Raw genomic sequence first — 72089 nt, 5'->3', positions numbered from 1 at the left:
TTGGAGTGGTGGAAATCAAAAGAGTTATCCACGTTAGTGGTACGTAGCATGCGATTCATTGGTTCGTTACATCCATAATTTGTACGGTGATAGTCAAGAACAAAAAGAGAAACAGATCTTAGATTTCTCGGTTTGGTATAGAGGGAGATTTTTTGCAAAAGAGCAGGGCAATCGATATTACCAGTTAAAAGTCGATGGATGAAAACAATGTCAGCAACTTTACGGCGTTTATCAAGGGGTTGTAAATCTATGAGTTTTAAACGATCAACATAAGATGGGAGGTTAAATCTATCAGGCCAGGGAAGACCACGCAGAGCAAATCGAAGAAATCTACGTTGGACGGCTTCTATACGAAGTGAATAACATGCATAAAATGGGAACCATACCTGGCTAGCATATTCGAGAAGAGGTCTGACAAATGTTAGATAAAGGGTTTTTGTGACATAGGGGTCGGAGAATTCTTTGGACCAACGTTTAACAAAACCGAGTGCGGAGTTTGCTCTATTTATCGAGTTAGTGATGTGGGATCTGAAATTAAGTTCCTTATCACATATTACTCCGAGATCTCGCAAAGAATCCACTTGTGTGACTGGCTCATTATTAATAAAGTAGGTACGAGGGAGAAGTGATGAGCGTTTACGTGAATACTTTATTGCTTGACATTTGCTCACATTAAGCTCAAGGAAGTTCTTCTGACTCCAGGTAGAAAATCGGTCTAGGTCACGTTGAAGGAGGGTATCATTAAGGGAGGAGATACTTCTATATATTTTTTTATCGTTAGCGTACACTGAGATTGAAGAATCTTTTATGACACAATCGACATCATTGATTGTTAATATGAAAATCAGAGGGCCGAGATGGCTACCTTGCGGAACGCCAGATGTTGCAAGGATTGGGATTGATTCTGAACCTCTAAAAAGGACATTATACTGACGTCCATTTAAATATGATTCGATCCATGCAATAAAAGAGGGTTGAAAACCAAGTGATTTTAGTTTGAAGAGAATAAGGGTATGTGAGATTTTATCGAAAGCTTTGCTTAGGTCAGTTGCAACTACATCTATTTCTTTGCCAGCCTCCATGGCACAAATTGAACTGGAAACGAAATCAACTAAGTTTGTGGTAGTTGATCTACCAGTTAGAAAACCGTGTTGATTAGGGGAGAAAATTTGCTTACAATGGAAGAGCATTGTGTCATAGACTATGCTTTCAAAAAGCTTGGGTATGCATGATAGTTTAGCGATGGGGCGGTAGTTAGAGATTTCTTTTTTGGGACCTTTTTTATGGATCGGGATAATGTAGGAACATTTCCAAAGAGAAGGGAAGATCCCTTTTGAGATAGAGAGCTGAAAAAGAGCAGTTAAGGGTTGTAGTAGGTTTGCAGAGCAATTTTTTAAAATTATTGAAGGTAAACCATCAGGACCTCCAGTATATTTAACTTTGAGTTTGTTTATCTTTTCAAGAACGACGGACGAGGGAATAACAATGGAAGTTAATGACGTTTGAGTGCAAGTGGCTAAATATGAAAAATAATCTAAGTCCGGTTGTGAGGAATTATTAGAAAAAGACTGGCTAAAGAATTGCGCAAATAGATTAGTTATTATTTTGGGATCATCCGAGCATGTGTTCAAATAAGCAAGGGTAGAAGGGTAGCTATCCGATTTCTTTTTAGCGTTAGTGAAATGAAAGAAGCTTTTAGGATCGGATAGTATGTTGGATTGAATTTTTAAAAAGTAATCATTATAGAGAGAGTTACATAACTCAGAAAACAAAAAGTTCAAGCACTGGAAATTCGAGAAGTCAAAGCCAGAACGAGATTGCAGATATTTGCGCCAGAGTTTATTTCTTCTATTTCTGAGTGACTTGAGTTCATTGTTGTACCACGGAGGACTAGAGGAAATGTTTTTTTGAGGGGCAGTTGGTACCGATTGGCTTATACAATTGAAGACAATGGAATAGAATTGAGAGAGAGAAGTATTAATAGCGCGGCTTTCAAGGATACTACTAAAGTTGGCAGCATGTAGTAAGTCATTAAGTCAATTTTAAAGTTCAAGTGACCTCAACTCCAAATTTATAAAGCGTTTCGCCCAGGTACGACAGTGGGCTCATCAGTTAGATCTGTCGTACCCTTACTAAGACGCCTTATTTTGGTCGATGTTTACCGACACTATATAAAACTTACAGCATGAATATACTGTGAATTCTAATATTCAAAGGGAATTTGTTTAAATTCAGACCTTAGAAAAATGTATGCCCGTGGGCAGGCTGATATAATAACGAAGAAAAAAATAACAAAAATAATAAAAATTATTTAAATTATTTCTAATTTAAGTGGAGCGATTGAATATAATTCAATTTTAAAGTTCAAGTGACCTCAACTCCAAATTTATAAAGCGTTTCGCCCAGGTACGACAGTGGGCTCATCAGTTAGATCTGTCGTACCCTTACTAAGACGCCTTATTTTGGTCGATGTTTACCGACACTATATAAAACTTACAGCATGAATATACTGTGAATTCTAATATTCAAAGGGAATTTGTTTAAATTCAGACCTTAGAAAAATGTATGCCCGTGGTCAGGCTGATATAATAACGAAGAAAAAAATAACAAAAATAATAAAAATTATTTAAATTATTTCTAATTTAAGTGGAGCGATTGAATATAATTCAATTTTAAAGTTCAAGTGACCTCAACTCCAAATTTATAAAGCGTTTTTTTGGAGTTGAGGTCACTTGAACTTTAAAATTGATTATATTCAATCGCTCCACTTAAATTAGAAATAATTTAAATAATTTTTATTATTTTTGTTATTTTTTTCTTCGTTATTATATCAGCCTGACCACGGGCATACATTTTTCTAAGGTCTGAATTTAAACAAATTCCCTTTGAATATTAGAATTCACAGTATATTCATGCTGTAAGTTTTATATAGTGTCGGTAAACATCGACCAAAATAAGGCGTCTTAGTAAGGGTACGACAGATCTAACTGATGAGCCCACTGTCGTACCTGGGCGAAACGCTTTATAAATTTGGAGTTGAGGTCACTTGAACTTTAAAATTGAATTATATTCAATCGCTCCACTTAAATTAGAAATAATTTAAATAATTTTTATTATTTTTGTTATTTTTTTCTTCGTTATTATATCAGCCTGACCACGGGCATACATTTTTCTAAGGTCTGAATTTAAACAAATTCCCTTTGAATATTAGAATTCACAGTATATTCATGCTGTAAGTTTTATATAGTGTCGGTAAACATCGACCAAAATAAGGCGTCTTAGTAAGGGTACGACAGATCTAACTGATGAGCCCACTGTCGTACCTGGGCGAAACGCTTTATAAATTTGGAGTTGAGGTCACTTGAACTTTAAAATTGAATTATATTCAATCGCTCCACTTAAATTAGAAATAATTTAAATAATTTTTATTATTTTTGTTATTTTTTTCTTCGTTAGTAAGTCATTAAGTTTCGAAAAGTTTGCTTTGCGAAAATTGAAGACATTTGGGAATTCAGATGGAATGACAGTAAGGGAGGAGTTATAGGAAAAGGTGAGAAAAAGAGGAGGGTGGTACGAATCTAGGGTCGAATGAAGGTGATCGCTTGCAGAAAGTATGCAGTTATCTACATCTGATGAGAAGACGAGGTCGAGTTGCCGCCCTAAATTGTTTTTGATTCCACTTAGTTGAAAAAGTCCTAAGTCAGAAACGCAATCGGTGAATAGGATTTCCTTATCTGTTGTGGCATTTGAAGTCAAAAAGTAAGATTCATCATCAGAGGGAGTCCATTGAAGATTTGGAAAATTGAAGTCTCCTAAAACTAAGACAACATCCGACGAGTCGGTGACATCGAAGATAGAGTCAAGAGCATCAACTGCAAGCTGGTATGATTCAATAGGCTGGCAAGGCCGGATGTAACAGCAAACTGTGTAGAGATTAAATTTGCCAATTTTTGATTTGACGCAGACGAACTCAAAAGAAGGGGAATCAGAAGTTTTAAGGAGTGATGAGTCGAAACGATTATGAATTGCTAACAGAACTCCACGACCAAGGGATAGATCATTATCCAAAGATCCATCAGCTCTAAAAACATTAAAGTCAGGGTTGAAAAGTTCATTATCGTTAATGCTAGGTAGAAGATTGGTTTTAGTGAGTGCAAAAATATCATAGGGAAGTGTTGAAGAATTAAGATAGACAGATGAGGTTTTAGTACGAAGACCTCTGACATTTTGGTAATATAAAGACAAACATTCTGGATGATTATTTTGGGATTGAGGAGGTTTAGGGACGAAAAAAATTATTAAAATTGGTCCGACTTCTTTGTAAATGAGAAATCCGATTTGAATTAACATGAGAGGCGAATGACGCAAGATCATTTGCAACATCAGCTGGAGTGAGATTGTACTCTTCATGATATCGGACGTAAATTGATCTTAGCAAATCAGGGTTGGTAGGGAGACCTTCTTGTTGAATGGAAACTATAAGGTTTGTTCTAGTAACCCCATCAACAATAACGGAGTCATGTTTGTCATGTAGGTAAGCAAGGTACAGGCGAATGTTAGCATAAATAGAACGTAACGACCATCATCGTTAAGGTCAACAAAATGTTTTGTTAACTTGGCTACTGGTGGGGTAACAGGATCTAAGAAAGGGGGTGAAGATATATGAGGATTATTAAGGCTGGAGGAGTTTGAGACGGAGCAGTTGGGGTACTGTTGTGAAACGTTATGGGTGAGAGAAAGTCCAGACGTTGCGTTGTAGTGATTGGGGGACAGTAAGAATGAGCTGTTGGACTCAAAGTAGAAGAGGGTGCAGGGTAAGAAGATGAGGAGGTTGTAGAGTATGAAGAAGAGGATGATGGGTTTAAAACGTGAGATCGAATAAAATTGGGGTAGTTCTTTACCGAGGAGTTTACGGAGTATTTAGGGTTGGGACAGCTACTCGTAGAAGAATCTGAAAGGTCAAAAGAAACACGTCTATTAGGAATTGTTGAAGGCTTTGGTTGAGAGGGAGTGTTTGGAAGGGAAAAGTTGTGGGTAGCATTAAAAGTGTTATGGGAACGAAAAGGATGAACATTGTTAAAGTCAGGATGTCTTCCAAGTTTAAGATGCCAGTTCGGATCAGGTCTAAGAGGACGATTGAAAGAAACGCGGGCCTTCTGGGCGGAAGCAGTATTTTTAATTCGACGAAACTCGACACCATCTCGTTCCGTCACGTCGGATCCAGGGGAGAAAAACATCCACTCATATTTTTTAGGCAAGAATGCGTAGAAAGTTGAGGTGTTATATTTATCGGATTGAAAAATCTTCTTGAAACGAGCATTGTGAATTTTAAAATGGGAGGAGAACCACTTAGAGAGCCATTTGACGTCAGTGGATTTGGGTAACCCTTTAATCATGTACTTCTCCATTGGAGATACTGTGCACGGTGCAGAAAGGCTAGGAGAAGAGGCAGAAGTTGATGAAACGGGATCTGTTGGAGGATCAGTTGAATGATGGTCGGAAGCCTGGAGCTGAGCAGATGATGAGGATGATGAGTGTGATTGAACTGCATTCAAAGGAGCAGTATGACGAGAGTCAGCCGAAGTAGAAGCTGTAGGTGGTGATATTGTCGAAGTTGTTGGTGCAGAGACAACAGGAACATTGATTGAAGTGCCAAGCATCATAGGTTGAGGTGCAGGTAAAACAGGATTGAGTTCAACGTTGATGGCAAGTATTTCATCAAGGATGGATTTGTTATTTGGCGAGGCCGAATTGTTATCAAGCTTGTTGTATAGGAAACGAAGCTCATCCATAACGCCATCAATCGACTCTTTAAATCCATCCGATTTATTTTTTAGGCTTTCCATTACATTTGCTAAATCACCCGTGCGGTGATTAAGGATACCCATTTCTTTATATAATGAGTTCACTGCATCCGAACCTTGGGCAAGAAATCTTTTTAAAATGTCTAGATCATCACTAACAGATTTATTAGACAGATGATGCGTTTCAATTTTAGTGTCCATTGTTGAAAGCAAGTCAAACATTTTATTAAGTTCTGCTCTGAGTTGAGAGGGGACAGGAACAACCTCACGACGTGATTTCGAGTTGGAATTGTTGTCCAACTTTTCCAAAGAAATGTTGATGTTATCCAAAGTATTGTCAATAGTCGAATTGACTTTATTATTGTAACCACGCACTTCAGCCTTAAGTTCCAAAAAAGAGTCTGATAATGACCGCAGAAGGTCATTATTGCACTTTATTGCCCACAAGATGTGGGCAGCCGACAGAGATTTGCAATCCTCGCAATAATAACAAAACTTTTCCAAAATCTCCGGAAGATGAGATTTGGTAGTTCTGCTCAAACCAATGCATAGTTGCAGATTCCATTGCATTAAATGAGGTCAGTTATATTGCAAGAAATAGTGCAATTAGTGTTACCGCACTTTGCTGACATATTTATGATGGGTAGGTCAGGGACAAACGAAAAGTCAGTTAAAAAGCCAAGAAAACTGCAGGGGTAATCGAAAACGTTAAATGGGGTCGATTTTCACAATATTCGCGAATATAGTTGGGTTAATCGAAACAGAAACTGCGGAGATAAGCACAATAGGTATTCACAAATGTGGTAGGTTATATGGCAAGAAAAAGGAAAAGAAAAAACTGTAGAGTAAGCACTTTAATTTCTTTTTTAATTTTATTTTGATAAATTGAGGTAGGTCAGATATTATTATGATTAATATTGAAGACACAATTAAAGACACTTGAATGAGTTGTATTATTAAGGGGCGAAACAGAAGGAGGATAATAAAAATTATTATACGGAGCAGAAATTAATATGCGACTGCACTTGACGACGGTTGAATTGTTTAAAACATACATCTCATTTCGAAATTAAATTGAGGCGACGGAATGTAAACACATGTATTCTTATGGCTCCTGATTTTTGATGTGTATATGTAGTTGCTTATTTTTCCACTAGTGTCGCATTTTGATTTTTCCAGTTGTCAATAATTTGTCGATGCTGGAAACTTTCGTACGTTTCATCACCAAAAACTTTATTGTTTACAGCTTTGTTTTTGTAATTTTGACATGAAGCTCTTCAAGCATGGAAATTATAATCACCGCGGAGCCGATTGCATATGCATTGGTATTTTCACCACGATTTCTCCTTCGACTTTGTTAAGTAAACATTTTAAGTAACATTTTAAGTAACCATATGACCAATAGTATTATTACATTGCATTGTTGCTGACACGATGGGAAATGATTTCTTACCAGTTCCCACTGAGTGTTCTTTTTAAGTATAATTATGTATACCTACTTATTTTTTTGTATTCTATCACCCATTTTTACCTTTCCTACCATATCATATTTCCACCCAACTCCTACTTCTGCGTGAGACCAGACGAAATAAGATCATTTAATAAAAGTTCAATGTTTAGTCTCACGCGCTGAGTGTTCATTATGCTGACTTGTCATTTTTGGCAAAGTACCTTTGAATGATCGGCATAATGGGCACTCGCTGTCCAACCACTTTCAAGTGAACATCTTAGTCAAATAAAATTGTAATCAATATTAATAAGAAAATATAAGTCATCTTATTCAAATAAAATTGTAATCAATATTAATAAGAAAGTATAAGTGTTTTTTCTCATTTAAAATACAAGGTTCTAAAGTTTAAAGAACACTTCTTTTTGACGAGAACTACCGGTGATGCCCAAGGGCTTTTGGAATTTTCGATTAGCCCATCTTTCTTCATTGTTGTTATCATTTCTTCAACTTCACCTTGTTTGGCCAAGAGGAGACGTCTTGCTGGTTGATGAATCGGCCTAGCATCTCCTGTATTGATTCGATGCTGCACCAGTTGTGTTCGGCCGTATTGCCCGCTGGGTGAAGAGAAGATATCAGCATATTCATGAAGAAGCCTTCCCGCAACATTAAGCTGATGTTGACTCAGGTTGTCTGAATTGAGAATTTGTTTCTTTAGTTTCTCCGTCTCTCATCTGTGTATCCACCTCGTTGATCTTAGTTATTGCGGCCACAGATTCACATTGCCCAACAACTTCTCCTTTCTTAAGCTTGATTGGGTACGGTTTGATGTTAAGTATCCGTACAGGTACCATGTTGTTCTTTGGTGCCACAAGAGTCTTCCCGATGATGATGTTTTCGGAACTTTGCTCAACTTCTGGTTCAACCATGAGGTATCGATGGCTTCCAAAGTTCCCCTTTAGCTTGGTCCAAACAAAAACTTCTGAAGAAGAGGGCAGGCACATGTCTTCTTTGATGACAGTTCAAATTGTTGTCGAGTTTTCGTTGCCATAGACCATTGGAATCTCTACATTTCTGTATTTCAGGACTTGATTACCTATATCCAAAATGATTCCATGCTCCTTCATGAAGTCGATTCCAATGATGCACTCGTCACATATATCTGCCACCAAAAACACATGTGAAAACTCTAGTTCAGCTATACGGATCGTAAGACGAACTTCTCCGTACACTCTTGCTGCTTCTCCTGTGGCGGTCTTCAGACGGTAGCTGTTGGTGTTATGTAGCCATGTCATCTTCACCAAGTCTCTTCGTACAATAGAGGCGGTGGCACCGGTGTCAATTGTAGCCACGTGTTGTTTGTTGTTTATGGTCGCTTCCACTGTCAGACTTTTGTTGTCTCGTTTAGTCTGTGAGACTTGAATTGTGGTTCTGGAGCCATTGATACCAGAAACCAGCTTCTGCCCCTCGAAGTTGGTTCTTACTCATTTTCCCGAATGGGAATCAAGTTGAGGATGAGTGTTGGTTGTATCGCTTACCTGTTGTTGGACGCGGAAGACTTCCTGTATATGGCCATCTCCAAAGCGTTTTTCAATGACCTGGACAAGAGCGTTAAAGTTACCATTCTTTTCTGGTGGTAAAGCTTGTAACAACTCAGCAGCAGGACCTCTAAGGGCAAGAGTCAGCGCTATACATTTGTCTTCGTCATCCCAGCCATTTGTTGTGGCAGCTGCCTCGAACTGTTTCTTGTAGATCGACCAAGAACTTTGTCCGTCAAAGGTTGGTGGATGCATTTCTTTCTTCTTTAAATACTCACCAGAACTTTCTTGCACCATAATTTTTCGAACCTTGTCAAGTTCTTCGGTAAAACTTTGCATTTTAACTTCCATTCCTTTCAATTTGTCATCGAATTTTATTTCTACTTTCTCGAGTTTATCCTCAACTTTCTCGAACTTTTCTTGAGATTGTTTTTCAACACCTTTGATGGAAGCATCAAGAGCAACGAACTTGTTCTCGATAGCATCAAGCTTACTTTCGATGATGTTTTTCTGTTCATCTAGAAGGTTCTTCTGGGTTTCCAATTCTTCGAGAAGATTCTGTTGTTCACTCTTTTGCTCGGTACGTTGTGCCTCAATTTTTTCGAGAACACTACTCTGTTGTTTTTCTAATTGTTCTCTCTGTTCCTTGCGTTGTGTCTCAATTTTTTCAAGAAGATTTTTCTGTTCATCCTTCTGTTCATTACGTTGTGCCTCAATTTGTTCAAGAAGATTTTTCTCGAACTTAGCAAGGAGAACAGACATCATGGACGACATATCGGAAGCGGAACCAGTACTTACTTGTTCTTCTGGCATTTCAATTTCGAATTGAAATGTGTCCAAATTTTCGTTTATCTGGGTTAAGTAATCCTGCAGACGAATAATGAGGTCATTTTTCGATCCAGCAGTAGGAAGACTTCGCTTAGTTAATTCCGCCTTCAGCTCAGTCAAACTTAACTGATTTAATGTCTTACAACCGCGCACATTTTATTTTATTCGCGAAATTATCTGATTCCCACAAATAAATAAGTTTTATCCCACTTCTGACACCAATGTAAAGTTTTATTTCGGGTTCACAATGAAACTTATTTAATTTCCACTTATATTTCCATTCAAATAAGAACACACTTTATTTTAACTCAATTTACTTTTATTATTCGCTCAAACAAACACACTTTTAAATCACTTTATTTACTACTAACAATTCGCAACACTTTATTTCACTTTGTACTGTACTCTTTCACTTTCAAGATTAAACTGTCTCCGGTCGGTGTCTACGCTGCTCTTTTATACCGGAATCTCGAGACTCGAGAACGTCCTCGAATGCTCTCGTCCCTGCCTCTCGAAACTTCCTTTCCAGGAGGGGCACTTCATACTTCCAGTCTAGTGGGATATTTTGGGATGTGTTCAGTGGGATATTTTGGGATGTGTTCAAAGGGTAGTTTCTAAAGGTCCGTTCACATTTCTACCTTTGCAGTAGTAGGTAGTGTGTTCAGACTTTTATCTTAAAAGTAGTTCAGTAATTCATCGTTACAGTATTTTATATTGTATTTATTGTGAAAATTTCGTTTGCCAAAAGAAAATGAAACAAAAAATAAATCGTATTTGTTTTTTGTTGGAAATGTCACTAATTTTCGATCGAGTATCGAAGTCAAAATGCCAAACGTCATTCATTCCGTATCGGGTACGACTTCGGCTCCATTTTCTCGGACTTACTTCGGAGCCGATTCGGACCGAGATCGGACTAGTCTGCTTGAAGGGATATCCCTTCAAGAAAGAAAACCGAGCTCAGAAAAGACACTCCGTCGCTCCGTCGTTTTGTATGAACACAAAGTCTGTTAAGTAAACATTTTAAGTAACCATATGACCAATAGTATTATTACATTGCATTGTTGCTGACACGATGGGAAATGATTTCTTACCAGTTCCCACTGAGTGTTCTTTTTAAGTATAATTATGTATACCTACTTATTTTTTTGTATTCTATCACCCATTTTTACCTTTCCTACCATATCATATTTCCACCCAACTCCTACTTCTGCGTGAGACCAGACGAAATAAGATCATTTAATAAAAGTTCAATGTTTAGTCTCACGCGCTGAGTGTTCATTATGCTGACTTGTCATTTTTGGCAAAGTACCTTTGAATGATCGGCATAATGGGCACTCGCTGTCCAACCACTTTCAAGTGAACATCTTAGTCAAATAAAATTGTAATCAATATTAATAAGAAAATATAAGTCATCTTATTCAAATAAAATTGTAATCAATATTAATAAGAAAGTATAAGTGTTTTTTCTCACTTAAAATACAAGGTTCTAAAGTTTAAAGAACATTTCGTGGCCCTAGTATTGGAGTGCCGTATACGCCAAATTGCATTTTTTGAACTAGGTATGCAGTCGTATGTTTTCGAAGTTGCTCTTTTCAAATCTGCTATCCGTTTTTTTCTATCTTTTTTCGTTGCCGAGATATTCACTATTGCTTTGACAAAAACAAGAAATTTTGGCATTTACGTCAAATTTTTCATGCAATGCAAGAAAATTTTGAGAATTGTTTAGACGTACGTTATGTTTTTTTTTGACGTTCGTGTATATGAATAAAAGAAACTTCTGATTTTCATGGCGTATACGGCAAACTCATTTTGGACAAAAATTTAAATATTTTGACAACTAGACGAATTGCAGATGTCCAATAACATGTATATAAAAGACACATTTTAATTATATATCATACTAAAATATCAAAAAATACCAGCGGTTAGTTATTTCGCAATTATCTACCGAACATTTAAATGCGATTTCCCAAAAATGTAAAAATGGCGTATACGGCACTTCAATACTAGGGCGACGATATGGCGACCGTGACAGGACTTACTAAAAGAGTTTAGTGGCCTGTAAATTAATAATATAAAATAAAAGAAAACAGTGTTGTGAAGTGAGTCGTTATTAAGAAGACTAAAAAAGAAAATAAGTTCCTTTCAATTACTAACAATTCAATATAAAAAATAATTAAAATGGTGGCTACAATTGAGGAACTTACCAATCAGCAAGAAGCTGTAGGAAAAGAAATCTGTACACTTGCTCGCAATTACGGAAAGGATGGTCCAGGAAGGAAAACCCTGGATTATTTAAATGCGCGGTGGACAAGATTAAATGAATTATGGGAAGTATTCGACAATGTTGATAGCGAGATAAGAGACAATTATCCGCAGGTAACTGAACACGAATACTTCACTAAAGGTTTTTACGATGGGGTAAAAAAAATTCATGATGGAATGAAAGATGACATCATCAAGCGGTTTGCAGTAGCGGAAGAAGAAAAATCTGATGGGGTTATAAAGGAGACCGCAGCAGTCCATCCTCAGCCGGAGCAGCTAAAAGGAACCCTCGTAGGACCAGCAGCCGTTAAGCCCCCAGCAGGGCATTCAGAGGGAGTTACCGCAGCAATTTCCAAATTTAACATACCACCAGTGCTGACAATAAAGCCCACTTTAACAGATGACACCTGTGTAAAGGTCAACAGGATGACTACGGATAGCAAATTCCGATTACTCTGCAAAATATTTCAAGGAGGTCTTAATAAATGCCCATTGAAATTGCGGGAAACTTTACCGCAGCAATTTAACCAAAAAACCAAAACTCTTATGACCAATTGGGATGAAGTAACAACGGCGTATAGACGACTTGGAGGCGATGCAGCTGTAGAAGATATACAGCTTTACTTTGAGCTCCAGGATGAATTAGATTTGAGGATCACCTGGCTACCAACTAATACATTGCCAGCTGAAACAGTTCAAATGAATCAAGGACGAGCAACAACAATCAAGCTTCCAAAAATTGAGATACCCAAATTCGATGGAAGCTATCTTAATTGGCCGCAGTTCTTCGATCTATACAAACAAATGGTGCACAACCAACCAATTGCACCGGCTCAAAAATTATACTTTTTAAAGACAAATCTTACTGGAGATGCCCAAAACCTCATTCAACATTTCCATGCCACTGATGACAATTATGAATTGGCTTGGAACACTCTAGTTGACAGGTTCAACAACAAGCGGTTGCTGTTATCCGCTCAGTTAAGCCGATTGTTCCAATCAAATACCATCGTAGACACTGTCAGAAGTCTCAAGAGGCTGCATGATACAACAAAGGAAGTCATTCAAGCCATCAACAATCTCGGCTATGACACCAGTGGATGGGACCCATTAGTTGTACATCTATTGCTGGAAAAAATGGACAAAGACACCCGAATGCTTTTCGAGGAATCCCTACAAGCACCAAGAATAACACCAACTCTAACCCAATTACTGGAATTTGTCGAATGCAGGTTCCAAGCCCTGGAGACGGTGAAACCAGATGAAAGGAAGAAAGCGGTAACCACCGCATCTGAAAATAGGGAAGTTTCAAATTGTCCATATTGTAAAACTAATAATCATAAGATCTTTAATTGTAAAAAATTTATTAATCTTTCAGTTGAGGATCGCAATCAGCAGGTGCGGAAGCTTCAACTTTGCACCAACTGTTTGCAAGGACATCGTTTCCCATCGTGTCAACAACAACGTAGATGCAAGGTTTGCAACGGGAAACACAACACTTTACTACACTATCCAAATAAAAAAGATGTCAACGTAAAAAACCCAGCATCCGGTAAGTGTGATAATATTATTGGTCGGGTGGGTGAGTTTCCTTCAGGGTCCCATAATAACAATTCTCTAGGGGTCGTATTAAAGGGTCGCGAGATATATCTCGCCACGGCGATTGTGAACGTCGTGAGTTCAAAAGGAACGCGTATTCCTTGTCGTGCTATGTTAGACTCGGGATCTCAATTACATTTTATTACAACATCCCTAGCCCAGCAGTTAGAGAACATAAAGCGAAGAAAGGACATTCCGATTAGCGGAATTGGAGGCAGGGAAAGTCAGGCCAATTTCGTAATAAATGTTCTTTTAGAATCCAGAACTTCATCATATAAAAGAATTATTGAGACCAGTATAATGCCAAAAATAAGTGATTATATGGCAACTGCATCTCTGGATATGCAAACTTTGCAATTGCCCTCCAATATTCTTCTTGCTGACCCTAACACAATTAGTTCCAACCGCATAGACTTGTTAATTGGAGCAGAGTTATTCTTCGAGCTTCTTTTGCCAGGAGAATTTAAAATCTCAAACAATCTTCCTCTATTGCGGAATACTAGATTAGGATGGGTTTTAGCAGGAAGCTCTGTAGATTCTTCCCAAAATTCTCATTGTCATTCAGTGTCAAAACCTAGTCTGAGAACACTAGATAAAATGGTCCGATCACTGTGGGAAAGTGAAAATTTTGAAGTTGAATCGTAGGTCTACAGCGAAGAAGAATTTAAATGTGAAAAACATTTTAATGATAACGTTGAAACAACACGTCAGGGTCAGTACATAGTACGACTTCCTTTTAAGAAAGACCCAAACCAAACATTAGGAGGTTCAAAAGAAATTGCAAAGAAGCGTTTTTATTCATTAGAAAGAAAACTAGAAAAAAATGCAGACCTCAAAGAAAGTTACACAAACTTCATGGAGGAATATGAGCGTCTAGGTCATATGACTGCAATTCAAGAGCTTGACATACCAAAGTCAAATTATTTTCTTCCACACCATTGTGTAATTAAACCCGAGAGCTCATCAACAAAGCTCAGGGTGGTTTTCGATGCTTCTGCAAAGACGACATCTGGGTATTCACTTAATGACACCCTCATGGTTGGTCCAACAGTCCAATCAGATTTATTTTCAGTTATAGCCAATTTCAGATTACATAAATATGTATTCACTGGCGATATTAGCAAAATGTATCGTCAAATACTCATTCATCCAAAGGATAGAGCATATCAGCACATTTTATGGAGGCCAGATCCTAAGAGCACATTAAGAACATACCAGCTCAACACAGTTACGTATGGAATGGCGTCTGCCTCTTATTTATCTACAAGATGTTTGGTCAAATTAGCAGATGATTTTCAACATATATATCCCAATGCATCAAAAATTATTACCAAAAATATCTATGTGGATGACTGCCTAACAGGAGCAGATTCTCTTGAGGAAGCCAAGTTGCTTCTCAATGAAACAATAAAATTATTAAGTCAAGGAAATTTTAATTTAACCAAATTTTTTTCAAATGATCCACGTATTCTAGAAAATATTCCAATGGAAGATCGAGAAAGAATGTTAACAATCTATCAGTCGGAGGTCATTAAAACCCTTGGTTTGGTTTGGGACCCAATTGAAGACACATTCAAATTTTGCTACAAGTACAAAGCACCCAATGATTTAAAGATTACCAAACGCCGCGTTCTTGCCGACTTGGGAAAATTCTTCGATCCCTTGGGATTGATAGGCCCAGTTATATTACTAGGAAAAATATTTCTACAAGAACTTTGGAAATCTAAGATATTGTGGGATGAGGATCTGCCTCAAGAACAGGCTTATAAGTGGGTAAACTATTTATCAGATTTTTTTTCTTTGCATGACATTAATATCCCACGCCTTATCTTAATAGACTCAGCTATGAAATTAGAAGTGCATGCATTTTCCGATAGTAGTGAAAGCGCATATGCCGCATGCATTTACTTAAAATCTATTGATAATGAAGGGAAAGTTTTTGTTCAATTGTTATGTTCAAAATCTCGTGTCGTTCCCTTAAAGGCGACAACTATAGCTCGGTTAGAGGTTCAGGCGGCTGTCCTAATGGTGGAATTAGTGCAAAAAATCCTTCCAATAATCAGTAGGACGATCACATCAGTCAGTTATTACACCGACTCTACAACGGTTTTAACATGGGTAAAGGCACCTTCCTATAGTTGGGAGACATATATAGCAAATCGTGTAGCAAAAATCCAATCTAAATCAGATTTGAATCATTGAAATTATGTAAAGGGAGTATTAAATCCAGCAGATCTTATATCGCGTAGGTTAGGAATGCGCAATCTTGTAAGATCAACCATTTGGTTCAATGGCCCTGAGTTTTTAAGGCAAACTTCAAGTATACAAATGGAGTATTCGATTCCAGAAGAAATCTCTGGGCATCGAAGGCCAAAGACAGTGCTAAATATGTCAATCCAAAATGATATAATAAATTCAATCAACCATAAAAACTCGTTTTTTACACTGCAGAAAATTTTTGCACATTGCTATAGATTCATGAAGAATTTTAATTTTCGTTGCAAAGGAAACAGAAGAACTGGTTCTTTAACCGCGGAAGAAATCCAGAAAGGAACGCATTTGTTATGGAGGATTGTTCAATTAAGTGTTTTTCCCGAAGAGTATAAGGCACTTCAGGCAGGGAGACCTCTCCGCAATACCTCTAGCATAATGTCGTTAAGCCCATATTTTGATAAAACAACAATGTTAATACATGTGGGTGGAAGACTTAAAAATGCTGAAATTCCTTCCCAAGCAAAAAATCATATATTACTCCCAAAAAATAATATAGTTACCGCATTACTCTTAGATCACTTACATAAAAAACATCTACACGTTTCCCATAGAACACTTGTATCTATCTCTCGGCAACAATTTTGGATTTTGAGTGTAGGAAGAGAAACACAAAAGGTACTTTCTAAATGCATCCAATGTTTCCGTGCGAAACCCAGATCCATAGATCAATTAATGGGTAATCTACCTAAGGAAAGAATCGTACCTTCTCGCCCATTCTATTATTCAGGGGTGGACTTTTGTGGGCCAATACGAACACATTATAATATTCGAGGGAAAACTCCAACAAAATCGTATCTTGCAGTATTTGTATGCTTTTCAACAAAAGCTATTCATATTGAAGTTGTATGCAACCTTACTACTGAATCATTTATTAACTGCTTGAAACGATTTGTAGGAAGACGAGGTGTATGCCATACTATATTCTGTGACAATGCCACAAACTTTGTAGGGGCAAGAAACCAATTAAAAGATTTAAAAGATTTTCTTGATTCGTCTGAAACTCAATCATCGATTAATTCAAATTGTTTAAAAATGGGAATTAACTGGAAACACATTCCACCACGTTCTCCCCATTTCGGAGGCCTTTGGGAGACCGCTGTTAAATCCGCAAAAACATTGTTGTTAAAATATTTAGGAGAAGCGTCTTTAACTTATGAAGAGCTTTCCACAGTTGTGATTCAAATTGAATCTATCTTGAATTCACGCCCACTTACACCTAACTCCTCAGATCCTAATGACATGCAGGCATTGACTCCCGGTCATTTTTTAATTGGTGCTCCGTTGACATCGCTTCCAGAACCTGACATAACTGATCATAACATCTCAAGATTAGACAAATTTCGTCAGATTCAGCATATACAACAGCATTTTTGGCAAAGATGGTCAAATGAATACCTCCATCTTCTTCAACAGAAATTAAAGTGGAAGGTGGAATCCAAAAATCTAGAACCTGGAACAATGGTTGTTTTAAAAGATGCACACCAGCCTCCAATGAAATGGAAGCTCGGACGTGTAATCGAAGTTGTCAAGGGAACAGACGGATTAGTACGAGTGGCATATGTTAAGACTGAAACCGGCACATATCAACGAGCTGTTCAAAATCTTTGTCCCCTACCGATTGACCATAAAGAGCAGCAAAAGGATGCTGCACAAATCCCAATAAAAAAACAACCCCTGATGAAATTAAGAAGTGGGAGATACCTCCGTAACTCTTTAACATCATTATTATGCTTCATGTTGCTATTGTTTCCATTAGCTGCCTCTTCAGATACCGAACCAATAAGAATAACCCAATTTGACCATCCCACAGGGATTTATTTTGAAGATATAGGTAGTTCGAGCACCGTGATTGTTTTTGGAACATTTATATATTTTATAATTTATCATCATATTGGCTAGAGCTAGGAGAAGTGAAATCTTATTTACAGAGAATGGATAATATTTGTTTAGATGAATTGAAAATTAATCCGTATTGTTTGCCTACAGTAACAGCTCTCAAACAAAGAGTTATAGCAATCGAATCAAACAATGACCTCATTCATAATTAGCATACTTCTTACAATAAAAGGATAAGAATTGCTAGATCTCCTTTCGATTTTATAGGAAACGTGGCACATAGCTTATTTGGGGTATTGGATCAAGATGATGCTAAGGACATACAGCACCAAATCTCTTTGGTCAACCAAGATGAACAGCATCTCGTGCATCTCCTTAAAAAGCAGAGCTCAATCGCAGATTCAACCGTAAATCTTCTGCAACTCAGTCAGCAATATCAAGGTTTTAAAACCATGTTTGAAAAATCCTTAAACAGCATTGAAAAGCATCAAGAAATAATCGATGTCAGTCAGCGCTTTTCTGCATTAACTTCATATTTGATTTTGTCAATTTCAAACCTCGAAAGAGTGCAAGACACATTACTTGACGTTCTTCTTAGTCTTAATAATGTCAAAATGAATCCTCATTTTATTTCGCCGTCACAATTTATTAAACAGCTCCAAATTATTCGGAACAACATTCCGTCCCATCTTAACATTCCGACAGCATCTGTATTAGATATTTATATTTATTTATTTATAAGTCATCTATTAAAGGACGAAGTCTTAATGACTCAATAGTATTTGAAATGATGATCCCTTTGGTTGATAACCAAGAATTTCAGCTTTTTAATTTAGTTCAGTTTCCTCTATTTCAAAATGATTCAAGTTTCATAATAGAATTATCATCCCCTTATTTAGCAGTCACTGCAACAAGAGATAGGTATTTTGAATTAACAGAAAATCAGCTATCATCATGCCATTTCCTCTCAACGAAAAATTTTGTCTGTAACCAACAACTACCAACAATGATTCATCGAGACAGCGGTATAAGTTGTGAAGTCTCGCTTCTGAATCATTTGAGTAGTGCTTTAAGTCACTGTTGTTTAACGAGATCCATCTCTCAAGATCGATGGGTAAGCCTAAGAAGTTCCAATACTTGGATATTTGCTCTTAAGGAGGCTGTAACTGGTTTATTGGTATGTGAAGGAATAACAAAAAGTCTAACCCTAAGTGACAGTGGTTTTATAGAATTTTTGATACCATGTATTTTAAAACTTCCATACATAGTGATAAATGGTCGAGTCTTTAGCAATAACACCTTAAAAAACTCATTTGTTCCCTCTATTAAAATTTCTGAGTCAATTAAAGGTAAAATACCGATGAAAAATATGAACATCATAACATCCTCGAGCAATGAGACTAATTTTAAAGAGATAGAAGATTTAAAAAGCAAAATTAGTGAAGTTGATAAGGACCTAGATAATGATACCTGGGTAAATTCTATAAATACGCACGATTACCATCATTATAGCATGAGCTTCATATCATTCCTTACAATGATTGGATTCATCATTTTTTATTTTATTAAAAAAAGAAAACCCAAACCACTTCCTAGAAGAAGCGCTCCTCGTTTTGAAATAGACACACAATTTTAATTTTTTTTTTTTTTTTTGAGGGATTAGATCCCTCAAAGGGGGGGAGTATGTTAAGTAAACATTTTAAGTAACCATATGACCAATAGTATTATTACATTGCATTGTTGCTGACACGATGGGAAATGATTTCTTACTAGTTCCCACTGAGTGTTCTTTTTAAGTATAATTATGTATACCTACTTATTTTTTTGTATTCTATCACCCATTTTTACCTTTCCTACCATATCATATTTCCACCCAACTCCTACTTCTGCGTGAGACCAGACGAAATAAGATCATTTAATAAAAGTTCAATGTTTAGTCTCACGCGCTGAGTGTTCATTATGCTGACTTGTCATTTTTGGCAAAGTACCTTTGAATGATCGGCATAATGGGCACTCGCTGTCCAACCACTTTCAAGTGAACATCTTAGTCAAATAAAATTGTAACCAATATTAATAAGAAAATATAAGTCATCTTATTCAAATAAAATTGTAATCAATATTAATAAGAAAGTATAAGTGTTTTTTCTCATTTAAAATACAAGGTTCTAAAGTTTAAAGAACAAGAAGGATGGAAACACTCGATTTTGTGTCGACTATCGCAGGCTGAATGATGTGACGAAGAAAGACAGCTACCCACTGCCAAGAATCAGTGATACTCTAGATGCAATGGAAGGAGCACAATGGTTTTCGACTTTGGATTTGAAGAGTGGCTACTGGCAGGTAGAAATCCATCCAGAAGATCGGGAGAAGACGGCTTTTTCCATAGGAAATGGTCTGTGGCAGTTTAATGTCATGCCGTTTGGGCTATGTAATGCCCTAGCTACTTTTGAGCGCTTGATGGAGTGTGTTTTGAATGGATTAACCTGGAAATCTTGCCTAGTCTATTTGGATGATGTCATCGTTTACGGGAAAACATTTGATGACCATTGTGAAAACCTTAAGGCTGTTTTCCAAAGGCTACGAGAAGCACATCTTAAGTCGAATCCAAAGAAATGTGCACTTTTCAAGACCGAGGTAAAATACTGACTGATCCTGAAAAAGTTGACACTGTGAAAAATTGGCCGACCCCTCAGGACAAGCATCAACTTCGGAGTTTCCTGGGTCTGGCAACGTACTATCGACGATTCGTGAAGGATTTTGCGAGAATCGCTAAAAGCTTGCACCAACTTACGGAGAAGGGTAAACCCTTTGAATGGTCAGGTGAGTGTGAGAAAAGTTTTCAGGAACTGAAGCTGCGATTATGTGAAGCTCCTGTGTTGGCCTATCCAACTCCCGGCAAACAATTCATCATTGACGCAGATGCAAGTAATGTTTGAGTTGGTGCTGTTTTATCGCAAGTTCATGACGGAGAAGAAAAGGTCGTTACCTATTTCAGCAAGGTACTCTCGAAACAAGAAAGAAACTATTGCGTGACCAAAGGGAACTTCTAGCTCTAGTATCGGCAACAAAGCACTTTTATAAGTACATCTATGGACAGAAGTTCCTTCTTCGCACAGATCATGGTGCACTAAATTGGCTTTTGAACTTCAAAAATCCAGAGGGTCAAGTAGCAAGATGGATCGAGATACTTCAGACGTATCAATGTCAGATTCAACATCGGAGAGGAAAGCTGCATTCAAATGCAGACGCATTATCTCGGCGCCCGTGCAAGCAAGACTGCAAGCATTGCACACGACTAGAAGAAAAGGAAGTTGTCGCTGTTAGAAGAACGAGAGCTGATCCCATTTGCGGCTGGAGTAATGAAGAACTCAGAATGGCCCAACAGGAAGATTCGGACATCGAACCCATCCTTGCATGGAAGGAACATCAAGAGAAACCAGAATTGGCCGACATCTCCGACCAAAGCCCCATTCTAAAAGCATATTGGGCACAATGGGACTCACTTCATGTGCAAGAAGGGCTACTCAGGCGTAAGTGGGAATCCGCAGATGGTAATTCCTATGTAATGCAGCTAGTCGTACCTCAGTCAAAGGTAAATGATGTTCTCCGAGAGATGCACGGTGGAACTTCTGGAGGCCATTTAGGCATCAACAAGATGCTGGAAAAACTACGCCAGCAATTCTACTGGTTACGTATGAGAGAAGACGTTGAAAAGTGGTGCCGAAAGTGTGATACTTGTGCCGCTAGCAAAGGACCAGCTAGAAAAATCCAAAGCAAGATGCAGCGTGTACAACGTGGGTTCATTTTTTGGGAGAATTGCAATAGACGTAGCAGGTCCTTTTCCCGAAACCAACAACGGAAATCGGTACATCCTTGTAATGATGGACTACTTCAGCAAATGGCCTGAGGTATTTGCCATTCCAAACCAGGAAACCAAAACAGTTGTGGATAAGATCGTCTTTCATTGGGTGAGCAGGTTCGGAGTACCCATGGAACTTCATTCCGACCAAGGAAGGAACTTCGAATCTAAGATCTTTCAAGAGATTTGCTCACTCCTTGGCATCAAGAAGACGCGAACAACACCGCTTCATCCAAAATCTGATGGGATGGTTGAGCGATTTAACAGGACACTTAAGGAACACCTGTCAAAAGTAGTCAATGATAATCAACGAGACTGGGACCGACATATTCCATTATTCTTGATGGCTTATAGAAGTGCAACACATAGTTCTACTGGACATACACCATCGGAAGTCCTATTTGGCTCAACAATACGCCTGCCAAGTGAGATAAAATTTGGAAGTGTTCCAAACGAGCCACATCAATTGGATGAGTACGTAGATAACCTGAAAGGAACACTGGCTGACATTCACCAACGGACAAATATAAAAGCGTCTAGTGACAGGATGAAAACAAGATATGACGCACGAGCGACAGCAACAGAGTTTCAAGAAGGAGAACTTGTGTGGTCTTACAATCCCCACCGACAAAAGGGACTATCACCGAAGCTACAACAAAACTGGGAAGGCCCTTACATAGTAATAACCAGAATTAACGACGTGGTTTACCGTATACAAAGAGGGGTAAGAAGCAAACTAAAGGTAGTTCATTGTGACCGTTTACATCGTTATAATGGTGAAAGAAGCAATGGAGTTGTTCGGGACGAACAATCCTAAGAGGGGGGCAATGTAACGATGAATTACTGAACTACTTTTAAGATAAAAGTCTGAACACACTACCTACTACTGCAAAGGTAGAAATGTGAACGGACCTTTAGAAACTACCCTCTGAACACATCCCAAAATATCCCACTGAACACATCTCAAAATATCCCACTAGACTGGAAGTATGAAGTGCCCCTCCTGGAAAGGAAGTTTCGAGAGGCAGGGACGAGAGCATTCGAGGACGTTCTCGAGTCTTGAGATTCCGGTATAAAAGAGCAGCGTAGACACCGACCGGAGACAGTTTAATCTTGAAAGTGAAAGAGTACAGTACAAAGTGTAATAAAGTGTTGCGAATTGTTAGTAGCAAATAAAGTGATTTAAAAGTGTGTTTGTGTGAGCGAATAATAAAAGTAAATTGAGTTAAAATAAAGTGTGTTCTTATTTGAATGGAAATATAAGTGGAAATTATATAAGTTTTATTGTGAACCCGAAATAAAACCTTACAATACAATAAATTTGTTCATTTGTTTTTGGTGTTGCTTTACAAATTTCCAACATCTCGACGAGGGGATTGCGATGCTCAGAGCATTTGGATTGTTGAAGAGGTTCATTTCCTTCTTCTTAAGAATTTCCAATTCTCTTATCCAGTTTTGTGCCTAAAAAGAAAAATACAATAACTTGATTACTTTCTCTCAGACTTTATTAAATATTCTCGGCCTACATGATCTCATTGCTTCAAATGATTTTAACTACAACTTTAGCATTGTCTCTTGCCCGATCTCGGCATTGAATGACATAACTGTCCATTATAGTCAGCGAAAACATACCGATTGCCAAGTGTTTCACCAATTCGGTTGCTTGTTTGTCCTTTTGAAGTGATGGGGTGTGCGTTGTATCGGTTGAGTTTTCATCATCATTATGTAATTGGGCTCTTTTTGGAACTGGCTTTGGAGAAGGTTCTTCTGCATCTATCTCAATCGAAAATGGAGACTTCTGTTTTGTCTGTTTATTTGGTTTTGATGGTGGGATGATCTGGGCCCTATTTCACCAACTACAAGTTACAAGCACAAATTTGTAACTTGTAGATCACAAGTACAAATTTGTACAATGGAATTCTGTTTCACAAAGTACAAATAAGTAATTCACAAATTTGTGATTATCGAGAAAAAAAATTACAACTAACTTTTGAAAATCACAAGTTTGTAGAATTACCGTTTCACCAAATATATTTTTTTCTTGTTAGCAACAAGTATATCTCACAAACTTGTAAAGCTCTTTAAAGTCTAAGCGGTGACCGTTGAGTTACTTAACTCGTAACGACAGAGGTTAAAATTGGTTTCAAATGAAAACTAAGTTGATATTGAGTATGAAAAAATAGGATTGCCATTTTTAAAACTTAAGCAACCCTATTTTAAACGAAAAATTGTCAAATAACTAATACTGTCATATCTTAGTAGTTAAATCAAATAAGAACATTTTTTAAATGCCAAACAAAATTGTAAATATATATTAAGATTTTTGTATTGCTGGATTATTTTTATATTTATTATTTTATAATGACATCCATGTACTTATAGAAGTAAAACAAAGGGTAAAATAATAAAATTGTAAATAGTGAGGAAAATTAATAAAATAATTTAATTATTTATTAATTAATTTACTTAAGAGGCAGGTTAAAGCAATCAGGAAAATTTTTTAAACAGATATTTTGTGATATTTTCATTCGATTTGAAACACAAATGCTATACCAATTTTTAAAGCATTTGTTTTCCATTACAAATTCAAAAAAAAAAAAAACATTTATTTCAAATAAAAAATCGCCTTAAAAAAATATTTATTGCAAAAAAAAAATTGCATTAAAAAAAATGTAATTGCAACTGCAAAATATATAAAAAATTTTTTAATGCAATTTTTTTTTTATTAAGAAATTTTTTTACTTGCAAAATGATTTTTTTTTTAATTTCAAATGTTTTTTTACAACCTTGAATAATAATAATATATATTGCTTTTGTTAAAATAATAATAATGGCCTTCGGCGTAAAGCCATTTTAAACACTTTAATCACGGTAAATACGGTTTTTACAAACTTGTAACAAAAATGACATACGTCTTGACTCTTGTAGAAAATTTTCACAAATAAATAGAAACTTGTAACTTTTTTTTTTGGTGAAACAGAAACCCACAAGAAACTTGAAAGCTCACAAATTTGTTACTTGTAAAATACAAGTTTTGGTGAAACAGAAAATGGATTTTTTCACAAATTTAAAATTGTAGATTACAAGTACAATTTTGTGATCACAAGAAACTGGTGAAACAGAATTTCACGATTTTTTCACAAATATTGTGAAAATTACTTGTAATTACAAATTTGTAAGTTGGTGAAATAGGGCCCTGTTTTCCTCTTCATTTGGTTTGCCTCCAAGTCTTGAACACAAAAAATAATGAAGTCAGTTAATCTATTTTTTTAGTCAAAATATTACCTTTAGTTGCTCCTCTCGTCGTTTGCGGCTCATTGAGTTCATTTTCAATTATTGCAACATCTGTACTGGCAACGTTATTATTAAAAAAAAAGATACAAACGAGTTCTGTCTTCCCATGTTTAGAAAATTTAAGGCTTAACTACGTTCAACTTCAAAAAGTACAAAAGTGAAAAAATGTTTTGTCTTTCACCAACACACTGCAAAATTCTATCTTTCATCTCAGAAAAACAAACGTGAGTGAAAACATTTTTAACTTTTTGAAAACACCGACACATGTAAACCGACATCTTAAGAAAATGATTGCTAGATGGCGTTGTACAGAATAATTTTCAATGAACATGCCTTTTTTTGACAGATGATTTGTTGTAAACAAAAAAATATTTTTAACAAAAATTTATAAATTCGAAACAAACTCCACCAATCCAACATAATCTTTCATGAGGTTTTCCTTTGTGATTTGATGTAAAAATAATATCATTTCTATAGCTTTGGAATCTGTAATCCTGCCACAAGCCACATAACTTGATAAAATCAGCAGTAGTTATAATAAATGAACCACTTTTGAAAGCTTTCAAAATAAATACAACAAATTTTTGTTTGGCCACAAAAGGATACATAACATTGTTTATTTCACTTTAGTTCCTTTTTTGTTTTGTTGCTTTTCTACCGACGGTCTCCATGAAAAGATTTATTTTTCTCTCGGGCGCCGCAAAACACTACCAATCACAATTTCCTAAAACAACTGATAATCCTTAAAGCATTATCTGGACCAGCACCATCACTCAGCAATGTGTTTATTCCAATATTCTTGTTTGAATGTATAGCGCAATAACAAAACCAAATTAAAGTTGGAAAGTACCATTTCGTGATATTTCTCGGAAAATCGGGGACTCTTTGTTTGGTTGTTGTTTTCTTTCCCAGCGATGAACTAGGTGAACAATGGAATTGAATGTAGACAGTTGAATGTTGAGTTTCTTTCCACATGTTTATAAGAAATTAGAAAATAAAATAATAGAATCTTAAGAAATAAAACAAAAATCAGTAGTACTCCCATCATGACCGCAAGACGAAAACAAATAACTGCACATTTTTTTTTTCACAAATGACAGATAATCTTAAAGTTTCAAACACAATTTTGATACTCATTTTCGAGTGAAGATGTCGCTAGTAGTATGTGTGTATTTTTCACTTTTTCACTTTTTGAAATCAAAAAGTGAATGTAGTTAAGCCTTTACACTTCACTATCTGTTCCAGATGATACAATTTCAATTGCTGGGATTAACTATGTTTTTCTGATGAAGCAGATTCGACACTGAAATTGTTAAGCTATGATTACATGGTCAACGAAATCAGTCAACGCCTTGACTCTCTGACGTCAAGAAAAAATCCATATTCTCTCTTTCATCTCATCGTCAACGTTCACAGCGTCAATGCATTAAACATTGACTATCACACGATTGACACTATTGCCTCAATATTGTCCCAAATTACGTTGACGCACAGGTGTGTCAACGTGACATTTACCTTGCAGTGTCAACGCGTTGACTCGCAAAAGTTTGTTGATCACACTGTTTGACACAAAGCAAAAATTTAAATTTTCCAAATTTGAAAAAGGCTCTCATAGAAAAACTAAACGAAAATTTTTTTGACATGGTTGGATTGAAATGTAAATATTTCGATATATACGCAATGCACTTTTAAGATAAGAGTCTTGAATGAATTCTGACAAGATTGTTGAACGAATATAAATGTAAAATTACTAAAGTTTTATCGAAAAATTAGAAAAAAAAAAATAAAACAAGGTTCGACATTTGATTTTTAAAAAATCGAAAAAAAAATCGATACGGCCACTTTCAAACGTTTAAAGGCTTAACTACATTCACTTTTTGATTTCAAAAAGTGAAAAATACACATATACTACTAGCGACATCTTCATACGAAAACGAGTATCAAAATTGTGTTTGAAACTTTAAGATTAAATTTGCAAAATTTAACTTTTCTTTTCTCCTTCAACAATGGAATTGAATGTAGACAGTTGAATGTTGAGTTTCTTTCCACATGTTTATAAGAAATTAGAAAATAAAATAATAGAATCTTAAGAAATAAAACAAAAATCAGTAGTACTCCCATCATGACCGCAAGACGAAAACAAATAACTGCACATTTTTTTTCACAAATGACAGATAATCTTAAAGTTTCAAACACAATTTTGATACTCATTTTCGAGTGAAGATGTCGCTAGTAGTATGTGTGTATTTTTCACTTTTTCACTTTTTGAAATCAAAAAGTGAATGTAGTTAAGCCTTTACACTTCACTATCTGTTCCAGATGATACAATTTCAATTGCTGGGATTAACTATGTTTTTCTGATGAAGCAGATTCGACACTGAAATTGTTAAGCTATGATTACATGGTCAACGAAATCAGTCAACGCCTTGACTCTCTGACGTCAAGAAAAAATCCATATTCTCTCTTTCATCTCATCGTCAACGTTCACAGCGTCAATGCATTAAACATTGACTATCACACGATTGACACTATTGCCTCAATATTGTCCCAAATTACGTTGACGCACAAGTGTGTCAACGTGACATTTACCTTGCAGTGTCAACGCGTTGACTCGCAAAAGTTTGTTGATCACACTGTTTGACACAAAGCAAAAATTTAAATTTTCCAAATTTGAAAAAGGCTCTCATAGAAAAACTAAACGAAAATTTTTTTGACATGGTTGGATTGAAATGTAAATATTTCGATATATACGCAATGCACTTTTAAGATAAGAGTCTTGAATGAATTCTGACAAGATTGTTGAACGAATATAAATGTAAAATTACTAAAGTTTTATCGAAAAATTAGAAAAAAAAAAATAAAAAAAGGTTCGATATTTGATTTTTAAAAAATCGAAAAAAAAATCGATACGGCCACTTTCAAACGTTTAAAGGCTTAACTACATTCACTTTTTGATTTCAAAAAGTGAAAAATACACATATACTACTAGCGACATCTTCATACGAAAACGAGTATCAAAATTGTGTTTGAAACTTTAAGATTAAATTTGCAAAATTTAACTTTTCTTTTCTCCTTCAAATATTTTTTTGATATTATGAAAGATTGGACTTTCCTGAATCTAAATCTGGTTTCAGAAAAATTCTATCAGGTACCATTTTTGTAAAAATGATTTTTGAAAAATTTGGGTAGTTTCTAAAAAATCAACCTTTTAGATTTATTTGAACTCGTGCAAAATTAAAACTATTTGTAGCATTGAGCTCAAATTTGGAGGACTTATTCCTCGTAATATGGTCTATCGATTGACACCAAATATGTCCTTTTAAATTAATGTTTTCTCATATTTTAAAATACTGATTTATTAAAATTAGCAGAAATATCGAAATCCTTTACTTTTTACTAAATTCTACAGGAACAAAAACACCTTAATTAAGGAAAATGTAAATTATCAACGCTCATTATATTTAAAAAGTCAAATATGTAAAGAAAACCATAATAAAATACATTAAACAAAATTTTTACGTGTTTTGTAATTTTATACACTATTTATCTATTTAGAAATATCTTATTTGTAATAAACCATTCGATAAACTGCCTTGTAAAGCTTCAGATTTGTTTCTACTAGAAACAAAAGTATACTTTTCTTATAGTTTTTTATGTGCTGAGTTAGAATCCGAAATCAAAAAAATTCTATCAAGTGAGGATTTTAAGATATTCGCATTAAAGTATCACAAAATCAAGTTTTTTCTAAGAAAATCTCAATAAAATCTACTATATCTCACAAACCAGAGCCGACCGAATTTTTTTGAGTTCGGATTCAAAATCAGCACACCAAAGTCCATTAGAAAAGTATATTTTTGTTCTAGGGAGAAAGATATATTAATTTTTAGAGATCATTTTTTTTATGATAAGATATGCCAAACCTACTAAACTTACTGAAATTAAGATATCTCGGAGAAGAAAAGAGATATTGAGAAGATTGAAACTGAATTTGAAAGAAAAAAAATAAGTTCTTTTATAAACCGTAACAATTTTAATTGAAAAATATTACATTATGCCAAAATATTTCTTCAAAAACAGCAAAAAAATGGGTTTTTGAGATTTTCTAACGGGAATATCTAAAAAACGTGACGTGCTAGATTAAGTCTGACTTTGGATTCAGAATCAGCATACAAAAATCCTTTAGAAAAGTATAGTTTTATTTAAAGGAGGATTTCCTTGCAGACCAGTGCTGTCATTTGTGAAAAAAAAAATTGTGCAGTTATTTGTTTTCGTCTTGTGAGTTGTGAGTACTAACAATTTTTGTTTCATTTCTTAAGATTTTATTATTTTTATTTTATAATTTTCAACTGTGTGCATTCATTTCCGTTGTTCATCTAGCTCATCGCCGCCGCTGGGAAAAAAAACAACAACCAAACTAAAGAGTCCCCGCTTTTCCGAGAAGCATCACGACATGGTGTTTTCCAACTTTAATAGGATTTTGTTATTGCACTCTTCATGCAAACATAAATATTGGAAATGAACATGATCCTGAACTTTGCAGACAATTTGTCTGCTGAGGTTTGGACAGCCACCAAAGTCGCAAAACTGGTCTGATTTTGAAAAATTAAACGGCATTCGCTTCGTTAAATAAAAATCTAGGGGCGATATTTTTTAGTTTTTTTTTATTTGTCTTAACAAAAAAGTTATGGCCAAAAAACGAAAAAAACACCAAAAAATTAATTTAAAAATTTTTGGACTTTCGTCACCACTGTAATAATGGACCCATTTTCATAAAATAAACGCCATTCGCTTCGTTAAATAAAAATCTAGGGGCGATATTTTTTAGTTTTTTTTTATTTGTCTTAACAAAAAAGTTATGGCCAAAAAACGAAAAAAACACCAAAAAATTAATTTAAAAATTTTTGGACTTTCGTCACCACTGTAATAATGGACCCATTTTCATAAAATAAACGCCATTCGCTTCGTTAAATAAAAATCTAGGGGCGATATTTTTTAGTTTTTTTTTATTTGTCTTAACAAAAAAGTTATGGCCAAAAACCACAAAACCCACCAAAAAATTAATTTAAAAATTTTTGGACTTTCGGCACCACTATAATAATGGACACATTTTTAAAAAATAAACGCCATTCGCTTCGTTAAATAAAAATCTAGGGGCGATATTTTTTAGTTTTTTTTTATTTGTCTTAACAAAAAAGTTATGGCCAAAAACCACAAAACCCACCAAAAAATTAATTTAAACATTTTTTGGACTTTCGGCACCACTATAATAATGGACACATTTTTAACAAATAAACGCCATTCGCTTCGTTAAATAAAAATCTAGGGGCGATATTTTTTAGTTTTTTTTTATTTGTCTTAACAAAAAAGTTATGGCCAAAAAACACAAAACCCACCAAAAAATTAATTTAAAAATTTTTGGACTTTCGGCACCACTGTAATAATGGACACCTTTTTAAAAAATAAACGCCATTCATCTTGTTTTTTTTTATGTTAACTTTGGGTTTCGGAAGATTAAGCTGTTTGAACGATGATTCTATTCTCTCATAATTTATATGGATAAAACGACCAACTTTCAAACTTTTTTCGTTTTCCATTTTTATAATTTCAAAATTGTTGTTTTGTGGTTTTCTAGATTTCCTAACACAAGTGTCCATAAAGGAATATAGGGAATCAGATTTTCCATTAAATATTTAGAAAATATTAGGGATCTATAAATATTAGGGTTGCTTATATTTTTATCTTCATTTTCATTTTCAATTTTGTGTTTATTCGTTTTTTGGCCATAACTTTTTTGTTAAGACAAATAAGAAAAAACTAAAAAATATCGCCCCTAGATTTTTATTTAACGAAGCGAATGGCGTTTATTTTTTAAAAATGTGTCCATTATTACAGTGGTGCCGAAAGTCCAAAAATTTTTAAATTAATTTTTTGGTGGGTTTTGTGGTTTTTGGCCATAACTTTTTTGTTAAGACAAATAAAAAAAAACTAAAAAATATCGCCCCTAGATTTTTATTTAACGAAGCGAATGGCGTTTGTTTTTTAAAAATGTGTCCATTATTATAGTGGTGCCGAAAGTCCAAAAATTTTTAAATTAATTTTTTGGTGGGTTTTGTGGTTTTTGGCCATAACTTTTTTGTTAAGACAAATAAAAAAAAACTAAAAAATATCGCCCCTAGATTTTTATTTAACGAAGCGAATGGCGTTTATTTTATGAAAATGGGTCCATTATTACAGTGGTGCCGAAAGTCCAAAAATTTTTAAATTAATTTTTTGGTGGGTTTTGTGGTTTTTGGCCATAACTTTTTTGTTAAGACAAATAAAAAAAAACTAAAAAATATCGCCCCTAGATTTTTATTTAACGAAGCGAATGGCGTTTATTTTATGAAAATGGGTCCATTATTACAGTGGTGACGAAAGTCCAAAAATTTTTAAATTAATTTTTTGGTGTTTTTTTCGTTTTTTGGCCATAACTTTTTTGTTAAGACAAATAAAAAAAAACTAAAAAATATCGCCCCTAGATTTTTATTTAACGAAGCGAATGCCGTTTATTTTTTCAAAATCAGACCAGTTTTGTGACTTTGGTGGCTGTCCAAACCTCAGCAGACAAATTGTCTGCAAAGTTCAGGATCATAAATGAACACCATTTGCTGGGTGATGGTGTGGCCCAGTATGAAGTATGATAGGCTTTTAGGATAGATTATTATTGGAGTAGGAGATTGTGATTGGTGGTGGTGTGGTGTTGCGGTGCCCGAGAATTTTCTTTTTGGAGGTTACCATCGAGCTTATACCATAGCGTCTCCTCAGTCGGAAAAGTGGAAAAGCAACGAAACAAAAAAGAACCTAATAAGTGAAATGAGCAATTATTATGTATCCTTTTTTGGCCAAAGAAAAATAAATTAAAAACATGAGTTTCGTTTTTCATTTATTGTACTATAAACCGATTGTATCAAGTTATGTTGCAGGGCTACAGCTTCCAAGGCTATAGAAATGATATGTATTTGTACATCAAATCAAAAAGGGAAACCTTTTGAAATTACAACAAACCTTTTGAAAGATAATGTTGGATTGGAATATGTTTGGAATTTATAAATTTTTGCTGAAAATTTTTTTTGTTTACAAAAAATCATCTGTCAAAAAGGCATGTTCATTGAAAATTATCCTTTGCAACGCCATCTAGCAATCATGTTCTTAAGTTGTTGGCTTGCATGTGTTGGTGTTTTCAAAAAGTGAAAAAGTAAAAGTTAAAAATGTTTTAAGTTTCACTTTTGTTTTTCTGAGATGAAAGATAGAATTTTGCAGTGTGTTGGTAAAAGACAAAACATTTTTTCACTTTTGTACTTTTTGAAGTTGAATGTAGTTAAGCCTTAAGGCTTAACTACATACACCACTTTTTGAAAAAGTACAAAAGTGAAAAGTTTTTTTTTCTGACTAGCGCAATTGTTTTGTGATAAAGAGTATACAAATTGTTTTTTAGCCCAAAAAATAAGATTTCTGCGTCATTTGTTTTAATTTTTCATCCCGAAAAACTATAAAAAAAATGCGTTTGAAAGTGTTCACTTTTATACTTTTTAACTTTTTGAGCCAATGTAGTTAAGGCTTTATAGCATAAAATGTAGCTTAGAATATAGGAATGGTTTTTGGTTTTTTGTAAAACAACATGGATGCCATGGCCATACTGAATTTTGTTTTAAATGTTAAATGAGAACCATCCTCCCTCCAAAACGGTACACCATTAAAAAAAAGCCCTACAAAAAATATTCCCAATCCAACTCTCATCACATTTCCACACAAAAAATATTGTCAATCTGAAACGATGACACGGTATTAAATTCTGCCTCGTCAATGCTGGTCATTGCGATGACACCCAGTCCTAAAACTTTGTCACAATGAAACTCACAGAGAGATCACACGACGTGACACTCTTGGGACAGATTCTGACGTCATTTTTACGTCAGAGAGTCAAGGCGTTGACCGATTTCGTTGACCGTGTAATCATAACTTTAGTAATGTTTGATGTTATTTATTTTTAGATTTTATATCAAATTTAATTAGAAAAACACATAATTACTATTTTTACCCAACATAAACTTACAAAAATTTGGAAGAAATTTTCCAATACTTTTGAGCTTCGAACATTTACTTGTTATCTTCGCTGGACGTTTTAAAAGCTAGTCTTTTGAATTAGATTGCACTAAATGTTGTTTTGAACCTTCAAGAGCCGTTTTATAATCATCTAGGTTTTATCATTTACTTTCAGTAAGGATGTTTCAATAAATGTCCAACTTTTTGTTACTTAACCTAGATAGTAGTTCCTATCAACCTCATACATTTATACAGGGTTGCAAAAAGCTCACATTTCAGCTTAGCTCACAGCTCAGCTCAAATTTTGAGCTAGCTCACGTTTGAGCTAGGTACCATAGGTCAGCTCATTTGAGCTGAGCTGAAAGTGAGCTGAGCTGTCGGTGAGCTGAGCTGTTGGGTGAGCTGAGCTGTGTCGGTGAGCTGAGCTGAGCTGTTGGGTGAGCTAAGCTGAAGTGAGCTGAGCTGTGATGGGTGAGAGGTTACATTGATTTTTATTTGGAAAGTATAATGAAATATGAAGATATTTTAAACTCTTATAAAACACCATAGCTTAAGATGTTTGGTTCTAGATATTTATGGAATTATTTTAACGCATGCATGTTTTTAGAAATAAAACAGATAATTTTTCTTGTTCTTTTCTCTTGCTTTTTTAATAGTAAAAATATTTCTTTTTTTATCATAAAATGAAACGGAAAACTAATATGTTTTTGGTATTGGGTCATTTGTTTGAATTTGGTTGAAATATTAACAAAATTATTATTATTATGAATGAGTTTGGCGAAACGGTGTGTGATAGAGATTTGTTCTGGGGACATATTAATGATGAGGAAGTTATGCAAACTGCAGGCTAGTGTTTTGTGCAATGGATTAGAAATGTTATATAATTTGGATCTTGTTTTTTTTTTGTTGAGGAAAAAATAATTTCGTTTGTGGATCCTTTCAAGATTATTTTTTTACTAGGGGTTGAAAGTTTGGTAAAATTTTTATGACGCGTATGGTCAATGAAGCTCGGCAAAAATCCTTGTATCAAACCTTCCTAGTGGGTGCCGGGCGGTAATGATCACCACAGTTTTTATCTTGTGCGTTTTTGGCAAGATGGGGATCAGCTAAGGTGTTGAATATATTTGTAACCAGCTATATTTTTCTTGTTTTTGAGAAAGCTTAGAAGCTAGAGCAACTTTATAGTCACAAAAGTCAGAAATCGACAGCAATGCTTCAACAGCAGTTCATTAGCTACAAGTTTGACGAGACAAATACAATCGCAGAAAATTGTCTACAAATTGATGATCAATTGATTGATCAAGAACTTCGTTCTAATGGAGAAGAAGTAAAAGATACTTGGATTATGTCAAGAATTTTGAACTCTGCCATCCAAGTATGATTATTTCCATGCTGCTTGGGAATCGGTTGCAGATGCACAAAAGACACTCCAGAAGTTACGTGAACGCCTTCAACAAGAAGAAGTCAGGCAAAACAGTCGAGAATCTGAAGTTTCCAGTAGTGCTTTGATTGGAAAGCATGACAGATTCAAGAATGTAAACTCAAGAAAGAACAACTACCCAGTGAAGAAGCCAGAAAACAAGAGTCAAGATGCCGACCCAGGTGAATTTGAAAAGAAATGTTTCAAATGTGGTAAGTTTGGACATTTGAAGCGTGACTGCAGAAACAAACCATGTTTTGAATATTTCGAATATTGCAAAAGAAATTACAATTGCAATTACTGTCATAAGACAGGTCATTTCGCAAGTGAATGTAGAAAGAAATCAAACTGTGAGGAGAAAAAGGTAAGATCTTTTATTACTCTTGCTTTATCATCAACTCTTCTCGACAATATTTGCAATAAACAAAATCAATGGATCCAAGACAGTGGTGCTACAAACCATTTGACGGGAAATCTTAATATTTTATCTAATGTCAGATCTTTAGATTGTCCTGTTCAAGTCGAAATTGGCGATTCAACTAAACTAGAAAGCTTTTCTTATGGTGATGTCCTTTTAGAAGCTTATGACGGCAAAAATTGGAATCCTGTTATATTACGAGACGTTTTATTTGTTCCTAATTTAAATTTTAATCTTTTTTCTGTGACAACCGTCCTTGACAAAGGTTATACTCAACAAGCAACAGCTGAAACATCTTTCATTATGGAAGATAATGAAGTTGTCATGGTAGCTAAAAGGTATGGTGGTCTTTTTGAAATGGTATTTAGACGAAGAAAAGAATATAATCTATCGGCTGTAAGCATTAAGCTAAAGTGTCTCATCCCAAAAATGACTTTTTTGCAAAGAATCCACTAGACAAAATTCATGTTGATCTTTGTGAAATGAATGTACGATCTTTTGGAGGTGCAAAGTATTTCTTACTTTTCAAAGATGACTTCACTAGATTTCGAACGGTTTATTTTTTGAAACAAAAGTCAGAAGCAGTAGAAAAGCTTAGCAATTTTTTGAATCTAGTTGAAAATCAGTTTGGAAGAAAAGTTAAAGTCATTATGTCAGATAATGGAACTGAAATCAAAAATATAAGAAGTAAGAAAATATTTGAAGAGCTGGGCATTTTTCATGAAAGGTCTGTGACTTACACTCCACAGCAAAATGGTAGAATAGAAAGAGAAATGCGTACCATGGTTGAAGCAGCAAGAGCAGAAATTTATGCAAGAGAACATCTTTATGGGCAAAAGCAATCAACTATGCAGTCTTTACAATAAATCAAACAGGTAAAAGTAATGAATCTTGTAAGACACCTGCAGAATTATGGTATGGTCGCAAGGTAAATCTCAAATCGTTAAAACCATTCGGATGTCAATGTTATATGCTAACACAAAATAATCATCGTCAGAAACTCGACAAGAAAAGCAAGAAAGGTATTTTTGTTGGTTATGACATTGAAGAGCACGGTTACAGAATCTATCTACCACTTGAAGGACATGTAGAAGTGTCATGTAATGTGATCTTTGATGAAAATAATATGAAACCTTGTTATGATTTTAGTGACAAAAATCAAGACAACCCCTTCAAGCAAGAAAACTGAGTTCAACAAAGAAACTCCGACCTCAGACCGCGAAAATCGGGCTTGCACTCACACACTTGCAACTTTTTGTTTATGAACACAAAGTCGAACGAGAATCGTGGTGAAAAATGAGAAAAGGAAAAGAAAGAGAAGGCCAACAAGAGCCAAAGCGTCATTTTGTTATTTTTTGTTGAAGTGTTTGGTCGCGTCGTGTCTCATGTCGTTGTTTGTGTAATGTTAGTTTATTAATTATAAACAATTTTATTAAATTATAAACAATATGGAAAACAAAAAAGGTATGTTTTATATATCGCTCAAAGTGTTTGGGTTAAAATGTTGTTTCTTCTTGTGTTGTAGATGTAATCTCTAATGATGAAGAAAAATCTAGAAGGTGAAACATGCGATTGGGTATCTAAAAAAAAACACCAACAACAGCAGCAGCATCAAATGAAATAAAATGAAAAAAAATGTATTGTATTTTATATTGTATTTATTGTGAAAATTTCGTTTGCCAAAATAAAATAAAAAATAAAACAGTTTCAGTGAAAAAAAAAAATAAATCTTGTTCTTTTTTTGTTCGCAAATGCGAAATGTCATCCCTTTCTTATTCCTCTTTCTGGTAGGTTTTCGCTGCTCCGGCTCAGGTCCGCCCTCGGCTCCGTTTTCTCGGAATGGAGATTTTCACCACACCAATACATATGCAATCGACTTCGCGGTGATTATAATTTCCATACTAATTGAGCCGCCTTCGGACCAGTTTCTGATCCGAAGTCGGGCTCAGCTCCGCCTCAGGCGAAGCGGATTCGGACCGAGGTCGGACCTGTTTGCTTGAAGGGACGTAAAAATTCAAGGAGGAGAAGTGGTATTAAGTGAATTTTTACCTGAACAAGAAATAGAAAATACAAATGATCAATTACAGCAAAGTGAAGAGCCAATTGAAGACTTCATTACATATGAACAGCAACAAAATGAAGAATTCAATAAAGAAGAACAACAGTCAACTCAAGAGGAGTATTTCGAATGTCAAGAGTCAGAGCAAAGTCAAGTCAGAAATCAAATTACTTCAACAATTTTCGAGATCGTCAAAACATCAAGCCACATCCGAAATATAATGACTATGCAATGATTGGTGAAGTTGAAGATATTTCGGTGAAAAATGCACTAAAAGATCCTAGTTGGAGAAAAGCGATGAAAAATGAAATTAAAGCATTGCATGACATGGAAGTATGGGAGTTAGTAAGTCTTCCTGAAAACCGAAAGCCATTAACGTGCAAGTGGGTTTTACGAGAGAAGGCTGATGGATCTTTGAAGGCACGTGTTGTTGCAAGAGGTTTCGAGCAAGTTCAAGGAATAGACTATACCGAAACATTTGCTCCAGTAGCCAGATATGCAAGTATTCGTTTACTTTTAAGTCATGCTGCTAGTAAGGGGCTAGAAATTCAAATATTCGACATAAACACAGCTTTTCTTAATGGTAAGTTAAATGAAGAAATTTATATGTTACAGCCTGAGGGATTTGACGATAATTCTGGACGAGTCTGTCCTCTTAAAAGAAGTCTCTATGGACTGAAACAAGCTCCAAAGGACTGGAATGCAACATTTACTAAATCACTGAAGCGACTACAACTCAGAGACACAGATGATGATTCTTGCATCTTTTATAACGAAAACAAATCTGTTATACTTGGCATATTCGTAGACGATGGAATAATAATTAGTAACGATAAAAGAAAAATTCAGCAAGTACTGTCAGAAAAAGCAAATAACTTCAAAATGAAACAAACTGAACCAAAAGAAGGACTATTATACTACCTAGGAATGGAAATTCATCTGAAGCAAAATGGTATTATGGTGACGCAACAAAAATATACGAATAAAGTTTTAAATCGGTACGGATTTAATGAAGCATATCCTGTTAAAACTCCAATAGAACCAGGAATGTTAACTGAAAAACATACAAATGACGAACCTTGAAGAACAAACCCTTTCGTGAAGTGATAGGTAGTTTATTATACTTATCGACTATATCAAGACCGGACATAAGCTTTACCATAAATTACCTGAGCAGACAAGTCAATAATCCAAAAATTTCTCACTGGAAAATGATAGAACGTGTCTTAAGATACTTAAAAGGAACAACAAATTTTGGAATTCATTTTGGTAACGAAGCAAAATTAAGAGCCTATGCAGATTCAAATTATAGTGGAACCGAACCTGACATGATTTCAACAAGTGGAATTCTTGTATACTACAGTGGACCTATAGTCTGGATGGCCCAAAAGCAAAGTGTTGTGTCAATTTCATCAGCTGAAGCAGAATATCGTTCAGCAGCTAGTTGCATACAAGAAGTTTGTTGGATTCGAAGAATCATGCAAGAGCTCGGAATAACTATAAAAGAACCTACAGAATTATTCATCGACAATAAGGCAGCAATTCACATGCTGGAAAACGCAGATGAAGGAAAAATAACAAAAGGGAAGAAGCACGTTGAAATACGTCGCAAATTCATCAATCAACATATTGGCAAGACAGTTAATCCAGTTTATATTAACACCAAACAAGAAATTGCTGATATCTTTACCAAAGCTTTGAGCAAGAATATTTTTCAAGAACTTAGGCTAAAGCTGGTTAAGGAGGAGTGTTGAATATATTTGTAACCAGCTATATTTTACTTGTTTTTGAGAAAGCTTAGAAGCTTTGTTTTATAAATTGATATTTTAAAAATTAATATTTTTCATTCTGTTTCAAACTATTCTTGAATAAACATTTTATTTATTGTTTTAGAACGAATAGTATTTAATTAATTAGCTGGACTTCCAATATAAGGTCAGGTTGCATAGCTGTGTTGTTCCTTAACTCCTCAATAGTTAAACAACCAGAAATGCAATTTTACCATCGATACAAGGTTCCCAATTTTCAGTGGTGGGGTGAGCGCTGTCGTAATCTGTGCCGAAGAAATGGAAGGCTGGGGGATAAGCCAGTCGAGAACGAGCACTTTAGGATGCCTTGGCAAGATCCGTCATAATTTTTGCCTAGCGCCCCGGTAATCGACTCTGCCTTTCCTTTTCGACCTACTCGTGGGGCTTCAATTTAAAACTCAAATTTAAAAATGGACAATTATTATTATGAGGCTTAAATACAAGCAAAAAAACTTAAACTTAGACTAAAAAAGATAACCTTAAACATTCTAAATTTATACTAACTTAAAAACTAGAGGGAACGAAATTTATGGGAAGGAGAAATCGTTAAGGGATCTGCGAAGGGATGAAGCACTTATGTTGAAATCAAAGATAAAATGGACATTATTAGAGAGACGTATCATTCTGGAAGGGTTCAAACTGACCATAGTTGGTACGGAGAAGAGGAAGATGAAAAAGTGAGACAGAACGAAGGTTACGTGGGTTAGTCTTAATTTGAATCATTTCCAGCAAAGCTGGACAATCAATACTGCCTGTTATCAGTTGGTGAATAAAAATTATGTCCGCAATAGCGCGGCGTTGAACGAGTGTCTTAAGGCCAATAAGCTTTAGCCGATCTTCGTAGGGAGGTAGGTAAAGATGGTCAGACCATGGGAGACCACGTAGGGCAAACCGTATAAAGCGACGCTGTACTGCTTCAATTCTACGGGAGTATGTTATATGGTATGGACACCAAACTTGACTAGCATATTCTAAGATTGGCCTCACATATGTCATGTATAGTGCTATGGTAACGTATGGATTGGTGAATTCCTTCGACCATCGTTTTATAAATCCGAGGGAAGAATTGGCCTTATTTATTATATAATCGATGTGGGCGTGGAAATTAAGCTCTTTATCACAAATGATCCCTAAATCACGGATGGATGAAACAATCGGAATGGGTATATCGTTGAAGTGGTAAATCCTTGGGGATTTGGAGACACGTTTTCGGGAAAAATGCATGGATTGGCATTTACTGATATTCAACCCAAAAAGTTTTTGGTGCACCAAGTATGGAATAAACTTAAGTCTGATTGAAGAGAATAGGAATCAGAAAGAGAGGTGATAATTTTGAAAATCTTCATATCATCGGCATAAATGGAAAGGTCCGAACTATGAATTATTTTCACAACATCATTGATAGACAACAGGAATAGCAAGATGCCCAAATGACTACCCTGAGGTACGCCTGAAGTCTCAAAGATAGGGTCAGATAAGGAGAATCTAAAGACTACCTTATACTGGCGGTTTTCTTGATAGGAAATAACCCACGAGATAAAAGGGAATTAGAGGTGAATTGCGTTAAGTTGGTTGGTTTAGTAGACCTACCTTTAAGGAAACCATGCTGTAGAGGAGAAATGATAGATTTACAGTAGCTGCGTTCCTTTGGAAATATTTATCTACTTTTTAGTACTTAAAACTACTTTGAACTACTTTTGCTATATTGAAAAAGTAGTTCGAAGCAGCTTTAAGTACTAAAAAGTAGATAAATATTTCCAAAAAAACACAGCTAGTGGAAGTAAATAGAGTCATAGACGATACTTTCAAAAAGTTTGGGAATGCAGGAAAGCTTGGCAATGGGGCGATAGTTAGAAACTTCATTCCTAGTGCCTTTCTTAAAAATAGGAAAAATGAAAGTATCCTTCCAAGTATTGGGAAAAGAGGACTGAGAAATAGAAAGTTTAAATAATCTCGTGAGAGGAATGGAAAGGGAATAAACACAGCTTTTAAGAAAAATAGCAGGGAGCCCATCGGGACCAGGGGAGAAGTCATTTTTGAGTAGACTTATTTTTTCTTTCACAGTTGGCAACTCAATTACTAAGGAGACAAGGGAAGTTTGTGGGTAGTTGAATAAGTAATTGAAATAAATATGATCAGGTTCGAGATTACCATCACTAAAAGAAGATTTAAAGAAGTTTGCGAAAAGGTTGGTGTTGGAATGTGAAGTAATTCACTCTGGTTCAGTTAGTTGATCCGCTCAAAATTATAAGAAAAGAGAAGTTCGTTTGCCAAGTAAAAGATTCTTTTTGCTGAGATAAAAGGCACGTCTTACCTCTATCAGAGTTTATTCAAGAAGGAAGTTATAAAATTACAAAAATGAGTACCTACAGTCAGTTCCGACTACAAATGACAGTATATATATATATAAAATATTTAAAGCGACATCTTTTGGAATTTAAACATTGTAAAAAGTACTAGATGAAAACAGAGATGTACTAATATAAGTCTTACGCTTAAACATTGCCGGCCGCCTTGCAGCGTTGGCTGTAAAAACAATTCAATAAATTCATCTATTCAATAAATCTCTTTAAAATAATATAATAATACTTCCAAAATATATTAATTTTTGTTTTCATATAATATGTGTAATATACTAAAGTTAAGATAAATTTTAAAATAAAAATCAAATGCGAGCTTTTATTTCAAGAAAGGTGCAATTAAAAATTTTATATTAAATCAATCTTATCTTAAATTTAGGATTAAGCTAATTGGTATTTGAATTCATTTTGCTTTGTTTTTTGTTTTTTTTTTTGTTTTGTTTTTTTTTGTTTGTTTTGTAATTCATGCATATTTTCAAAAAAACAGGTGATAAAATTCAATTTGAAGGTTCAGGTGGAGATTTGAATTCTGGCTCAGATTGAGGCTCAAAATCAGGTTCATGCAAAATGCAAAGTTTTGTAATAGGTCTAGTTATGACTCCATTTTGAGTCTTCACATCTACAACACGAACTTTGTCATCGGGTCCAAGATAGACCTTAATAATGCGGCCAAGACGCCATTCGTTTGGGGGGAGATTTTCATCTCTTATAACGACTAAATCGTCTAACATAATGTTCCGTTTTGGACATTTCCATTTGTATCTTTTATTTAACTCCTTTAGATACTCATCCTTCCACCTACGGCAAAATTGATGATGAAGAATCTTAACGCGTTCCCATCTCTTAATGCAACTTAGGGAACTTTCATCCATAGCAGGTTCTAACGGTGATAATAAAGGTCCACCACGGAGAAAGTGTCCTGGAGTTAAAGGCAGAATATCAGCTGGGTTTTCGGTAATGGGAGAAATGGGTCTTGAGTTCAGACAAGCTTCAACTTTAGCTAGAAGCGTTGAAAATTCTTCGAAAGTAAATTTGTTCGTTCCAGCTATTTTTCTAAAGTGAAGTTTAAAACTCTTTACACCTGCTTCCCAAATCTCTCCCATGTGTGGAGCACCAGGTGGAATGAATTTCCACTCGAGGTTGCGATCCTTGTATCTTTCACACAATTCATCGGTGGCAGATTCGAATGCTTTAAAATCACTTGAAATGGCTTTATTAGCACCTACAAAATTGGTGCCATTATGAGAGAATAGCGTTTTTGGCAAGCCACGGTGAGAAATAAATCGATTGAATGCTCCTAAAAAGGTATCAGTACTCAAATCACTTGCGACTTCTAAATGAATTGCTTTTGTTCCAAAACAAACGAAAAGGCATACAAACCCTTTAGTAATGCGACAATTTCTACCCGAATAGCTCTTTATCAAATATGGGCCGGCAAAATCAACGCCTGTGTAAGTGAAAGGAGAAGAGATTATGGTTCGTTCAACTGGTAGGGCACCCATTATTTGGGTTTGCAATTTCATTCTTTGTATCTGACAAGGTTTACAGAAATGGATGCACTTTTTAATTAACTTTTTAACGTATGGTATATAAAATTCACATCGAACCATTCGAAGTACAAGTTGGTTTCCACCGTGCAGTGTAATACGATGCAAATAATTAACGTAAAGGCTGGAAATTACGGCTTGATAAGGGAGTAAGATGGGATATTTTTCATTATAAGAAAGAGTTGAACAGGAGAGTCTGCTATCAGAACGAATTATATGGTTTTTGTTTATGAATGGATTCAGGTTCAGCAGTCGACTTTTGCTGGAAACTGGTGCTTTTCTTAAGAGTTTAACGTAATCAGGTTGATAATAAAGATGTTGGGTCAAGCAAATGACGAGTCCTTTCACATGATCCATTTCATGCTTAGAAACGGTTGTTGCTGTATATCGAAAGAACTTTTTATGCTTTTTGTGTTAGATGGAAAAATCGAAGGACATAACTCATCACTCGTAATAGTCTTGACCACGAAGAAAATCTACTAATTACTGTTTCAACATTTGATACAATTGAACTGGTGTAAACTTTAATTGCTCGCCGCTCCAGGTCATCTTCACCTGCAGTTTTTAAAAGAGACTGAGGCCAAAGAGACTGGGGCTCGCAGAGCCAAGAAGGACCATTCCACCATAAATTATTATTTTGAAGCTCTATCGGTGAAATACCTCTGGTTGCCAAGTCAGCAGGATTATCTGCTGACCGAACATGTCTCCACTTTATATGGGGAAGATCTGTTTGAATTTGAGAAATGCGGTTCGCCACGAAGGTTTTCCATGTGCAGGCTGGTTTATCTAACCAAGCCAATACTATTGAACTATCGGTCCAACAATATAGATCATTACCGGGACATTTTAATTTGGATATGACCTTTGTAAAAAGTTTTGCTAAGAGAAAAGCACCGCATAGTTCTAGCCTAGGCAAAGGCAGTTGATTAACTGGGGCTACTTTACTTTTGCAGCATATTAAATTCGAAGAGCAACTATTTTCACTGGTTTGAACGCGTAAGTAAAAGGCTGCTGCGTATGCATGCTCTGAAGCGTCGCCAAAGCCGTGAATTTGAATTGGTTTTGTTGGGTCATATTGTAGCCATTGAGGGACTTGGATTCTTTCTATAAATGGCAAGGAAGTTAAAAATAATTTCCAGCGGCGACACGTTAGCGGCGCAATTTCTTGGTCCCATGACGTGCCGTCACGCCAGACTTGCTGCATTATGATCTTTGCAGTGATAATGACTGGGGCTAGCCAGCCAGCAGGGTCAAACAATCGTGCAATTATAGAAATCACTGATCTTTTGGTAAGACCAATATAAGATGCTAATGTTTTAAGAAAAATTGAAATGCATCAAGTTTTGCATTCCATCGTATGCCAAGCGTTTTCGAAACAATTTTATCTTCAAGATTTAAAATATTTTCATTTAAAAGATGAGCCTTTGGAATATTGTTAAGAAGATCTTGACAATTGGATGTCCACTTTCTTAACGGAAAGCCTGCAGACTCTAAAGCTTCGATCAACTCTTGTTGTGCTCTTAATGCAGAATCAATTTCATGTGCACCGGACAAGACGTCATCGACATAAAAATCTTCTTTCAAAATTGTAGAAGCAAGAGGCAAGATATATTGCACATCTTCAGATAGTTTGTGTAGTGTCCGAATAGCTAAAAATGGTGCACAATTAACACCAAACGTTACTGTTTTTAACTCATAAGTTTTTACTTGATTGTCTTCATTCGCGGAATTTCGGTACCAAATTCGTTGATACGGAGTGTGTTCAGGGTCAACTCTTATTTGACGATACATTTTTTCGATATCTGCATTGAACACATATCGATACAAACGCCAATTCAAAATTAAGGTAGTTAAGTCGGATTGTAACACAGGGCCAGTGTGCAACAAGTCGTTTAATCCGACACCAGTGCTGGATTTATTAGGCGCGTTGAAAACAACTCGAATTTTGGTTGAAATGCTATCTGGTTTTATAACCGCATGGTGGGGCAAAAAGAATGAACACACTTTGTTTTCATTTATGATTTTATCGGATGGAACCCTTTCCATATGACCCAATGTGGAATATTCTTCCAACACTTGATTGTACTTAACATACAGGTCAGGGTTTTTTTCAAAGGATTTTTCCATGCGCTGGAATTGTTTGAAGGCTATGTCACGAGATTGACCTAATGCTGGAGTGGGATCTTTGAAAGGAAGTCGGACTGTATAACGACCATCAGCACCTCTCGAGGTTGTCGTGGAATACAAATCTTCACAAAATATATCTTCTTCCGAGAGAGGCTTATAATCAGGAATATTTTCAATTTCAAAGGGCGCGGCAAAATCGCATCGTCACCTCCTAGCGGTGCCCGCTGGATATCCAACTAACGACGAGCGTTGGATCCTTTCGATCCACGAGCTGAGTCACCTGAGTTATCTTTTCAGGAACTAGGAGCAAAAGAACAGAAATATCGCTCTGAATGCACCAGCTCACAATTAAATCCAAGAGCGTCTGACACATATTGTGCGGCACACTGGTCAGCGTCTGTACCCTGTGGGGCGGCTGAATATAAACTATGGATAGAAGTAACTGACCTATTTATGGTACGAAAACAAAGTTAAAAAAAAAAAAATTATGGCAATGAACAAAACGAATAGATTAAATACCCCAGGTGGCAATCCAGTTAAACTGGTAAATCCACTCTCTTTAGAGGTCGGTCCTATGGATTCTGGGGAGGACCAATTATTGCTTATAAATATTGAGAGACGGAGTTCAAAGATGCAAAGAACTCCCCCAAATAAATCTACTTCAGGGGTTACATCACCGACAACTCCAAACAATATTATCGATGTTAAACACATCGGAGAAAAAGGGACCAAGAAAAATGAAGAGATCGACATTACAGATCAACAGAGTTCCATCGAAGACAAAGAGATAGACCAATCAAAATCAAAGAACTACTTTGAAGAATGGCAAATTGAAATAGCAGCAAGAAAACAACTTGAAGTTCTAGTTCAAAGTCTTCAGCTGCAAGTGAAAAAACTCGAAGAGAAAGTTTCCTTACTTGACAAGAAAGATTCAGAGTCCACGCTTCAGTTAAGTCCAAAATATATTGAGCGTGAATATCAAACTGATGAAGAAGAGCTCTTGTTTGAAACCGAGAAAAAGAAAAATAAGCGTATCACAAAGAAACGTAAACCAAACGGGAGTCCTGAGATTTGTTTAAGAAATCAGAAAAACTCTAAAAACGAAAATAATAAAGAATTGTTTACAGAAACTAAAGAACCGAATAATGTGGTAGCTGTTGATAAATCAAATTCTCACGCTAAAGGCAGCAAAAAAATTACACCACCACCAATTATGATCTCAGGATTTCCAATTTTTGGAGATCTTAAGAAAATAATAGAAAAATGTACTAAAAAAGCTTGCAAATACACATCGTACAACAAAGACAACTGGAAAGTCACAGTCGAAGAAGCCGACGAGTATAGATCTGTCACTGAAGAATTGAGCAAACACCAAATTCAATGGCACTCATATGAGAACAAAGCTACAAGGCCAATAAAAGTAGTAGCCAGAGGTCTTCATTCCTCGTGCTCTCCTGAGGAAGTAGTGGTAGATCTTGTACAAAAAGGCTACCAAGCCCTTGATGCAGTCAATCTATTTAAGAATGAGACAATTAAAAACTCCTCTGGAGAATCGAAGACGAGTAAGAGGTTACTACCTTTATTCATGCTAACTTTTGACAGTAAACAAAGTGTCGAGGAGATTTATAAAGTAAGATCAATCTTGGGCATAGCTGTTAAAATTGAACCACTCCGAAAATCTAAAGTTGTTCCGCAGTGCAAACGTTGCCAAGCTTTTGGTCATACCCAAAAATACTGCAACCGCGAGTTTGCTTGTGTAAAGTGCGAAGGAAAACATGCAACTAAAAATTGTCCGATGAGCAAAGATCAGAAAGCAAAATGTGTGAACTGCCAGGGTAATCACCCGGCAAGCTATAGAGGCTGCCCAGTTGCCAAAAAATTCCAAGAGTTCAGAAGCAAAAATACATCTGCTAGAGTCAAACCCAGAATCACAGTAAATACCGATTTAACTGCTGAAAACAATACTAAGAATGAACCGCCTAAAAAAGCTGTTCAAAGTAAAAGCGATGGAAATAAAGCCTATTCTCAGATTCTAAAAAATGTGCGGAAGAATGAAGAGACTTCCATAAAAGAAATGCTACACCTCATTCTTCAAAGAATTGATAAACAGGATTTGAATATCAAACAGTTAAGCGAAAAAGTCGCTCTTAAAAAACAATGATGGACAGAACACTTAAAATCGCTACATGGAATGCAAACGGTCTTTTACAACACTTATCCGAATTACAAATCTTTTTAGATCTAGAACATATAGATATTTGCTTGGTGTCCGAAACTCACTTCTCCAATGGGCAAAGTCTAGATAATGTAATAGAAAACTATTCATGTTACCACGCTCCACATCCAGCTGACAAGGCAAGAGGTGGATCGGCGATTCTTATAAAAGAAAGCTTAAAACATTATGAAGAAACCAAGCTTTCTAATGAAAATATGCAAGTAACAACTATTAGTATCGGTATGAAAAAGAAAGAGTTTAAGATAGCAGCTATATACTGCCCACCAAGGCGCTCCCCGACAGAAGATGACTATACAGATCTATTAAATCTTCTTGGGCATAACTTTCTTGTTGGTGGAGACTTCAATGCGAAACACACCCATTGGGGTTCAAGACTTATATCAACTAAAGGCAAAAGACTTTTCCAAGCAGGCCGTAAATACAATTGCGAATTCTATTCCTCCAGGTCGCCTACTTACTGGCCTTCCGATACTAACAAAATACCAGACCTTATTGACTTTTTCGTAGCTAAAGGAATCAAACGAAATCACATTAGTGTCGAAGGTAATTATGACTTGTCATCAGATCATACTCCAGTGATTCTAACACTAAGTGAATCGGAAGTAATAGAAAAAAGTAATCCAAAGCTTGTAAATAAGAAAACAAACTGGAGTGATTTTAGAGAAAGGCTTTTAAGTTTTATAAATTTAAGATCTCCCATGGATACAATCGAGCAAATTGACCATGAAGTGGAACAATTTATTGCTGATGTGCAACAGGCCGCTGAAGAAAGTACTCCAACATTTTCTAATAGAAGACAAAATGAAATAAAATATCCTTTAGAGATAAGAGAGTTGATAATAGAGAAAAGAAGAGCTCGAAGAAAATGGCAAAATACTAGATTTCCAGATGATAAAACAACGTTTAACCGTATAAGCAACAATCTTAAAAAACAAATTTATAAATTCAAAAACGATTCACTCAGTACATTCCTAAAGAATTTAACGACTGATGCTTCAACCGATTTTTCGCTATGGAAAGCAGCCAAGCGCCTGAAAAGACCGCAGTTACTAAACTCTCCCTTGAAATCTCAAGATGGGAAATGGATCGGTAACCCAAAAGAAAAAGCTAACCTTTTCGCGGAGCATCTTGCGAATGTTTTTAAGCCATACCCAGCAAACGCGGCTGAAAATAGCTTACAGCTTGTTGATAAGATAGATGAAAGTGAAATACCAATTGTAAGATTAAAAGAAATAAAAAGTATGTGTTTACATCAACTATCAAATAAAAAATCACCAGGTTACGATCTTATTACTGCTCAGGTTATGAAAGAAATGCCTTTGAAAGCCTTCATAAAACTCCAATATATAATAAATGCATGCCTTAAGAAACGGTATGTCCCACACCATTGGAAAATTGCTGAAGTTATTGTCATACCCAAGCAAGGTAAGCCACCTACAGAAGTGACGTCTTACAGACCAATATCGCTTATACCAATTATGGCAAAAGTTTTTGAAAAACTGCTTCTGAAGAGACTTAGCAAAATTATAGAAGAAAGAAGGTTAATCCCAAATCATCAGTTTGGCTTTAGAAATAAACATTCCACGATAGACCAAGTTCATAGAATAACGGATGTAATAGAAAAAGCATTAGAAGAAAAACAAGTCTGTTCAGCTATTTTCTTAGATGTTGCTCAAGCCTTTGACAAGGTTTGGCATGAGGGACTTGAGTACAAACTGCAAAGGGATCTTCCCAGACAGTACTATGAAATATTAAAATCGTACATCTCAGACCGATTGTTTAGAGTAAGGTACGATCAAGAATATTCGGAATTGAAGAAAATAGAAGCCGGTGTACCACAAGGAAGTGTCCTAGGTCCTACCCTGTATTTACTATACACAAGGGATATCCCAGTTGGGAATCACACCATAATGGCTACTTTTGCAGATGATACCGCAATTTTGGTACCCGACAAATGTGTCTCTAGGGGAGCAGTAAAGCTGCAATATGCCGTCGACACAGTCAGAGATTGGACCGAAAAATGGCGTATCAAGCTCAATGAAACAAAATCTTCACATATAAACTTTACAAATAAAAAGATAAACAATATTCCAATATTCATTAATAATCAAGCTGTACCTTACGCCAATACGGCCAAATACCTTGGAATGACTTTGGATGCAAAGCTAAAGTGGAAAGAGCACATCAAAAAGAAAAGAGAAGAACTAAACTTGAAATATAGAAAAATGTACTGGTTACTTGGTAACAACTCTGATTTATCAACCCAAAACAAAATAATGCTGTATAATCAAGTACTAAAGCCTGTTTGGACCTATGGTATCCAATTATGGGGCTGTACAAAGAAAACAAATATCGAAATCATCCAAAAATTCCAAAACAAAGTCCTTCGTGGAATAGTTAATGCACCTTGGTACATAAGAAATAGCGATCTACATCGTGACTTACAAATAGAAACGGTTACAGAAGTTGTTAAAAAATACGCTGTATTGCATAATCAGAGACTGCAAAGTCATACCAATTCTGAAATGGTGTCTGTCTTGAATACAAGAAACCATGTTCGAAGATTAAGAAGAACCAAGCCTCATGAGCTTATGGTCTAAAAAGACATGGGAAAGTATTAAAAGTTTAAACTTCCCCCAAAGTGATTTTACAAAGTTAAGAAAGAAAAATCTGATGTCGATCTCTCAAGATTGGTCCTGATAAAGAGGTGGTTTTAGTGGTTAAGAGTCCCACACTACTTGGTGTCGAATACTGCCAAGTGTCTTTTGAAGATTTCCTCCCGTCAAAAAAAAAAAAAAAAAAAAAAAAAAAGAAATTTTGAATTTGCATGCCCTGACTAAACCCCTGGTCCTAGAAAAATGATCTATACCTTTTTGAAAACGTTGTTTAACGTAGACAAGGACCTCATCAAATTTTGATTGGAGTCTATATCTAAAAAAATACCTATACCAGACCTATGTCAAATGTTAAAAACTTTAACCCTCTTGGGGTGCCATCTAGTGTCAAAATAAAAATCTGAAAAAATTAGAGGATTTTTTTTTATTATTTAGAAACAGTTTTTCCACTTAGGAACTTGATTCTCGAAAAAAACCTAAATAACGAACGCCCTAATATGAATGTATGAATGCTTTGGCAATTATGCTTCAAATGAGAAGACGATAAACAATTGTTACAATATTTAAGAGAATTTACTTTCGAAATTCTATCTGGAATGGACAATTGAATGAAATTTGGACAAAGTCGAATGGGATGATAATTATTGCAAAGTTTGCAACTATAGCCTTTTGCGTTGGTATGAAACGATCGATGTTGTTGAGTTTTATCATTGTTTGATTTAAAAAATTTAAATTTATTTGTAGATTCCTTTAATTTTGATTGACACTTTATATTGGAAACTGTTTCTAACGCTCTATAACGATTTGTGAGAAAATTGTCCATTGCGGACCAGGATGGAAGATCTCTAGGATTTTCTAATGTTTGTTCCCATATAGAAAGTGTTTTTTTCCGGAAGCTTATTGGAACATAAATACACAATAATAGGATCCCAATGATCTGTATTAACTTTGTGCGCCTTAAGAATTGAGAGACTGTCATTTATTTCGCGTTGTAAATTTCGAACACCCTTTCCGAATTCTATTGACACATTTGATAAATTAAAAAGATTTTTTAATTGATTATTCACAATGATTCTTTGGTTTTCAAATTGATCAGTTAAAGCTGCCCATGCTAGGTTAAAGCTATCTGTGGTTAGGGGGAATCTTGAAACTATATTATTTGCCTCTCCTTTTGTCTTCGAATGAAGATGAAATAAATTTTGAACCGAGCATAATTTAGGGTGATTTATATAGACAGTTGTAAAAATATCTCTAAATGATGGCCAAGTTAAGTAATCACCGTATAATATGTCGGTGTCGCAAGCAGGTACTTTGATACCATTTGTAGAACCAAGATGTTGATCCTGGTGAATCTCTGAAGGTGGTGGAGGCACAGATTGAAATTCAGTAGGAGGCACAGTTTGAATTACCGAAGGAACAACAGTTCCAGATACCGAAGCGGGACTAGGGGCGGAAGTTTGTAAATAACTATCGGCTTTTATTACATTTAGCTTTTTAATTGACTCGATCATTTCACTTAAGCATTGTATATATGTATTTCCAGATAAGAGATACTTTGCCTTAACAGATTCGATATCTGAATCTGATAAATCTTCTTCTCCCTCGGGAGTGGGAAGTAAACAAATTGTATAGCGCCTTTAATTTCAACCCAAAGGTCCTTTAATTCTATTTTTGATGCTTTTAATTTAGAAGGAGTTTGATCTACTTAAGAAATCGTTTCATCGCTGATCAGCAGCTATTATAAAGTTGTTGAGGGCGCTCATTTTATGAATATAAAATTAAAACGAAATAAAAGATTGAATAAAAACTCACCCCAAGAATTGAAAAAGTTAAAAAATCACTATTCAGGTTATATAAAAAAAACCTTTTACAAAACCTTGCACATTAAGATTGGGAATTATCTTCACACTCACTTCGTTAGAGATTTATCTATTCAAAATCGATTAATATTTCACTGATTTTTGAAATTATGCATAAATGCTTTTTTTAACCCCGTTATTAAGTACTGCACGGTATACGGTACTGTATTACGTATATATATTTATGTGTGAACCGACATATATTTATATTTTTTTTGTATGAATTCGATTTTTCTTTTTAGATTTTTTTTTTTAATTTAAATTTAAGAAAAAATGAATTCTTAACACCTTTTTCTTTGTATAGGATTAAAAAACTTAAATATAAAATATAGTTAATAGGCATATAATTATATTAAAAAATTAAGAATAATTGCACCGATCTAAGAATAAATGCACGCACCTGTTACACAATTGGAACTGATTGTGCTTTCGTGATAATAATGATAATCGTGGTGAATTTGTGATGCGAAACCGGTTGTGAGGCTTAGGCAGCATGATGGGGATAGCAGCTTTTTTATGTATCCCTCGTTGTAAACTGTGCGGTGATGATGGTCGATGATGATCAATGATGACGATTTTTGTTTTTCAACGATCGTTTTTTATGATCGATGCGAATCGTTTTCTTATTTTTTATGTGGTGTGGTGAGTTTGGTGAACGATGGATGCTGGAGATCAGTGACTGCGGTGGGGCAAGAATTAGGGATCTTGCACAAGTTATAGGCAACTTTTTCTAGCTTGGGAGAGCTATTTGTAGTGACGTTGTGATGACGTCGTAATGCACAATAACTCCTGGGCAGTGCTGCCATTTCGAACATGATAAAAAACATGATTTCAGTTCAAAAAACATGATTAAAAAAAAATGAAAAAACGGATAGAAAATGAACAACCACATCGTGACTAGGGAGGAATAAAACAAATTATTTCGAGTTTATTTTATAAAATAGTATTAATAAAGTATCAAAGGTATAACTACATAGGCTCCTTTTTGCAAAAATTATAAAAGTGAACAATTTTAAACTCATTTTATGATGCAGAAAGCTTAGATCTTGGCTTCAAAAATTTTGTTTATAGCTTATTTTTCCGAAAAAATGGACTTTGTAGGAAAAAATATTTTTTTGTTTTTGTAATTTTCCCACTTTTTTCAAAAAGTTGTAGTTGTAGTTATAACTTAAATTACTAAATGGCAGGAATAAAACTTGAAAACATAAATAAGATTATAATTTGTACGCATTTAAGATTAATTTCATATACATAAATACTTCATGTATTCAGTAACTTATTAAAAATAACAGTTCACCAAGTGAAAAAGGTTGTTGGTTAACGAACAGATTGTAAAGATTTTTCTCTTGGATTAAAAAAAAAAACATGATTTTGGGCACGAAAACATTAAAACATGATTTTAGTTCAAAAAACATGAAAATCATGCTAAATCATGATTTCTGGCAGCCCTGCTCCTGGGTGATGATCGTTAAAAATGTGACAAGTTATAGGGAACTTGAATTTGCAAAGAAAACGATCACTTCTGAGTGTGAAATTAAGGTTTTTTTCAAAATGTAGAACATGTAGAGTGGCAAAACGATAACTTCTGATCATATTTGGAGCGAAAGATGGGTTGATTGATAAATTGACGCAATCTAAACTCGCTAATCTAGATGATCGTTGTGGAGCAAGATATAGGGATCTTGTTGGATGAGTTAGATGCCCAATTTAAGTAGCAAATATAGGGATTTGCTTTTAATTTCAATTATGAAATTCGGCTCGATGGTCCAATGTTGGAATGTGAAGTAATTCACTCTGGTTCAGTTAGTTGATCTGCTCAAAATTATAAGAAAAGAGAAGTTCGTTTGCCAAGTAAAAGATTCTTTTTGCTGAGATAAAAGGCACGTCTTACCTCTATCAGAGTTTATTCAAGAAGGAAGTTATAAAATTACAAAAATGAGTACCTACAGCCAGTTCCGACTACAAATGACAGTATATATACATATATATATAAAATATTTAAAGCGACATCTTTTGGAAATTAAACATTGTAAAAAGTACTAGATGAAAACAGAGATGTACTAATATAAGTCTTACGCTTAAACAGTTGGTTAATATTTTAGAATCAGAGGATGTTGTGTTTTGAAATTTAAGAGTAGAAGGAAATCCGTCAGATTTTCTCTTTACATAAACAAACTGGTAAAAACGGCGAGGATCAGAAATAAAGGAGTTTTGCATATTATTTAAAAATTCATTGTAGTGAAAATCACAGAGTGTGGACAAAAATGACAAAACAGACTATACGACATCCGAGATGGAGGATGAACTTCTGTCCTCGAGCCAGGAGACAATCGGAGGTTGTTCAGATAATGCTGGAGGCACTAGCATTTCTGAGCAACCTTCAAAAACTGGAAGTGCATGCGGTACCAGCGGTACCCCTGTACTTCGACCCGCAATAAATCCAATAAAGCCTTCGGGTAGCAAAGCCATAGGGATACTACGCATCGTAAAAAAAGATCAGCGAGTTCGCATTGATGAGCGGATTTCACTAGGGCATCCTTCATTCTTAGCAAGATTGCTAAAAATGAGGAAGCTGGAACTCCGCACGAGAACGATGCCGCTGTGATAAGATCAAATATGGGAAGATTGTTGAGGAGTACAACAAGATCTCGTGAGGAAGCTAATCCTCCTCAGAAAAAATCTAAAACAAACGGCACCAACAAGCAAGCACCATCTCAGGGAGCGGCGCAATTGCGCACTTTAAGTGAGATTGTCAGAGACGATCTTCAAGTGGCGGTTGTAGATGAGCTCTCCACTGACAGCAGAGCTCTGATGTCAGTGTGGAACTCCATCGAGGCTAAGCTTTCTGGGATGGTGTTTTTATATACCTTATCTGCAACTGAGGGACCCTACCCAAGTTTCGACTCTGGTGAGATGATTAGGGCATACAGGGTAATCAAGTGCGAGGATAGGTTTTCTAAGGATTTCCTTAATAAAAGTGTAGCTGAGGTCAGCAACAAATGGGATGGCTCAAGCTTATCCCAGCTAAGGAGATTCCAAGACAACCACTGGCTCGCATTTGGCTGCCCTCATGAGCATCGAGCCAAGCGGACCGGAGCTGATCCGCAGTCATTAAGACTGAAGAACAGTGCGTCTTACCTTCTGAGGATCTGCGAGGTCAGTCGTGGGGCTCTTGAAAAAGCCGATTTCAAGCTAAGTTTTGGTATTAAGAATGCCAAGATAAAGATTCTGCAGAGTCAGGAAACGGACCCTAACCTAGTTGAGGATATTGTCGAGGATGACGATGTCTCAAAGAGGCAGGGTTCTCCGGCGAGGAGCTGGTAACTGACTGTGTTGAATCTAATCCAAATTAAAAAACATGCTGCGCGTCGTTCAGGTTAACCTGAAGCACTCTAAATGCGCTTCAGATAACCTGAGAGTTTTCCTGAGGGAGAAAAACTTTGATGTGGGCATTATTCAAGAGCCCGGGGTTAATGGCCTCCGAGTGAGGGGCCTCCAAGACAGCCAATATGACCTTTTTTACGAGCCCGTCAGTTCGATCCAAGGTAAGCCAAGAACATGTATTTTAGCTAAAAAATACTTTAAAGCTTTTCTGTGTCCTAATCTTAGCACCTCTGATTTGACCGTTGTCAAATAAGAGGGTTCAAATACTGAAGGTTTACTTTTAGCCTCTGCGTACATGGCGCACGACCAGCAGTCACCGCCGGAGGAAGTACGTAGGCTGACAACCCAAGCCAGTACCATGAAGACGAGCCTACTCATCGGGTGTGACGCAAATGCACGTCATACTCTGTGGGGTAGTTCTGAGATCAATGAACGAGGTGAGTCTTTATTTGATTATATCATTGAAAATAACCTTTCTCTCTGCAATAGAGGTACTACTCCAACCTTCACTTTCCCGAGTTCAGGAAGGATGGGAGGATGTACTAGACATTACCATTATAAATAACTACTCCAATCTGCAGGTAGAAAATTGGACAGTATCCCCTTTAAGATCTTTTTCAGATCATAGTTGGATTCTCTTCCAACTGAAATTTGAAACTAAAACCCCACCCCCTTATAGAAATCCCATATATACCCAATCTGAGTACAGATACGGTTGAAGATCTTGAATCAAAGGTTATAACCTTTAAAGTCTCTTGTCCGGTGAGACATAGCAGCAAAACATTTCCTCCTTGGTGGAATGAAGACTTGGGTAATCTGAGGAAAATTACTAGAACAATCTTCAAGATCTGCCACAAATACAAATTTTATCAACCCTATAAAGATTGCTTAAAAGTCTTTAAGCGTACTATAGCTTTAGCCAAAAAAGAAAGCTGGAAGGAATACTGCCATTCCATAGAAGATATTAAGGATTCCGCCAGGTTAAGCAAGGTTTTATCGATAGAACACTCTAATCCCTCGTTTCTTAAAAAGCCTGAGGGATCCTGGACAAAATCTCCAGCTGAATTCTTGGAACTACTAATGACTACTCACTTTCCGGGGTTTGTGGATAGCACCTTTGAAGTGAACATAAATCCCACCTTGCTATCAGTTACGACAGAGCGAGTAAACTCCTTGATAAGAAGAGAAAATATAGCTTGGGCTATTAACACTTTTTCTCCGTATAAATCCCCAAGCCCTGATGGTATTCTGCCTATTATGCTGCAAAATCAGCAAGAGATAGCAGTTCTATGGCTTGAAAAAATCTTTAAAGACTGCCTTCTTCTTAATCATGTGCCCAAGTCTTGGAGACAAGTTAGCGTGGTTTTCATACCCAAAGTGGGCAAAAGAGGACATGAATCCGCGAAGGATTTCCGGCCAATAAGTTTAACATCTTTCGTACTTAAAACCTTAGAGCGAATTTTGGAAACTCATATTAGAGACATTTTCAAAAGATGTCCCTTAGCTAGTTCGCAGCCCGCTTATATGAGGGGCAAATCTACAGAAACAGCCCTCCATGAAGTCGTTAGATTAATTGAGAACTCGATACACTTTAAAGAATATACCCTAGCTACCTTCTTAGATGTAGAGGGAGCTTTTAACAATGTCCTAACCGAATCTATTCTCGAGGTTCTAGTGACTTTTGAAGTAGAAGACTACATCAGAAGTTGGATTATTTCAATGCTAAAAGAGAGAAGAATTCGAGCAAGTTTAGGAAATTCAAACTGTTTTAAGTGCGTCAACAGGGGTACGCCTCAGGGTGGCGTTCTTTCCTCCCTTTTATGGCTCCTTTTCTTGAACAATATCCACGTGAAGCTTGAGAGAAGTGGAGTGAAGGCAGTGGAATATGCGGATGATCTGGTTGTACTTGTATCAGGAAAATGTTTACCCGTGATCAGCGACATCACTGACACGGCTTTGAGAAAAGTAAGCAACTGGGCTACAAGCTGTGGCCTAGGAGTTAATCAAAGTAAAACGGAACTGATGCTTTTTACAACTAAAACCAAAATCCCTGCCTTCCCTCAACCTCAGCTTAACGGCCAAATCTTATCACTTTCTTCTAGCGCAAAATATTTTGGTGTAATTTTGGACACAAAGCTGAGCTGGAAGCTAAATATAGAAGAGCGGGTTAAGAAGGCGAGCATTACTTTTTATGCCTGCAGTAAAACATTTGGGAAAAAATGGTGTTTTAAATCAAAAATGATTTTATGGACTTACTCAGCGGTGGTACGACCCATTCTTACTTACAGCGCCATTGTTTGGTGGCCTGCACTGAGTAAAGCATATAACTGGAGCCCTCCGGTCGTGCCCTACTGAGGCTCTAAACGTTCTCTTGCACCTTTTACCCATAGACCTTCATATAAAATACCAGGTCTCTTGTAGCGTTTTAAGGCTAAAAGAAACAGGCTGTTGGAAGGCAAAACCTTTTGGTCACAGTGACACAGCAAATTTAATGCGATTGGGTATGCTTCTGATACCCACGGACTACTGCACTCCTATAATGAGATCAGACTGGGAAGACGGCATTGTGACGAGAGACTTCAACACCTGCATTTTCACTTGGTCACGACATCCTCCAAATTAGTTCAGCAGTGCAGGGAGGAACTCTCATTGCTGAGTGGAAGCTTCACAATCACTCTCATCTTGATCCCAGGTCACAGTGGTTTTGAGGGCAATGAAAAGGTGGATGAACTGGCCAGGCAAGGATCGGCCCTTCATGAGTCACTAGCAGAAATAGTTAACATCCCCATGGGAGTCATGAAGGGCGATATCTTCTTAGAATACCTAACAAAAGCTAACAATAGGTGGCACAACTTGACTAGCTGCGCCATATCCAGAAAAATCTGGCCCACCTATAATAAATCCAAAACATATGATCTAATCTCAAGACCCAGAAAAGAAATTAGCAGAATCGTTGCGGTATGTACGGGACATTGGCCGATAGGAGAACACGCAGCAAAGCTAGGTATTCCTTACAACACCTTTTGTCGCAGTCATTTGAATCAGCAGGAAAAAGAAATGGTATTCCACTTCCTATGCCAATGTCCTGCCCTTGCTAGAAGTAGAGTGCTCTCTCTGGGCAGTGAATTTTTCGGCGATATAAATAACATCTCAGAATTAAAGATCAAAGACTTGATCTCATTCCTCAATGCAACGAAGTGGTTTTAGGCCAGCTTAAACACTCGTTTGTATTGAAATTACATTATTTCAATTAATCCATTTATAACTCATAGGTTTCACACGTTTGGGTATCAAAACGGCGCTTTCTGCGCTAATTGGCTCATCAAGCTAGGCTGCTTATGACCGCCATCTCTACCTACCTACCATGGTCCATGAATGGGTTTGAACTTATTTTTAACACAGGTCAATGAAAAAGATATACAATGTGTAGGTAAGTATGTCGAGCAATATGGATAGGATGGGATATGAAAGGGTAAGCATTTATTTTATATTTTATTACTGTCACGCGTTTATTTTTGAATGAGTTTTGTGGTTTTTCAATCAGGTATCTCGATAGATTATTTTTATAAGGGGTTGAAATATTAAAAACTTATGTTATTTATACATTTCACCACACTTTCAAATCCTAATAAAAAAATTAGCAAAAAGTATCAACAAACGAAATTATTTTTTTCCTCAATAAAATAAAAACCAATCCATTGAAAGATAAATGCCTGGCAATCACAATAATAAACTAGCATAATAATTTCTAGATCGCCAACTTACTTGCCTTCCGATAAAAAATACCAGACATTATTGACTTTTTCGTAGATGAAGGAATCAAACGAAATCACATTAGTGTCAAAAGTAATTATGACCTGTCAGCAGATCATACTCCAGTGATTCTATCACTAAGTGAATCGGAAGTTATAGAAAAAAGTAATCCAAAGCTTGTAAATAAGAAAACAAACTGGAGTGACTTTTAGTCCATTAATTTTAGGTTTTATCTGCGGAAAAATTCCTACTGGGCTTGATTTTGGTATAGATGTGAAAAATCGACATTGATATCGCGTCCGCGTTAGAAGTTATAGAGGTCAAAAGGTCACGAAAATCAGCTTTGCGCATATATCTCGTGACCTGTTGCTCGGAGGTCAATAGGGGTCTATGGAAAATCTGTTCGTCATAAAAGTATCTAGAAATATTGCCTTATGCATTTTTCTGTAAATCCAATCGTTCTCGGAATAGAGCCGTTTCAAGCGTAGGCATAATAAATGATACGTAATAATAGGTTTGTTTTATTTCAGAGTGAATAATTCATTATTTGAATACTGAAAAATACATGTGTAATCTTTTTTGCTTTTTATTAATACGTTTTTATAAGTTTCACTTGTAATCGATATTCAAACTTACTTACTAACTAACTTACTAACTAACTGAGTTACTTAGCTATTAACTAAAAATTTAATAAAATCTTAGCAATTAATTTTGACCCTCAGGTCAAATTTACCTACCCTGAGATGTTTTGGTCTCAGGGTAAAAACATTTAAGGGTCAAAACACCCCAAATCAATCTTAGACTACTTCTAAGAGTCATATCGAAACTTTGAACAAATTTATGTAGTTTGAATGACTACGTTATAATATAGTCCGAAATCGGTTGGATTTACAGAAAAATGCAGAAGGCAATATTTGTAGATAATTTTATGACGAACAGATTTTCCATGGACCCCTATTGACTTCTGAGCAACAGGTCACGAGATATATGCGAAAAACTGATTTTCGTGACCTTTTGACCTCTATAACTTCTTACGCGGACGCGATATCAATGTCGATTTTTCACATCTTCATAAAATTCAATCTATCACAAACTGATGAAAACCGTAATAGTTACATTCATTTAAAGGATGAATTTATAAGCTACTCTAACTTTCTCTATACAAGCTTTATATCTAAAACAGAAAATGAACTTAAATCTAATCCACGTAACTTCTGGAATTATGTTAATTGTAAAAGAAAATCTGACGGTTACCCAGCACATATGACTTATAATAATTCTACTAGCCATTCCCCAGAGGTTATATCCAACATGTTCGCCGAATTCTTCCAGGGTGCTTTAGCTTTTGAAAATGACTCTACAAATGACTCAAATATAACTTATTCATTTGAGGAATTCTCACATCTTAACTCGATTAATTTTGCAATTTCTGAAGCAACTATTCTTGACTATATCGAAAAGTTAGACGAGTGTTTCAGTCCCGGCCCTGATGGCTTGCCGTCTTTTATTTTGAAAAAATGTGCAATATATATGTCTTACCCGTTGTTTGTGCTTTTCAATACGTCAATTAGTAATTCTACGTTTCCCGCTATATGGAAAAATGCATATCTTACTCCCATTCATAAGAAAGGTCCAAAAAAATTAGTGACAAACTACAGACCTATTGCCAAGCTTTCTGTCATCCCTAAACTGTTCGAATCCATTGTCTGTGATATTCTGTCATTTCATTGTACCTCTGTTATATGTGAAAACCAACATGGCTTTGTCAAAAAGAAATCTACGGTCACAAATTTACTACAGTTTACAACGTTCTGCTTAGATGCCTTTGAAAAGTATAAGCAAGTAGATTGTGTTTTTACTGATTTCAGTAAAGCTTTCGACAAACTTAATCATGAAATATTACTTAAGAAACTATGCACCATTGGACTTAACGATCGCTTTATTTTATGGATTTCTTCGTATCTCAAAAATAGATTATATAGTGTTGTATTTAGAAATGAAAGTTCCCAATGGTTTAAAGTTAATTCGGGTGTACCTCAAGGTAGTCACCTTGGTCCTTTATTGTTTGTCTTATTTATTAATGATCTTCCTTCTGTTTTAAGTAACTCTATGTCTTTAATTTATGCCGATGACGTGAAAATATTTCGAAAAATTGACTCAGTAGCTGACTGTGAACTTCTACAAGAAGATCTTCAAAAATTCTGGGAATGGTGCAATACTAATCGTCTGTCTTTAAATATTGACAAGTGTAAAATAATGCGTTTTACACGCAAACACAATGTCCTGTCATATACTTATTTGTTGAACACGTCTCAATTATGTAGTCTTTCAAGTTTCTCTGACCTCGGTGTGGTGTTGGATTCAAAACTTTCATTCACTAACCATTACAATTATATTATAAAAAAAGCTAATCAGATGCTTGGTTTCATTAAAAGATTTGCTCGTGACTTTCGTGATCCTTATGTGCTTAAAATTCTGTATGTTTCATTTGTTAGGTCTATTCTGGAATACGGTTGTATTGTATGGGCCCCATATTACGCGGTTCATGTCAACAGAATAGAATGTGTTCAAAGAAGATTTATGAGATTTTGTTTACGTTTTCTTCCCTGGTCTAGTAGGATTGATTTGCCACCTTATTCACATAGACTTCAACTAATAAATCTTCCATCTCTTTTAAGTCATCGAGAGTACTTGCAATTCTCATTAAAAGATTTGCTCGTGACTTTCGTGATCCTTATGTGCTTAAAATTCTGTATGTTTCATTTGTTAGGTCTATTCTGGAATACGGTTGTATTGTATGGGCCCCATATTACGCGGTTCATGTCAACAGAATAGAATGTGTTCAAAGAAGATTTATGAGATTTTGTTTACGTTTTCTTCCCTGGTCTAGTAGGATTGATTTGCCACCTTATTCACATAGACTTCAACTAATAAATCTTCCATCTCTTTTAAGTCATCGAGAGTACTTGCAATTCTGTTTTATGGTGGGAATTGTTGGCGGAACAGTTACGGCTTCATCGATTCTGTGTAGATTGAGTTTTAGTGTTAGTCGTTCTAGCTTAAGAAGGCAAATGCCTCTTTGTAATATTTTTAGTAGATCTAATTATGGGGCCAATAGTCCTCTCAATATTTTGATAAATATCTTCAATAAAAACTATTTCTTAATTCAATCAATAAATGTTAATTCAATCAATAAATGTTAATGTAAAATCGCAAAATTTTAAGAATATGTTCTTCATCCATTACAATTAAATTTATAAAATAGATTTAAGTATTTATAAGTATATTTAATGTACATAATGTTATAGAATAAGAGATTGCTGCGTTAGTATTTAACGTGTTGAATAAATTAAAACAACGCCGTAACGAAGGTCTATACCAAAATCGAGCCCAGTAGGAATTTTTCCGCAGATTGGGGTAAAAAATGCCTAAAATTACTGGGCTATTTAGAGATTTAGCTTTTAAGTTTTATAAATCTAAGATCTCCCATGGATACAATTGAGCAAATTGACCATGACGTGGACCAATTTATTGCTGATGTGCAACAGGCTGCTGAAGGAAGTACTCCAAAATTTGTTAAAGAAGACAAAATTAAATAAAATATCCTTTAGAGATAAGATATAACGATAAATAAAATATACTTTAGAGATAAGAGAGTTGATATTAGAGAAAACAAGAGCTCGAAGAATATGGCAAAACACTAGATTTCCAGATGATAAAAGAACGTTTAACCGACTAAGCAACAATCTTAAAAAACAAATTTACAAATTCAAAAATGATTCACTCAGTACATTCCTAAAGAATTTAACTACTGATGCTTCAACCGATTTTTCGCTATGAACAACACCCAAGCGCCAGAAAAGACCACAGTTACAAAACTCGCCATTGAAATCTCAAGATGTTAAATGGATCAGTAATTCAAAAGAAAAAGCTAACTTTTTTGCTGAGCATCTTGCGAATGTTTTTAAGCCATACCCAACAAACGCGGCTAAAAATAGCTTACAGGTTGTTGATAAGATAGATGAAAGTGAAATACCAATTTTTAGACTTAAAGAAATAAAAAGTATGTGTTTATATCAACTATCAAATAAAAAATCACCAGGTTACGATCTAATTACTGTTCAGGCTATGAAAGAAATGCCATTGAAAGCCTTCATAAAACTCCAATATATAATAAATGCATGCCTCAAGCACCGGTAAGTCCCACATCATTTTAAAATTGCTGAAGTAATTGTCATACCCAAGCAAGGTAAACCACATACAGAAGTGACGTCTTACAGACCAATATTGCTTATACCAATTATGGCAAAAGTTTTTGAAAAACTGCTTCTGAGGAGACTTATAAAAATCATAGAAGAAAGAAGGTTAATCCCAAATCATTTATTTATTTAATGCGTTAAGGACTAACGTTAAACACTTATTATATATCTTAAAACTAGTATATTTTAAATTTACATTACATTCTCGTTTTAAAAAAGGTTTGTTTAAATTTAATACTTTTAAAAGTATCATTAACAGAAGAGATCATAAGTAATATTTATTAAATACTGAAACCAACTGACTAGGAGGACTATAATAATCCATAATTTACTCTACTGAAAGATGGACATAAAGGTGTTTGTCTTCTTATGTTAGCTTGGCTTAAACTGAAATGTAAACGATCCAAAGTTGATGACGATGTTATAGAACCGTTTATTATTTTAATGATGTAACAAAGCTGTAAGTATTCTCTATGCTCTGAGAGTAGAGGGAGATTTAGTAGAATAACTCTTTGATTGTAGGATGGTAGTGAGATTTCGTGGGACCATGGTAGAGAACGGAGAGAAAATCGCATAAATCTTCTCTGAATACCTTCTATTCTGTCAATATGTATTGAATAGTATGGTGACCAATGACCATACAACACATCCATATTCGAGTATAGGCCTTACAAATGATACATAATATAATTCTGTATCATGAACAAATGATTGTATCATAACAAATGATACATATAATAGTTTATCATGAAAATCACGAGAGAACCGTTTGACGAATCCTAAAATTTGATTAGCCTTATTAATATTATAATCATAGTGATAAGTGAATGTTAGTTTTGGGTCAAGTATAATCCCCAAGTCAGAAAAAACGGACGGTCTAGTTAATGAACAAGAGTCAAACATGTAATTATACAAGACAATTCTTTTTGAGTGTAAAACTCATTGTTTTACACTTGTCAACATTTAAAAATTAGCGGTTTGTAATGCACCATTCCCTGAAGTTTTGAAGATCTTCTTGAAGTTGTAGACAGTCACTAACTGGAGATATTTCTTTAAATATTTTTATATCGTCTGCATATATAAGAAGAGAAGAGTTTTTGATAACTGTGGTCACATCGATTGTATGTAAAGTGAACAATAATTGACCTAAGTGGCTTTCTTGTGGAACACCAGAATTAACATAAAATTGTTTGGAACATTCACTAGAGAAAATAACGGCATTATAGATTTACAGTTAAACGATAAGACATTACATATAAGAGTCTCAAATAATTTAGGGATAACAGATAGTTTAGCGATGGGGCGGTAGTTGCTAACATCCTTTTTTAGTCCTTTTTTATAAATTGGTCTAATGTAAGCACTTTTCCACAATATTTTTTTTTTTTTATAATTTACGCGCAATAAAGGGAGTTAATACCCTTAATATGTTAAACACAGTGCGAGCTTCAAGTAAATAGGGACAGATTCAAAAGGAGAAACCGATGCACATTAGTTTTAAAGCTCTGGACATCAAAATGGCAGGGAAAAACAGAGGCGGGTAATACAGGGTGGCTGATGAAAGCCGCTACCAAAAAAAACTTTAATAACTTTTTTTCTACTTAGTGAATCTGGTTAATTTTTTCTTTATTTTACAGATTGGTTTTTAGATTTAACAAAAATGCATAATAGAAAATGGATAATGTTTTCGTAGAATTCCTACGAAAATTTTCCGATAAGCTCATATGCACGATTTTCCCATTCCGTTAAAATCCCAAATCGCTTGCACTTACTGCATCCGACTTTTTCTTTTGAGTTTATTGTAAACAGGAAGGCCGCAAAGCAAAATCAACAAATTTGAATGAAAGAAAACAATCCAATCCAGAAATATTTGCATTTATTCCTGTCTCAAATCTTCAAAAAAACAACTTTTTTTAAGGCACCCCACATGCATTAAAGACCAGGGGAGGCATTTAAAATCCATTATTTTTAAAACTAATAAAGCTATATTTAATAAAATTGAATGCGCTTTAACATGAATAAAAGAAAAATAAATTTCATACACTAAAAAAAAAGTTATTTGAATTTTTTAATGTAGCGATATTCGTCAGCCACCCTGTATATTCCACATTCGTGGGGTGTGGCTAAAGAAAGAATCTCTGTATTTGACTGTACGTCTGAAGTTGGGCTCAAGGATAAACTGATGAGCATTCCTGGGAAAAACTGAAAATTTTAGAGATGTATTAAATAACAAACATATGGGATAAGATAGTTGGGACGCACATTTTTTTAAAACACAAGGCGGTACACCGTCTGTACCCGAACTATAACTATTTTCAAGATCAAATATATTTCGAGGAATTGAATCTTCTTGAATAGTAAAATCTATTGAAGTAAGATGTGAGTAATTTAGTTGCGGAACGAAATTATTGACAGGTTCATTAGAATTACAATCCAAATAAGCATCTTGGAAAAAGTTAGCAAACATATTTGAAATGTTATAGAACAAAAGCTTGGTGAGTACAGTGGCGTAGCTACCGCTGTATCAGCTGTATCCATGTAACAGGGCCCCCGAGATATAGGGGCCCCCGAAATATTGAGTATTAAACATTTTCTGATAATGATAACCATTTTTTGTACATAAGCCTTTGGGATAGTTTTTTTTCCTTTGTATCTAGAACAACGAAACGAATGTAAAAATGTTAGTATCGATTTTTGTGTTTGAAAATATATGTAGATCTTGTTTCCAAAGTCCTTCAACAAAATGACGTAAACACTTAGGGCCAGTTGTACAAATACCTACTTAATCCGTAGTTCAGCATTTTGTATCTTCTGAAATCGGTGGTAAAGTTGCTGTTTAGCACTTTTCAAGGCTTTCAAAAATAAAAGCAGGAAAATAACGAAACGCTTTTTTGATGAGTTGGCAGAAGTAATTAAGTAAGAATTTAAAATCCGGAATCGTGCTTTGAACTCAACGTTTACAAATGCCGCCTGGGATATTTCAATGGGTTTAATTCAACAAGGATTTTAGAGCCTTCATGGTTCATGGTCTGAATAGTATCAAATCATGTAATGAAACAAGAATAAACAAAACTGGTAGAAAAGTAGAATAAATACTCTCCAGTTGTTTCTACGAGGAACTAGTTGCTTTAAAAATGTGCTTAAAATTATTCCATTAAAGAACTTGCTAAATTATTACGTCCCTTAATTTGGTGGATCCTTTGTGGCGGAATCAACGAAAAACTAATCTCGGATATTGAAGCTAGTTAATTGCTAATTTCTTGTGCAAAAATCAATCTGTAGATCCTATGGTTAGTTTCATATTTCAATTTTAAGTTTAAAAAGTGCACTTCCAGTTTGCTCGGCCAGTGGAAAATTTTTTTAAAATAGGTACCTGTTGTTTTTACCGACTTCCAAAAAGGAGGAGGTATTCAATTCGTCTGTATTTTTTTTTTTTTTTTTTTTTATGTTTGTTACCGCATAACTTTGGACAGAGTGAATCAATTTTGATAATTCTTTTTGTATTGGAAACCTAGTGGCTGCAATATGGTCCCATTTCAATTTCGTTCAGTTTAAGCCATAGGAACTATTAGAAAAACCATAAAACCCCGTTTTGAATCATGGAAGTCGGTTTTGTTTTTTTTGATAAAATTGATTATTATTATTTTTTTTTTTTGTTAATTATAGCTTTTACGGTGCAAATCCACATTTTGTAAGTAGATCAACTCTTTTTGAAATATTTAAGGTTTTATAAATAAGTGAAAATAATCAAGCTACAAAATTGAGGTTTAAGCATTCCATTTGGGTCTGGGTAACTTTAAATTTCTGCTAAACAGCCCGGAAAACTATACAAAAATAGGTTTGAAAATTTTCCCTTTTTGAGCCAATGTTAAGGCTTAGGGCTGTGTCCAAGTCTAGGAGATGGAGGGGGCCCCCAAAAAAATTTGGATACGGGGCCCCCAAAGGGCTTGCTACGCCACTGGGTGAGTAGTTGTGTTTTGGATTGGCTCCATAAAATTCATCTTTTAAATTGGTAAAAAGCGTACTGGCAAATACATTTGTAACAACTCGTAACGAATAAGGTGTGGTTACTATTTCCTCAAATTTGAATGCATTGCTGGGCCGAGTTAAAGCGCGCAAAACCAGAATAATATTTAAAATTTATACGCTCAAATCAAACAATTTCATAGCTAAGTGCTTTCATATTTTCACCAACGAGTCAGGCGCGGATCTAGAAATTTGGTTTGGGGGGGGGGTCACAGAATTAAAAAAACTTACTTCCAAAATAATCAAGAAAATGGTCAAGTGCTCATAATATGCTAAATTTTAGCTAACATACAAAATTCTATCCAAATTATTAGATCAAATGTATTTTCGAGAGGATTTTGTTTTGGAGCTTAAATTAAGCTAAATTTTTTACAATACATTTTTTTAGAAAAAAAATTTCAGCTGTCAAACATTTACCCTGCTCTGGGAGCCGGTTAAACTTTTATCTCCAGAGTATAAATTGTTTGCAGAAGGATAAATGTATTTTTTTTAATTTATAATCAAAAACTGAAAATAAAGAAAGAAAATTGGGAAAGTAATGTCGACTTTTCACAAGTCAATTTTAGCCGCACGATAGCTTACAATAAAATCAGGGGTCAAATCGTCGCATACGTTAACGAGTAACTCGTTAACGAAATCTGTTCATTTGGCATGATGTCATACGTACAGCAAACGACTTCGTATTCAACTGAAAGGAATGTCATTCGTTTGGTTTGAAGCTTTCGAACAATTTGTTAACGGGTTCAAAAAGAAATGAAAATGTAAATATATCTTATATAAATAATAATCAAACTGTTTGAAATCACGAAAACATACATTAGGCATATATTAACAAAATAAAATTTCTCCAAAAGAGTTCGAAGCACCAGCACCAACCTCCAATGATTTAAGAAAAAAATAATTCCTCAAATTAGAATTATATGGAAAAAAAATTAGATTTTAAAACTAAATCACGCCGTTTTAATAAAACTCTTAAAATGTAAAAAAAAAATTTAAAAAAAATTCTTGCCGAAAGCGGGATTCGAACCCACGTCATTTACGCTCCCATATCTTTAGAAGGCAATATTGCTTCTTGAGTCAGGCGCCTTAGACCGCTCGGCCATCCTCGCATAGGGGTCGACGAAGTCAAATTTGTCACCCAATTATATTTTGGCCTATGCAGTTGTAGATTCTACCATAAATTTCGTTCTGTTTTCTAACGTATGCCGTCATCCCAATCGCTGTGCTCGTTTAATGTATCACGAAATTATCTTTCATACGCTTGAGGTTTCGTCAACGGATGCGACGATTTGGCCCCAGTATTTAAATAAGAAATCAAGCTAGAACTATAAGAAAGCCATTAGGATAAAGATAAGTATAAAATTTAAATATATAAGCAATTTTTAGAACATTTTTTCTTAGAGTCCTGAGGAAGATTGTAAGCACAATCGCAACGTCGACAGAAAAGAAAAAGTAAAATCAAAATGCGACCTGTAGCCAACGAAGAAGATAACATTCATTAAATAATGAAAGGTCAAGTAAAAAGGAAAAATTTATATTTTATATTTAATTTTTAATTAATACAATCAAAGCTTTTTTTTTAATTTGTTGAAATTATTGAGGTTGTCATTTTAAACAAATTTAGAAGTTAATAACCGTTCTACACTGTGTGAATCTTGAACCTAGTTAAAATAAACAGAAACCACTTTGATTTAACGGTTTTTCGGAATGATTTTTCGTTGAAGGCCATCATTTTCAAATGTATTTTTATTTTTTTTTTTTTCAAAAATTGAATCACCGTTGACTATACTACATTTTGCATTGCGACTGCAGTTGAATGTTTTTATCAAAATCCGGTTTGGAGAAAATTACCTATATTTTTACAAAATTCTTACGTGGAAGGTACATTAATTTATGGTTCAACTGTACTAAAAGTACGAAAATAATTCAGAAATGTTTTTCTTCCACATTCGTGTTTTGAGTAGAACTGGCCTGGTGCCATTCACTTAAAAAAAAAACTTTGAAGTTTCGATTACATCGATGTTTCCAAGAGCGATGTTTTCAGCATCATTATTTTTTTGCGGAAACATCAAACCATTAATATTTTTTTCTATAAAAAAGTACAGAGTAAAAATAGTATCATTATATGTTTTATATGCATTTTAAGAAATGTGATCTCTGAAAGCAAAAGTTAGCTTTAAAAACAAAAAAATTTACAAATTTAAAAATACACAGGTATGTTTAGGATGAAATAAATTTCCTCCACACAGGTTTGTTGCAAAGAAAAGCGTATATCTTCTTAAACCAAAATATCAAATTAAGTTATTGCGATTTGATCGTGTTTCAAACTATTCGAAGTTATTTTTAAATATGCCATTTGATCACCTTCTTGCCTATAGGGCATTGGTTTTACTTTCGAATGTGATTGAAACTCGTCAACCAAGTTATTTGTTTGATAAGCTTTTTTCCATTTTGTTTTTAATTTTTGTAATTTTTAATTTATTATATTTGTATACTGTTATATTGTCATAAACACATATATCGTCGCCCTAGTATTGGAGTGCCGTATACGCCAAATTGCATTTTTTGAACTAGGTATGCAGTCGTATGTTTTCGAAGTTGCTCTTTTCAAATCTGCTATCCGTTTTTTTCTATCTTTTTTCGTTGCCGAGATATTCACTATTGTTTTGATAAAAACAAGAAATTTTGGCATTTACGTCAAATTTTTCATGCAATGCAAGAAAATTTTGAGAATTGTTTTGACGTACGTTATTTTTTTTTTTGACGTACGTGTATATGAATAAAAGAAACTTCTGATTTTCATGGCGTATACGGCAAACTCATTTTTTGACAAAAATTTAAATATTTTGAAAACTAAACGAATTTCAGATGTCCAATAACATGTATATAAAAGACACATTTTAATTATATATCATTCTAAAATATCAAAAAATACCAGTGGTTAGTTCTTTCGCAATTATCTTCCGAACATTTAAATGCGATTTCCCAAAAATGTAAAAATGGCGTATACGGCACTTCAATACTAGGGCGACGATATGTTCTGTAGCTCAACTCAATCAAATTTTTAAGCTTCACTTGCTATAAGATAGTTTAAGTCTTAATGTGTAAGCATTTGATCGAAATAAAACTAAATGAAATAAAATTATGTTGTTATGATAGAGCGTTCGTGGATCGTGATACATGTAATCATGTACCAAATAGTTATTATATAAATTATATGATTTTTCAGGTTTTAAAAGTTCTCATTAAAAAAATGTGTAAGAAAACAAAATTTTTTTTTCATGGCCTCATTACATATATTTACAACTTAAAACGACTTCTTGCTAATATGCCCATGAATCATTTCCTAAAGCATAGTCATAACAATAAAGAAACCCTTCTTATGGTTTAAAAGCTCGTTTCCACCTTTTTGCCCTATAATTTTCTGTTTTTCATCTGAGGTTTGGGGGGGGGGTCATGACCCCCATGACCCGCCCCCCCCCCCTCCTAGATCCGCCACTGCAATGAGAACTGCAACTATAGTAATTGTGTGAGTAGTTTGTATTTAATTATCACTTATACAACTGCATTATTTCAAAATACACCGCAATAGCAAACACCATTTCTCCCAAATAGCAAACACACATTTCTCCCAAATACAGACCCTTTACCTTGCGCCCTTTTTCTAAACCTCGTTTTCACTCAAAAATATCATCATCTGCAAGAACCTTTTTTCATAGCTTGTAACATCATTATCGTAGTATATATCGCAACCGTTTTTCACTAAGCATATGCATCAACCTAAGCTAATTTCACCTAATGAGCGATAATTCAAATTCAAAAAGACCGTTACGAGAGATTTTCCCAGATTTTGAAGTATTTCCTGTGAAGAAGAATTGCCCTAATGCGTTGACTGTTTAAACATGTGGCTGAACTTGAAGAAGAAAACAAAGAGCTAAGGGATGAAATCGAGAAGCTCAAAACTAGTACTCTGGAGAAAAGAATTGAAGATGCTGAGAAGTACTCCAAAAGATTAAATATAATTGCAAGAGGTCTAAATGCTAGATGCGTAGATGAAGCTAAACAAGAATTTCAACAAATTTGTAGTACAAAGCTTAAAGTCTCTGCTATCACTAACTCGGTTAGGAAGATAGGACGACCCAATCAATTGCCTTCATCCTACATTTTCGAACTTTCATCGTTAAGTGATGTGCATTCAGTATTATCTTCATCGATTCTTTTGAGAAATTCAACTATTCAACAAGGACCTTACAGTGAACGAAAGATCAGAGAATTATCATCTCCGTCAGGTGAAGAGATGTCTTTTGAAGGCCGATGCTAGACTGAAAGTAAAAATTAAGCGTTGGACTCTTTTGGTGGATAGTCGGCGCTATAAATGCAACAAAGACGGTTTGATTACAACATTCAATGAGGGTGACAAAGTTTTTATATCGAATCTTTTGAGTAAAACCGAATCCGAGTATCCAGTGCCAGTCAACTTAGCAGTTTAAAAAAATCTTCAAGATAAGAATAAAAATAATTAGCAACCCATTGTCTGTCAGGTTTTGTTTTATAATATTGCTGGTCTTGTAAACAAATCATTAATATGTAACTTTTTAAAATATATTTGTAAACAAATCTTTTTTTTATTTGAGATGTTTGTATTGCCTGAAACTAAAATGGATTCCTTCAATAAAAACTCACAATTTTCGGAGAGCCAGTGGGGGATGGCTTTTCTGGATATCAAAAAACCATAGAATCTGTTTATCAGCTTAAGTTCATCGACACAAACGATATGATATTTCTGCAGGGTTGTTTTGCTGGGAACCATCTTAGTTTAATACCAATTTATTTGAATTGTAATAATTGGAAAAGGGATTTCCTAACTCTCAAAAACTTTTTCTCGGAATTTGGTTCTACCAATTTTATTCAATGTAAGGACTGGAATAAATGGAAACGTAGACTGCCACTCCATCCCTCCAACTTTTGTTGAAAATCAACGATGTTCCAAAGATTCCACCTGCGACTCCAACTGTAACTCTTTTTTAGAATTTATTGAATATATTGGAGCCTACTTACTTAATGGCAGAGTGTAGGATAAAACTGGCGAATTTACGTTTGTAAGCAGCAGGGGTTCGTCGGTTATTGACTATTGCTGCCCCTCTTAGTTACTTCCTATTTGGTAGCCGATTTTGTTGTTGGTTGCGAAAACTTTTCTGACCATATGCCGGTGATCTGTTCCATTAAAACTAATGAAACAATAAGAGCAAATAAAACTATGAATCTTATGCCCCGAATCAAATAGAACGAGAACAGATATCTTTCCTATAGAAATAGTCTTGAGGCACTCATACCTAGAAAAATAATAGAATCGGATTCTTTGGAACGCAGATGCAATGCCATTAAAAATTGTATC

General features: G+C 35.2%; 3 protein-coding genes across 3 annotated transcripts; 2 read left to right on the top strand and 1 right to left on the bottom strand.

Annotated features, from left to right (window-relative positions):
- Positions 1-16787: 16787 nt before the first annotated feature.
- LOC129907795 (uncharacterized) lies at positions 16788-25567 on the top strand. Its single transcript, XM_055984172.1, has 2 exons — positions 16788-17445; positions 25494-25567. The coding sequence occupies exons 1-2, from the start codon at positions 16788-16790 to the stop codon at positions 25565-25567; spliced, it is 732 nt and encodes a 243-aa protein (XP_055840147.1).
- A 15821-nt stretch (positions 25568-41388) lies between these two features.
- On the bottom strand, positions 41389-42393 carry LOC129907781 (uncharacterized). The gene has a single exon (XM_055984156.1). It carries the CDS (start codon positions 42391-42393, stop codon positions 41389-41391), a length of 1005 nt encoding a protein of 334 aa, XP_055840131.1.
- A 1268-nt stretch (positions 42394-43661) lies between these two features.
- Positions 43662-54599, top strand: LOC129907773 (uncharacterized). The gene is made up of 3 exons (XM_055984145.1): positions 43662-43727; positions 53527-53774; positions 53825-54599. The coding sequence occupies exons 1-3, from the start codon at positions 43662-43664 to the stop codon at positions 54597-54599; spliced, it is 1089 nt and encodes a 362-aa protein (XP_055840120.1).
- Positions 54600-72089: the final 17490 nt, after the last annotated feature.

The sequence above is a fragment of the Episyrphus balteatus genome, chromosome 1 (assembly GCF_945859705.1).
Source record: "Episyrphus balteatus chromosome 1, idEpiBalt1.1, whole genome shotgun sequence".
NCBI lineage: Eukaryota > Metazoa > Arthropoda > Insecta > Diptera > Syrphidae > Episyrphus > Episyrphus balteatus.
The sequence above is the reverse complement of the archived record's forward strand: the minus strand, read 5'-3'. Positions and strand labels throughout refer to the sequence as shown.

What these genes read in the sequence shown, in the direction of transcription:
- LOC129907795 (XM_055984172.1), top strand. Translation starts at nt 16,788, where the DNA reads ATGGGAATTAACTGGAAACACATTCCACCACGTTCTCCCCATTTCGGA. An exon ending in ACCCCTGATGAAATTAAGAA is followed by an intron (nt 17,446 to 25,493) that starts GTGGGAGATACC and finishes TAATCCTTAAAG; the next exon opens with CATTATCTGGACCAGCACCA.
- LOC129907781 (XM_055984156.1), bottom strand. Translation starts at nt 42,393, where the DNA reads ATGGGTGCCCTACCAGTTGAACGAACCATAATCTCTTCTCCTTTCACT.
- LOC129907773 (XM_055984145.1), top strand. Translation starts at nt 43,662, where the DNA reads ATGACTGGGGCTAGCCAGCCAGCAGGGTCAAACAATCGTGCAATTATA. An exon ending in TAGAAATCACTGATCTTTTG is followed by an intron (nt 43,728 to 53,526) that starts GTAAGACCAATA and finishes TGAAAATCACAG; the next exon opens with AGTGTGGACAAAAATGACAA. An exon ending in CGCATCGTAAAAAAAGATCA is followed by an intron (nt 53,775 to 53,824) that starts GCGAGTTCGCAT and finishes CTTCATTCTTAG; the next exon opens with CAAGATTGCTAAAAATGAGG.